The following is a 72,089-nucleotide window of genomic DNA, read 5'->3' as shown; positions in this document are numbered from 1 at the left end:
CCCCACGCTCTCCCTCCCGCATTCCTCTTCTTGGGGCATATTTGGCTTCTGCAGGCTCATGGAGATGGCCGGTGCACCCAACTACCCCAGCACACCCCTTGACATCACTGTTCTCAAAATCCCTCCTCCTTCCTCCCCACCCTTCACACCCCATGGCTCGCTGGCGGTCCTGGTCAAATGTGCCCACTTCTTTGTCACCATGCAGACATGTTGAAGGAGCACCTGATACCTTACTCTGCCTGCCAACAGGGGCTGCAGCTGGGATGCAGTGAAAGAAAAGGTGGCCAAGTCCCCAGTGGTTGCTGCTGAGGCAACCACAACTGAGAGAGGAGATAGAACCGAAGGGATGGCAGTGATATTACACTGGGTGGCAGAGGCAGGGGTGGGTGGCAGTGGCCAGGGAAGCTGCAGTCATGAAACAACAGGCCCCACCTGTGACTGAGAGGCTGGGGGTCCCCAGTGGAGAAGTGGACCCTGAAACCAGCAGCTACTATAAGGTTTCACAGTGAAAAGTGTTTCTTTTACTTCAAATACTGCTATTAAAAATGTCAACAATAGGCTTCCCATCTAAAGAATAGGAACCAACTCTGGGACCAAAAAAACAAAGGCAAAGCTCTTCACAACCAAGCAAGAGCTCAGCAGGCCATTTTGAGATGCTCATCACTCATCACTTAGGTCCCTTCCCAGGACTCTGTCCCAGGTGAAAATCAGTTGAAAGATCATGGAAATGCTCCCTCCTTGGGGTTAGATCCCAAACGAGATATACTGTAATTCCCTCCCTCTTACCCCACTGAGTTCCAGTATTATTAGGAGATGCTTTGCTAACTCTAGTTTTGAGATAAAGTGGTTTCATATTTGCACAGCATAATGATCTTTTTATGCTCAATTAGGTACAGCTGCTTCAAGAGAACAGACCTCCTCCCAGGTGAATTCCCAATTGGGGCAGGAGTCTAAGGAGGAAGTTCAGGGACAGAACAGCTCTTTGCACTGTCTTCTCATGGTACAAAGAGAAGTCCAAGCCTTAAAAACACCTCTTAAGCTCCACTTCAATTTGTGGAGGAAGCTAAGGTTTGACCTAGATATTTTAAAAACTCTGGGAAAGCAAGCAGAATCGCTTCTGGGTGGAGAACGTATCAGCCTTCCAGGTAGGATGAGATAGTTAGGGGGGCATATACTCTGCATTTTGTGAAACACATAGGAGACTTTGTTCCAAGAAGATGGTGATCTTGAAGTTTTCTGAAAAAGTGAGGGTGGTTCAGGATGAAGAAGACCTGCCTATAGGATTGGATTTTAACAAGTGCCTATCAGTACAGTTGTACTATTATAAAAATTTTGTGGGTAAGGATCCCCCTGAGTGCCCCTTATTACCACTTGGAGAGCTATTGCTTGGGCCCCTTCTTGGCTCCCAAACCTCCCCAACCTAAAGTGTAGACCAGTACTAAACCCAGTGGATCAGTGTCCCATGCTGCGCTCTGTACTGGGCTCCAATATTTCAAATAACATCCTGCCTATCACAGCAGTTTATGGGGGCTGTTGACCCAGTTTGTTTTGGAAACAGATAATTCTAGAAGTTTTATTAATATTGTTTTAAATACACATGCATACTTAAATGCTTGCACAACTCATAGAAGGGGGCCTGTGCATGATAAATGTTCAATGACTATTAGTTATCATCAGTATTAATTTTGGTGGTGTTTCCTCTTTCAGACCAAACCTGTCATTTAAGGGTGGTGACAGTGGGAACTATGAAATCCTTGCTTTTCAATGCTTTCCTGTCTGAATTTTCCCAGCTTCATATTAAATTTAAATCTCCTTATCAGGCAGATTTACTTCATTCGGTCTCCTACCATTTCCTGGGGAATCTGACCTCCAATGATATTGAGGTTGGTTTTTTGTTTTGTTTTGTTTTTCTAATTTTAAATAGTGTGGGGCAGGTCACTGAACCACACATTCAATACACTGGCTCCTTTGTCTGCAAAACTCTGCAAAACCAACCTCCTGGGAGAAGGAGGAGGGGTATCCCAGGGACTTTTGCCTGGAGACGCAGCCCCAGCTGTAGGTGCAGGGATCTGCCCTTCACACAGGTGACCTGGTAGAAGCCGCTTCTGAGAGGTCCTCTCCACAATCTTCTTGACCTTTATAGATTCATAAACGATTTCCTGGAGGTAAAGACGTATACATGCAAAAATCCCTCTTCATTCTTTTGTCTTCAGATGTTCAGATGTAACCTGCCCTGTGTTAGCAACCCATCCTCAGCACTCTGGGTGGACTGGTCTCTATTTCCAGCCCTGTTGAAAGTTCTTCTTTTCTTGTTCTTTGCTCTTTTTCAAGCAGGATCTCCTCCACACCATTTCTTCCCTGCCACCTAACAGCTACTTCTCGCCTCTGTTTTGCCCACATTCCCATAAATTGAGAGTAGAGGAGCAGGGACTTGCACCCAGGACAGCTCCCTTCTTTGGGAAGCTAGAGTTTTTCTTCTCTAAATGAAAAAGCCTGGTCTCTCTCTTCCTTCTGCTGCGTGCTTCATTTGCACAGGTCATTATTGTTGTGACCGTAATCTCAGGCCCATGCTCCAACTGCCTTGTCAGGGTTAGTGACACACGTGGTGTGTGCAGTACCTCTGTTAGAAACTAAAAAATAGTTTGCTTTGTCGTTTTCTTATTTGCACTTAAAGTAAATGCTCCCCACCCCCACCTTTAATAAAAAATAGCTTGGCCATCTTTAGATTTCACCAGTTAACTCTCACTTCCCGGACTACTATATCTTAATTAAATATTAGAAATATTTATGTGTCCATAGAATTTGAATTGTTCACAAGCATAACATATTGAATCTCGGTAGGGAAGGAAAGACAAATCTATATCCCAAGCATTTTGTGGCAATTGACACTGGCTCACCCTTAGACTGACTTCTATCTTTTCTTTTCCATTTGATTTGATAATTATGTTCTGTATCATTTCACAATATTGGTGTTTCAAGTTTTATTTAAAAATGAAAATTTAAAAACTCGGAATTGTAGAGACTTTTCCTGAAGTATTTACAGAATCTGACCTAAGAAAAAAATTGCATAACAAATAGTTTTTTAATCTTTGTAAATAGCAAAATGTCCCAGAGGGGCCAAAATTTTATGTGCAGTGACAGAGCTGAATACTCTGCACATGAGAACTTTAACAAAAAGTTGTATATTACATTCTTCAGATCTCTGACTAGACAGAGATAGTTTAGACAGTCAGAGAACGTCAATGTTCACTTCTCCCATGCATTATAAACAAAACAAAACACATATTGCTTTAATTTGCCTAAAACCAATATTTTTAACATTATAACTGAACTGTTCAATATTTGGGAAGGAATTTGCTAAACGTCACAAAACAAAGAACATTTGTATGCCTTGTGAAAGAAGAACATACTTACATATAGGTCTTCTGATATGAAGAGCAAACATTCTTTCCATTTCTTTATCTCTCAAAAAAACTTGAATTTTTCACCCCAATAATTGCTACATAAGATCATAGTACAGATAAGTATATGATTATTGAAGACACTTGTAAAAAATTCATAAATGCAAACTTCCTTAAAATGGAAATGTCTTGATATGCTTGGGTGGCTTTTAACTCTGAGGAAGAGTTCTTTAATTATTTTATGTTTAATCATCCTTCTAGTTACTTAGGCTTAGGGTGTCATGAAACCATAGTTGTATTTCAGGTATAGTTAATTTTCAAATAGTATACTTTAAATTATGTTCCCTCTTCCCTTAAGTAAACCTCATTTGTACACAGTGAATTGTAGCAAGAGGCCCCTTACCTAAATGATGCCTGGGAAAAAGCAGGAGAGACCTGGATTAAAAGTACTTAGTACTAAGGTTTGTTTATAAATATATAAAGAAGAGATGCCCACAGGAAAATTCTTTATAGGAGAAACATATATGCAATCTAAAAGAACTGTGACACAAACTTTACATGATTTGGAATGATATGAAATTTAATAGATGGAATCAAGTGAGTTATTTCAGTTTCTTTGGTGCCTATTAGCCAATGTCTTACTGCCAGGTTGCCGTGAGAGAGGAGTGTTAGGAAAAAAGACAGACTTCACAAACTGTAGATTGATTACAATCAAATTGACAACCTAAACCACAACTTTTAACACTAGCATATATTGGCTTCTAGTTTCTAATTGTTAAAATGAAGATAGAGAATTATATGCATTTTTGAAGTAGTCAAAGAGCTCACCTGAAACTCAATAAATAGTTCACCAACACTCATTGTTAATAGTTCATCAACACAAATTTAGTCTTCAGTGCAGCCTTGCACAAGAAAGAAATGTTTCCTGCCTTCTTGGAACTTACAATCTAATGGGGTAAAGTGAGATAACAAACAAGTAAAAAAGTGGCCAAGAAAACTAGAGAGTAAATTGCTATGAAGAAAATATATTGAAATGAATATATTTTAAAAATAATATATCATAACCAATTACAGACTATTCCAGAAATTCAAGGTTGGTGTACATTTGATAATTAGTCAGCATGATTCACCATTTGATTATCTCAATGACACAGAAACTTAATTTAATAAGGGCAAGACACTAAATGCTTTTCCCCTATGATAAGGAACAAGACAAATATGTCTGTTCTCACTGCTTCCATTCAACAGTCTACTGGAGGTCCTAGTCAAAGCAACAAGGTAAGTAGAAGAAATGAAAAGCATACAAGTTGGAAAGAAAAAATTAAAACTATCCCTACTTTTTATTTATGTATTTTTTTTACATGGGCAAGCACCGGGAATCGAATTCTTGCCTGCTGAGCCACCGTGGCCCACCCCAAACTATCCTTATTTTATAAGACATGATCATATAAGCAAGGAATCTTCTGAAATCTATAAAAGAAAAAAAAGTTCTCTAAGAACTCATAAATAATTTTAGCAAGGTTACAAGAGATCAAATGAAAATTTAAAAACCCATGTATATCTATTTGCTAGCAATAAACAATTGAAAACAGAAAATTATCATTTTTAGTAACTTTATGTTATTGTAATTTTATGCTCTTTATGAGCCATAAAATACTTACGGGTAAATTTAACAAAGAATGTATAAGGACAGTTAACTGAAAACTATAAAATATTGCTGAGAGGAATTAAATATCTAAATAAATGGAAAGCTATATGATCTTCATAAATTTGAAAACAATATTGCTAAAATGTCAGCTCTTCCCCAGATTGATCTGTAGATTCAACGCAATCCCATTCAAAAGGACTTGCAGGTGTTTTTGTAAAAATTGGCAATTTCATTCCAAATTTTATACAGAAAAGCAAAGGACCTAGAATAACCAAAACATGTCTGAAAAAGAACAATGCTGAACATCCTACACTACCTGATTTTGAGGCCTTATGTGAAGCTACAAGGTGACAACAATGTGATAAGGACATAAACCAGACCATAAGACAAAAGAATAGAGCACAGAGCTGAAAAACAGATCCACACATATATGGTTATTTGATTTTTGACAAACGTTCCAAGGTCATTCACTGGGGATAGGAAAGCTTTTTCCTCAAAACTGATCCTACAACAACTGGACATCCAAATGGAAAAAGAAAGTAACCTCAACTCTTACCTCTACTGTATACAAAAAATGTTTAGCTCAAAATGCGTCATAGACATAAATATAAAATCTAAAACTATAAAACTCTTAGAAGAAAATCAAGGGAAAATTTTTGTAGTTAGAGGGATTTCTTAGAAAAGGAATAAAAAGCATGGACCTTAAAAGACAAAATTAATAAACTGGACTTTATCACAATTTAAGATTCCATTAAAAAAATAGACCTGTCATGGATTGGGAGAAAATATTCACCACATTTATTTCTGAACAAAGACTTGTGTCCTTAATAAGATAAAGCACTCTTATAATTTATAATAATTGTAAGAAAATAACCCTCTGAAAAGGGGGCAAAAGATTTTAATAAAAACATCACAAAAGAAGACACGTAACCAAGAAGAACATGAAAAGATGCCTAATGTCAGGGTCCATCTGTACCCCACTCCTGTGGTCAGCATGGGGAATTAAGGCTGGTGGCAGTCACTAGTAGAGGACAGTTTTGTGTCCAGGTGTCAGAGTGATGGAGACCTCCTAAGATTCATGTCATCACCACATCATGTCATGGCAGGCTGGGAATGCCTGCAGCACATCTGTTCCTCCATTCTTGCTTGACAAGCTGCTCTTTCTTTAGATTTGGTCCAATGAGCTTGACCAAAGTATTCTGTGTAGCACTAGGGCTCCCTTCAGAGGTGAGGAAACTTCTTTGATCCCTCCTCATTAAGTAGACTTTATTTTTATAAATCAACGTCTCAGTTTGTCAGTGTGCTATGACAAATGCCACAGACTGGTTGGCTTAAACGGTGGAGATTTATTGTCTCATAGTCTGGGGGCTAGAAGTCCCAAGTCAAGTTATCAGCAGGCCATGCCTTGTTTGAATTCTGAAGCATTCTGGTGGAGACTTGCTGGCATCAATCTCCACCACAGGGTGTTCTGTCTCCGGTCTCATTCCTGTGGTTTCAACTTGCATGTCCAAATGTCTTCTGCTTATAAGGCCTCCCCAGTCATACTGATGGAAGGCCCACCTTAATGTCATTTGGCCTCAACTAAATAGGATCTCTGAGGATCCCATTCAGAATTAGTTCACACCCACAAAACCAGAGGTCAGGGCTTGAACATGTCTTTCTGGAGGACATAATTTGATCTCCACCAGTCAACTAATCTTTCTTCTAAACATTTTTCATAATGCAGCCCTCATGAACTCAGGGAATATGCATTCTGGATGCTCTTCTCTTCTAATTCTTCAACACATCCACGTTTGAGAGGCACTGGTTTCGAGCATGGATTCTCTACCTTCCTATACTTTGGAATCACCTGGAAAGCTTTTTTTTTTTAAAAGGCCTTAGGCTCACTCCAAAGCTTCTAATTTAGATGGTCTGGGATGGACGCAGACATCCACATTTGAACTCATGACCCTGGGTAATTCTCATGTGCAGCCAGGGCTGCAAACCTTTGGTTTAGAGAATGATAATCGGACCTCTCAGCTCCCACCTTAATCCAGGGAAGAAAAAGCTGTCCACCCGCCATGCCCGCCACCAGGTTCTCCTCAGAGTCATCTGTGTGTGCTGGTTGGAAACTGTTATGTACCCCAGGAAAGCCCATGTTCTTCTAATCTAATCTTGTGGTGTAGACCTATTGTTGGGTGGGGCATTTTGATTAACTTGTTTCCATGGAGATGTGACCCACCCAATTGTGGGTGGGACCTTTTGATTAGATTGTTTTCATGGAGATGTGAGTCTGCCTATTCAAGGTGGGTCTTAATCCATTCACTAGAGTCCTTTAATAGAGCTCATTCAGGGTTGAAAGGAACCAGACAGAAATGCCCCCAAAAGATGCTAAGCAAGGACACATAGAAATAGCTAGAACATGGAGAAAGCTAAGCGAAGCTAAGAGCTGAAATCCAGGGTTTGCCCCAGAGAAGCCAAGCAAGGACCCACAGATGCTTAGAGAGAAAGCCTCTGGAAGCAGAAGCTGAAAGCAACAAAGCAGAAACAAGGACCTCAGATGCCAGCCACATGCTTTCCCAGCTGACGGAGCTGTCTTGGATACTGGCTGTTTTTCCTCCGAGATGTTCTCTTGTTGATACCTTAATTTGGACATTTTCGTGGCCTTAGAATTGTAACTTAATAAATTCTCTTTATAAAAGCCAATCCATTTCTGGTATATTGCCTTCTGCGAGCTTTAGTAAACCACAACACAGTTGTGTCTTTCCAAAAATAGGGTATCAGATATAAGGTTTTCTGTACATTTCAGAGAGGCCATATCTTAATACTCTGGTTGGAAGGACCTTCCTATGGGACTTGAGTCCATGCTCACCAACTGGCAGACGTTCAGGTAATTAGAAAGACAAGTTTAGCAGTCTGGCAAAAGTTCTCCCTGAGGAAATCTGTCATGTTCACACAAGGGTCTTCAGATTTCTCTCAGGCAGGGGAGATGGATACTACACCAGCATTTAACTTCAAAGTGCTTTTTATGGGGGTACATTTAGGGTGCTGCAGGAATTCAGAGGTCCTAGGCATTTGTCATGCCTGGAAGGTGACCCTTGACCATGGTCCTTGTTGAGCAGCACTGTGTCAGGTAGAGATGCAGAGGCATCAAGAAGGACGGGGAACTCAGTCATCATCCTGGAAGCAGTAAGGGTCATCAGAGGTAGCTTGGTGAGTGAGAACCCAGGCACATCACTGTTAAATGGTTCTAACTCCATTGCTCTGTAGTTAAAATAAGGGGAGGCATTCCCAGGGGACAGGAGACCAATCAGAAAGCAATGGCAAGATTCCAAGCTTGAGGATAAGGGTGGACACGTTAGACAAACATTCTAAGCACTTAGTGACCCATTGGGAGAGAATCATAGAGGAAGACACTGATGCTGGAGTTTGGGTGATGGACTGATCCTGGCAAATTTCCCTGGCAGGCAGAATATACTGGCAGAGTCAGAAAAACCAATAGTTTTCTCTGAAAGCAGGGCCCTGCGTTCTGCACTCTACTAGCCCCAACTCTTGATACCAATCTATTTACTACCCCAAATCAAAGAACATCTCCCACCAAGGAAACAGATAACCTGGTATGTTGTTAAAAAGAAAATTTAAAAAGGCACTTGCCTGCAGATTCAAAAACCCACCAAGGAAACAGAGGACCAGGTATGTTGTTAAAAAGAAAATTTAAAAAGGCACTTGCCTGCAGATTCAAAAACCATACAAGCAATGAGACAAAGAAAGGTAATTTATTTAAATACTATTCTGGATCCACCTTTGAGAAACCTTATCAGTGACAACTGTGCAGGAATACTAGAAGTGAGATTATCGCAAGTCAAAAGCAAAGTAGGAAAGTTTACGCAAGTGCAGTTTGGGAAGAGACTGATAAAAGGAACTGTGGCCACAGGTTCTGGATGGGGAAGCCTTGATCTCTTGCCCATGAAAACAGCTTCTCCTTTTTTCACAAAAAGCCTGGTGGAATTGTGGCTGTCACTTCACGGAAAACCAGCAGGAAGATGCTTTCAAGTAGCTGCCACGGTCACTGTCACTTCTACTCTTGTGGTGGGGATGGCGGCAATATGGGCTGCAGGTTTATCTATACTCATCTCAGTGTGTGTGTGCATGCGTACATGTGTGTAAGGGTGGGTGTGCTTAGTATGGTCAAAAAGGTTCTTTGACTGATCCTTAAGAAGGAGGAAACTTGAAAAGAAATGGATTTTTCACTAAGTCTAGTACTGACAGTTTTCGACCTGGCCCTTGACCTGGCGGCTCTTTCACTGGATGAGCACCAGGGGAAACAGTTGGCGTCATGCAGGGGCCATGTTATACCAAAACCATGCATGTCAGCAACTTTCAAAATGTGGTCAGTAGATTGCAAGGGCTCCCTGGAACCCTTCTAGGTTAAGAGGTCTGCTAGGTTAAGACTATTTTATAGCATTTCTTATAATAGTATTAAGGTATCATTTCCTTTTTCACTATGTTGACATTCGTACTGTTGGTGCAAAAGTGAAAGCAGGAAAAATCGCTGGCACTATTGCACAAATCAAGGCAGTGGCATCAGACAGCACTAATAGTTGTCATATTCTTCACCACCACACACTCACTGTCAAATTTTAAAATGTCAGTTTCCCTTAAGAATGTAGTAATGAAACAGTAAAAATTATTAATTTTATTAAATCTGGACCCCTGAGTACACATTTATTTGATATTCTCTGCAACATATAAAATATTCTAATTTTTTAAAATTTTTTTTCTTTTTGAATATTCTAATTTTATATATCTGTGTGAGGCTGATTTTCTTCATAAAAAGTCTTTCTTCTGCATGGCAAAGTTCAATGTCTCTGGGAAAAGCCGTTTGATTGTTTGAGTTACAAATTCAATTAGTTGCTTTCCCCCATACACATGCAATGGAACACCATTTTCACTTTAAAGAATGAGTGACAGGCAAACTTTAGTTATTCAGATTTGTGTAATGGAAGATGTTTTCTTGAAAATGAATAAAGTAGCCTGTTGCTTCAAGGGAAACAGCAGACAAATTTGTTGCCAGTGATAAAATTTGAGTTTTCAAGCAAAAGTTAGAATTTTGGAAAATTTATTTCACTCACCGTGAGTTTGAAAACTTCCAAATTCTTAAAGGCTTTTCCAAAAATGAAATATGTCCACATTTGGAAGTGCTGCATAAATCAGTGAATCAATATTTTCTAAAAATGCGTGGGTAAACATTACATTCAAAATGCAAGATAGGGGATGTAAGGGTCGTTGGGTGGTAGAATGCTTGTCTGCCATGAGGGACACCTGGGCTCAATTCCTGGTCCATGTACTTCCCCTCAAAATAAACAAACAGCAAACAAAGAAAAATTCAACAAATGGTGTGGCAATAATGGGATATTCACATGGAAAAAGAATGACATGTGCCCCTGCTATACAGCATACAAAAAAAAAAGCAAGAGAGGCCAACAGATTTTAATGTAACAGTATGAAAACATACTGTTTTCAATTCCACATTGTAATAAATTTAATAATAAACTACCACTTGGTGAGTTTGAGTGTAGTATCAAAGAAGAACATCCCTATTATCTGATAAGGCTCCCTTTTCTAATTTTATATGTCTGTGTGAGGCTAATTTTCTGCATCTACTTTCACTGAAACGTACTGCAACAGACTGAACGCAGAAGCAGATATGCTTATCCAGCTATTCATCCTTTAACTGTTCATCCAGACATTAAAGAAGTTTGTAAAAATGTAAAAGAGTGCCATTCTTCTAACAATAATTTTTGTTTTGGAAAATATAGTTATTTTTCATAATGGGCTTATTATTGCTGTTCTTAATGAATGAATAAATATTTTTAAAAATTCTGTTCCAGGGCGGGCCACGGTGGCTCAGCAGGCAGAGTTCTCGACTGCCATGCCGGAGACCGGGTTCGATTCCCGGTGCCTGCCCATGCAAAAAAAAAAAAAAACCCAAAAAGACTCTGTGCTCACGCTGGCCGCGGGGGTCGGAGGTCAGCGCGAGTGTCTTTCGGGGCCATAGGAGGAAGATGGCGGTGGAGTCGCCATACCCAGGAAGAAATTAAGAAGGAGCCTGGAAGCCCATCGACCGGGAGAAGACGTGCCCGCTGCTGCTGCGGGGCTTCTCCATCGGTAACGGCCGCCCCGCCGCGTGAATGAATTCTCTCTCCCACGGAAACGTGCCCTCCAGCGAGCTTCAGAGCTACACCTGGATGGATGCAACCTTGAAAGAACTGACTAGTTTAGTAAAAGAAGTTTACCCAGAAGCCAGAAAGAAGGGCACACACTTCAGTTTTGCTCTTGATTTTACTGATCTTAAAAGACCTGGCTATGGAATAAAGGAGATTGGCAGCACCATGTCTGGCAGAAAGCTCTTCAGAGTCCTCTATGATTTTTAAGAGTGGAAGGGAATTCTGAGACCAAAATGTTTGCAAATCACTGTACTAGGTTGTATATGGGGCAGTCGCTTGTTCACAGCAAAAGAGTGACAGGAACCGAGCCCTAAGGGAAGAGCCCATTCAGATCTCCCATCTCATGCTCAACTGGGACCTGGGGGCAGGGACAGACAGAACCTCTTGCACTACCTAAATTATAATTTTTTCTCTTTTTTCACAGTGTGTCAATAGCTGAACGCACATAAATTTTAAGTGTGGGGTGTGCATATGTGTGCTTTGGTTTTAGCCCATTTTATTTGTCATTTCCCCTACTTGGAGGTCTCACATTGTTTGCACCTCACCTTGCAAGATGCCACCTGAGTTGTATTCATTCAAGGGGACCATTTTAAATGCCATTGACTGTCCTGAGCCACAGGGACAAAGACCAGGAGTAAATCCTGAAGAAGGCGATGTAGCAACATTTGCATTGAGAGGACAGCTGGAGGCTTGCTGCATCTTCCTTGCCGGCTATGCATGACAGTCCAGGCTGATTGGACCCCTGCCTTCACCCAAGCCACGGATAAGTCTCAATTTCTTGAATGCCTGTGGCAAAGAATCTGCATTGCTTTTCATGGCTGAATGTCAATAGAGTAGATCAGCACAATTTTTGAAATTCAAAATGACACTTTTTTTCAAGCAGCATTAATATATCATCATTCAAATTAATAAAATTTCTGAATGATATAGGCTTAGCAAATTCTTAAAGAGAGAACTAGAGAAGTAGAGAGCAACCTCAGAGATCTTCCTACATCTGGCCTCAACTTGATCCCGGGTTCCCAGGACCTACTCAAATTCTATTTCTTTGGATTTCCAGCATCAAGTTACATCCTAGACACAAAGAAATAAAGCTTGTTCCTTCCACAAAATCACTGGGAACCAGGAAATTTAACTGTGAAGCCCTCTTCAGAGTGGAGCTCAGACCTCTGAGACCCTCTTGGGGGTACAAGGGAGAACCTGAGTGCCCAAAACTGGCCTCTCTAGCCAGGCTGGGGTCTGTTGGGCAAAGAGCTGCTCGAGAGAGTCTGTGAAAGAGTGCAAGGCTTGGAGGATTCTGGGATGAAGGAAATTCCATAATACAATAGAAGATTTTGTTTCCTCCCTCTCCTGTTGGTAAATCTCATCCTTGCCTTTGTTCCACTGCAGAAGAAAGAGGCATGCAGGAGCGGTCAACCCTCCCTTGGCTCAGCAGCCAAGCCAAGACCACTTGGAAAATGCCTTCAGCTCCCTTCTGTGCACACATCGACTCTGCTGCTTCCAGGCCTGGGAGATTTGTACCAAGTTTATTTCACGCCAGAAAGTCACAAGAAACAAGGAGGTAAATAAGCTTGTGCAAATCTTTCCCCAAATTCTCTTCAGCTTTACCTCTGAATTTCCATAGTTTGACCCTGCAGGAAGTACAGGGAAGGGGGGTTGGGTACCCCTTTCTTATAACTGTTATAATATGCTTACCTTGTTTTACCTTTGAGGTGCCCACGTCATCCTACCTCCTGAGACCTTCTCAAGGAAAGGACCATCAATTTCATCTCTACATCCCCTCACATCTAGTACTGCTAAATAAGTTTTAAATACAAACACACATACTGAAGCGTGCACATGAATATGTGAATGTTTAAGAAAGCAGATCCAGGGGAAAATGTTCTCCTCTACAGAGTACATTTAAAGTGACTAAACTTCCCTTTAATCCCTATATAACAAACAATGTCAATACTTGCAAAACAAACATTCAATGGTTAATCCATCCCACCGGGTGCTTCTGTAGATAAAAAGAAAATGTGTAAAGTTGATCCACACACCAATCAAATATCACTCACATCCCACTACCACCCACCAACCCTACAGGTGCCTGTTTTAAATGGGTGGGGTCTTCATCTCTGTATTTGGTGCTGCGGCATTGCTCTGAGGACTCAGATCTGTCACCAGATCACATGATCTTGAATGACTCCTCTTCGGCCATTTCTCTTTAGGCTGCTGCAGGTGGAAGGAGCCATCTGGCTAGTCTACCTAGTCAGCAACGGGCTGTACCTCCCAGAGATGGCCAATCCCTATTCTTACATTCCCTTTCTGGGAATTTACATCCCAGGTAGGGCACGCAGCAATCCAGATGGGGGCAGAGCTGAATCAGATGGTCAGTGTGGCATGGGGCACGACAAGACAAGAACGGACCCTGACCCCTTCAGGATGGGACCTGCCTAATGCTCTCCTCTCCAGGCCCTTCCCATCCCTTGCCCATCTTAGGAGGGAGGTTAACAGTGCAACTCTGCCTTTGACCTGGCGGAGCCCCAGGAAGGAGTCCTTCTCTCTTATTTTATTGGTGTTCGGATTTCACCAGGGCTGACAGACTGGAAAAAGTGCTCCGAATGCAGGAAAGCTGCCCATGCCCCTCGCCTGCTGCCTTGTCTGCTTTGCCTGGCGCCATCTCACCCCAGCCTAATACAGGAAGCTGTTATTTAAAGATAAGGGAAACCACAGCCAGCACCCTCCCTCTATAATCAGATGGCGTCTCGGAACTAAGTCGTTTCTGTTTTCCTATTAACCTGTGAAAGTTAAGAGGATCTCAGCCCAATTCTCCAGGGGAAGCCATCGAGTCACGTTAGTTTTAGGCATTCTCTCAGCCGCTCAGGCAGGGATTCCACCTTCCTGGAAAGTGGTCGGATTCATTAGCACGGACCGAGCGGTGCCTCCGGAGGTGACAGAGGGACAACAAAATACCCTGATCACCTTCCAAGGTGGAGAGGGTCATTTAAAACAATAAATGGATCTTTTTAAAATGAAGAACTCTGGAGGCGGATATATAGAGACAGGAAATAGGATCCTGGCTGCTAGGTGATTAACACATACAGGTGCAAGGGAGCTTTCTGGGGTGAAGGAATGTCCCACAACAGAATTATGGAAATGGTTGCATAGCTTCCCATGTTTACAAAAAATCATTGAATTGTATGCTTAAAATGGGTGAATTTTATTGTATGCATAGTATACCTCAATTATGGGATTAAAAACATTTTTTCAGCATGTCACCTCCTTACTGTAAATCTTGACATGCGTTTCATTCTCATACGGGACAGAACAATTCTTCCATGTGGACAAAAATCCTTTCCAATCTGCACCTGTCTTTTTCTGGCCTCTTCTCCCACCGCATCCCCACACTCCCTGTCCTCCTGAAAACCGAGCTGCTTTCAGGTCCCTGAATCCACCAGCTTCCCTCTGGCACTCTCCCTCTTTGATGTTTCATCTTCAAGGAGAGCCCACGCCTCCCACCCACCAGTTACCCTTAATGAGTTGGCACTTATGTTCCTTCTGCTGTAGAGCAATAAAAAAAGAGAGAGGGTTGTACTCACCAGGCAGGGAGAATGTCAGCCCTCATGAGCTTCTTGGGGTCTCCCTGACCACTGCCAATCCTCAGATACCCTGCCCGCTGCCCACCCCCACCCCCACCCCAGCGCACACTTTCCAGTGAAAACCAGACTAGACCAAGCAAGGCTCAGGCTGACCATTCAGGGAAGTAGAAAACCCAGTGAGGAGCATGAAACCACAAGGCTCAGCTCAGCTCTGGCTGTGGTCCACCCTGGGCCTTGACTTTGCTTCCAGTCCTCTCTGTGGGGTGGAGGCCATCTTGCCCTCACCAGCAAGGCCACCTGCGAGGATGGCAGGACCCTTCAAAATCCAGATACTAAGATCCATAGAGTACTAATGGGCCTCTCTCCTGCTGGTAGAAAACCCTCTTCCCTTGCCCCGTTTTCCTCTCTGAGGACTGGCCTCATTCCTGACATACCCCTCATGCATTCAAGGGAGCCCCCACCTCCTACCTATAGTGACGTGGCTTTACCCAAACAATTCCACCAGGCAACCAGCACGGAAAGCAGCCCTAGCAATGCACACTGCCAAGGGCTGCATCTGGGCTCCTTCCCCAACTCCTCCCACAACCCCCTTAGCCACCCAGGCCTGGTCCATTTTGTAGTGCTATCTTAGCAAAGGAAAGTTTTCTGTTCTATTTTGTTTCCATTCCACAAAGATTTATTGAACATCTTCTGTGTGCCTGGGGCCATGCTGAGGTCTGGGGAAAAGGCAATGAAGATAAATGAATTTTTGACCTCTTGGAGCTTAGCTTCTCATGGGAGGAACAGACAATAATGAACAAGGCCATCGTGGGTCTCCGTAGGGCAGGGGTTCTCAACTCTGCAAGATAGAACCACCTGGGAGCACTCACACCCCCGATGCCCAGACCACACCCCAGGCTCCAGGGAACCTGGCATCGATGCTTTATAAAGCCTTCTCGTGCGTCCAGGGCAGCCGGCACTGACAAGCACTGCTAGACGTTCTGGGAGGAAATACTCGGGAGCTGACAAAAAAAAAAAAAAAAAAAATGGCTGGGGAAGGCCACTCAGAGGAGGCGATTTTAATTTTTATTGTTTTTTTTTTTCCCTGCCCTTCAGTGCAACTTCACATTAGCATCATTGACAATAGACCATTTTTTCCATCCACATTCAGTGTTTCATTTTTTCTCAACTAAAGTTTGTTTTCTTATGCCAGTTGTGTTTATTAAGCAGATTTCTTTCCATCCCTATTTTTTTTTTAATTGAGGTAAAATTTGCATATGATTAAATGGTCAGATATTTGAAGAGTTTTAACAATTGTATGTGTCCGGTAGTCAACACTGGGCAACTTGATGAAAATATAAAACAGTTTCACCATGCATGAAGTTTCCTTCATGTCCCTTCCAGGCAACCCAATCCAAGGTGGCAGGAACACAGAGGTTCTAACTACTATGAACATATGATTTAACTTGCATAGAAGTTCAGCTTAAGCCTTTCCCCAGCTTTTCCCCAAGTGCTACCATTTAGCACCATGATTTCTGTTTCAAACCATTTTTGAAAGACACATTCATTTAACTTAATAATAATCAGTGTCCCAAAAGATATATAGATGGCAAACAAACATGAAAAAACCACAACATCTTTCAGTCATTAGGGAAATGTAAATTAAAACCGCAGTGATGTAACACCACATTCTAATAGAACAACTAAAATTGAAAACACTGGCCATACCGAGCTGCGCTGGTTTGAATCACATGACAGAAAGGATCCTGTTCATTCCTTCTTAATGGTGAGTAGTGTTTTACTGTATTAATATGCCATGATTTATTTATCCATTCACCTCTTAATAGACATTTTTGTTATTTACCATATTATATTAGAGTATAGAAAATACAAAGTAAAGTGACAGAAAACAGATGAGTGGTTATGGGGGAGGAGTGTGGGGAGGGAGAGATAACAAGGGGGCAGGAGAGAACTTTGGGTGATGGATATACTCATTATCTTGATTGTGGTGATGGTTCCCCCAGTGTATTCTTATGTTAAAAGTCATTAAAGTTGTACCCAACAAATATGTGTAATTTATATCAATGAAGCTGTAAACAAGTTCAAAAATGTTTTGAAAGACATCCATACAGATTAATAATCTGTCCGTAAAAGAGCAAACGTCCATCTACACTCATCACTGGCTCCAGAAACCTGCTGGCCCAGCCCACCAGGTCCCTAGGGGTGATGAACTCACTGTGAAGTTAAGGTGTGCTGGATAAATAGAAGTAAAGAGATTATCAAAGAGCCCAAGCAGAGAGCATTGCTTTGCAAGAGGTGAAGTTGCAAGAGGTGAAGTTACTCTAAAACAAACCATGCCTAGTTTGTCAGGTGACACAACAGGACTGTCAAGAAGAAATTCTAGTCACATGAGTCAGGGGTTTCAAAAAGAGTACCTAGAGATGGCAGGGACAATGGTGGACACCATCCTTTCATGGGCCAAAACCTTTGCCTCTGATTACTGGGCTGATAAAATGAATATGGAGAATAGTATTCTCCACACTCCACGGCCCTCAATGGCTCAATACTGAGCACTGCTGTGCATATTTGATTCTCACTCAATCTTTCCAACCACCCTCTAAGTCAGGACTTGCTATTATCTTCATTGCAAAGATGAAGCTGAGGCTTCCTAGTTTAACTGACTTGAGACAGTAAGCTCACAAGTGGCAAGCACTAGGATTTGAACAGAAACAACACTGTGCCTCTCTTTTCAACCCCATGTTCAGTGACCTCATGTTGGCAGCTGGAAATCAGCCGTGGGGAGTGTATTAACACCACAGAAATTGGCAAATGGTACATATCAGGGTTTTTGCTCCCGTCTCCCCACCCAAAGATAGGATAGCCAGATAAAATACAGGATCATCCCATTAAATCTGAATTTCTAATAAACAATGAATACTGTTTTAGGTATAAATAAATGGGATATGTCTGCAATTCAAATTTATGGGGTGTCCTGTATTTTCACTCAGTGTCAGTTGTTAGCATTTACCAGCACACCCAGTTTGGCTCCACACATGGGCACTCAACCAGTAAACTGTAGTGCGTCTTTATCACAGACAATTTACCAAAACCCAGAAAACTCAACCAACACATCAATATCTTCACTTCAGTCAAGACCTCAATGGGGCAGTATTCTAAAAGGAAAATTCAGAAATCAGAGACATATTTTGGGGAGTCTACTGGATCTTAAAGTATGCATCCATCAGCTTTACCTTGAAGAGTAATGCTTGGCATTCACTTCTCTAAATCCAGTCATCCAAGCTTTCTTGTACTTCAGAAAATAACTTCTCATGTCTTGTGATGGCTCTTAATGGCAAGACAAGCAACCATCTCAAGGTCTCTTTTCAGGAGGAGAAAGTGGCAACAGGCAGCAGTCCTGCTCAGTTGGTTCAGGAAGAGCTAGAGAAGATGCCCTTTCTGAATCCAGGGAACCATTACAATCACCCGGTCCTTCATTAGAACACACTCCATGTTAGAGGTAAAGCCCTCCTTGGTGGGGTCTGTAAAAATTCTGGTGGGGAAAAATATAAAACACACATGCAAGCAGGAATTTCGTTCTTATGGTTTAGATTCTGAAGTTTGATTAAATTACCCTTCTAGGACTTTCATTCCCCCAGATCTTTGTTTCTACTTAGGGAGACAGAAAAAGAATGAGCAGCCCTGTTTCTGATACCGTGGTATGGCCAGAACCTTTCCCGGAGGTCAAAACATGAAGTAGACCTCCTCTTCTTAGCTTCTAATACTCTTGGTGGACCTGGATTACCAACTAATAGTGCCTCCCAACAGGAGCATAATTGACCCTATTCCTAAGTAACTATTTGGAACAACCCTGCTTGGGCCAGCTTCTCCTCAATCCTTATACCGAGAGGAAGGAGATTGAGAAAACTAGCAAAAAAGTACCCTCGTCTGGGTTTGCCAAGAAGGGAGGAGGCTCAGGAGGTGGGTGCAGAGCAGTGCAGAAGGCTGCTGTGCTCATGCATGGGCATCTATCTGGAGGTTGAACATCATCTAATTCCTTGATGGGTCAGGCCAAGGGTGTTGCTGGAAACCACTTGCCTTTCAAAATTTACCGTGCATGTGATTCACCTGGGGGTTCTGATGAAATGCAGAGTGTGACTCAGTAGTTCTCAAGTGGGGCCTGAGATTCTGCATCTCTAACACGCTCCCAGCGATGTTACTGGTGGTGGGCCACAGATCACACATCCAATAACACCTCACATTGAATAGTCCATTCATGGAGCTCAAACTTTGTTCTGTTATGGACCAGCAGCATTGGCATCAGTTGGGTGCATGATAGAGGTGGAAATATTTAGGTAACACCTTAGAACTATTGAATCAGAATTTGCACATTAACAAACTCTCTAGGAGATTGACTTGCACATTGACGAATATTCGAGAAGCACTGTTCTAGAAGAGAGTTCCAGGGTGCTGGTTTGCCCAGAAGCCAACGATTTTGTGCAGGGGACTATGATTTTAAACCACACAGTTTCTCATATAATGTTTGGATATTATGCAGTGTTAGGAAGGAACACGGTAATTATAAATTGGGGTGGGGCGGGGGGGGGGGGTGGCTATCTGCTTAGAGAGTTTCTTAGCCCTGGACAGGGAGAGAGGCAGCTAGGTTTTTGGAGAGTGATCTTCTAAAGTGCAGCAAGATTTACCAGAGGGTGCCAGAGCCTAGGGAATGGCTACAGGGACAGGTGTAGAAAAGTGGGTGGGGCGTCCCCAAAGTTTTTCCAGTTTGTTTCAGCTTTGCTTACACACACAAACAAACACACACACTTCTTGATGGCCATTATAAAAATAAATTGGGAAATGTATTTAAGGAAAAATATTTGGAAAAATAATTAAAATTAATAAAATGAGAATAGTAAGTTAAAAGAGTTAAACTTTTTTTAAAATCAATGGTTTTAAAGAGCGATGTAGGAGAAAATCATTATAATCTTCAGAGAGGAAACGATTTCATAAACTTGATGTAGAAAGCACTCACCATAAAGGAAAGCTGATAAATTTTTATGCAGCCTGCGTAAAATTAAGAACATCTGTCCATCAAAACAAAATAGAAAAGTAAGTCACAGAGTGGAAGTAGATATTTGCAGCATATTTAACTGACAAAAGGAATGTGTAAAGAAGTCCCATCTCAACTGGAAGATGAAAACTTATTAGAAAAGTGGACAAAAGACTTGAACACACATTTCAAAAAGTAGGGGATCTAAATGGCCAATAAACATAGAAAAAGTTCAATCTCATTTGTAAGCAGGAAAATGCCAATTAAAGCCACAGTGAAATGGAAAGATGTGTATCAACTGGAATTCTCATGCACTCCTGGTGGGACTGCAAATTGGCGGAACTCTTTGGAGCACAGTTGAACATTTTGTAGTAAATCAAAGCTACACATATTCTATGACCCAGCAATTCTACCCAATAGAAAAGCATGCACATAACCACAGACAGACGTGTACAAGGGAGCTCCCCAAATCAGAAACCACCCAAATGCAAGCTACCAGAGACTTATTAATAAATTGTAATACAATCATGCCACAGAATCCTAAAGAACAATGAAAATGGATGAACTAAAGCTAATCATATCACAATAAGAGTGTCTTAAAAATATAAGGTTAGGAGAAAAAGGCATACACTGAAGAATACATACTGTATGAATCTATGATACAAAGTTCAAAACTGAGAAAAGCTGCAAAAACTAAAAAATTAATGTTAAAAATATTTTTTTAAAACATTTCAATGACTCATTAAAGCCGAATATATTAGGTAAACTTTTTAAATGTCAGTAGGAAAAATAGATTCAATGTCTATAAAAGATAAAGGTTAAAAGCCAAAGAAATGAAATAAACATGAAAGTAAAAGATGAAGGATTAAAGCCATGGGCAAGAAAAGTTGAAAATGAAGTAGATGAGGGTGATGGGTGACTGCAAATGAAAGTAAGAACAAAACCAGGTAAAACATCAAGAATAAAAACCTAATGTAAATATTAACTGGGGGAAAATACCTGTCAAAGAAAACAAAAGCGAAAAGCTTGGAAATGGGGAAGAGAGAAGGAAGCCAGCTGAAAGAACTTTGTGGAACCAGGTATGAGAAGAATTGATTTTCCCAGACTGAGGGCACCCTTCCTCGCCCTCCTCTCCCCCAAGTCTGGAGGACTGTGGCGCCCTCTTCTGCCCGGATCTGTGCAGAGCGGGTGAGAGCTCGGAGAGCTGCATGTCTCCAGGTCACCAGGCTGCTGGTACCTCGGCCCCCACCCTGATGTAACCACTGCTGATGTCTTTGTATTTCCCCCTAGCCTTTTTCACTCCTGCCTGTTTGAATATTTAGAACATCTAGAACAAGCTCCATGTGTTTTTTTTTTAATTTATATTATACCAGGAGCGTATTATTGGAAATTTTTCAAGGATTTGATTTTCGATGGGTACATAATATTACGTCGTATATCACTCCTTAATATTTTTTGAGTGCAAACAATGTGCCAAATGTTGTCTGGCTTATTCAAGGTCACTCTTAATTAGGAGCTGAGTCTAGAACAAATAAGCACATAATGAATCCAGCACATTTTAATCACTATTCTCAGATTCTCTTTGCTGATTTCTGGGACATAGCTGTTACAAGAAACTAAACATGACTCAAGTCTGACTGTGTGACCCAGAGGGCACCACTGGATGTCAGATGGCATGAGCTAAGTCCCAGCTGTTTCTTTACTTAAGTTTTTTTTTCAAATAGGTAATACATACACATGGTCTTAAAATCAAACAATATAATAACGTATATAATATAAAGACTCATTCCCAACTATCTCTTAATCTGTCATGTACCCATTTTTATTAGTTTGTCTTTTATTCTAGAATTCTATTCTAGAGTTCCTTTAAGCAAATATGAATAAACATGTTTGTTTTTTCCTTCTCAAAAAAAGAAACAGTCTACAATTGAGGTATTTTTGCACCTTCCTTTTTTGCATTTAACAATATATCTTGGAGCCACTTCCATATGAGTAGAGATAGCTTCCTCAGTATTACATTATGTGCTTGGCCATAACACACTGGCCAATCCCCTAATAACGAACATTCGAGCTTGCCAAGGGGTGTATCATCCTAACTAAGGTTGTATGAAATGATTTATATTTCATTTTGTACAAGTGATTGCTGGGTCAAAGGGTAAATGCATTTGTGACTTCTGAAACATATTGTCAAATTGTTTCCACAGGACTTTGCCAATATGCAATCACCAGCAACATTCTATATCCCACCTTTGACCAGGGAATCAGGATGAGTGTGGAGGCCCCATGCTAACAATGGCAATGAAAAAATAAGGATAAGATGCTGTTGGTACCTGCTTTCAAGGAGTGAAGCAGACTTATTCAACAACCAAATTAATCTGTGGCAAAGTACCCTAGCAAAACACAGCAAGTGCTAGGAGATCATGGACAGAGGAGTGATTTATTCTTCAAGGAAATTGTCAAAGAAACTGGGCCCTTAAAGACCAGTAAGTTGTATCTGAGATGTAGGGAAGCGCATGGACAACAGCCTAGAGGCCCATTCCAAGAACCATGGGTAGGGTGGAATGGATGGTGCATGAGGAGCTGATTGGCGAGGAAGGCGAATACCAGGGAGAGAGATTTTAGCAGACTGAGTCTTATTTCCATATGAACTAGGCAGTCCTTTGTAGGCTTGTAAGTGGCATTGGTGTGGTCAGATCACTAAGCCCATTCTACTCCTTTGGATTCCAAAATACCAGGAGCATGACAGTGTCTGTTCATTTCATCCCAGGGGATCATTTGATGCCTTAAACTCAGACCTCACAATAGGCCCTAACTAGGCCAGTTATGATGCAAAAAATGTTTGTGACAGTCCCTTGGGTTTCCATTAAACTGCCTTAGAAACACACTCCAAACATTAACACCTCCTTTCCTAGCCTATTGCCGGAAGGATGATCAGAGAGTGGGAGAATGGCTGGCAAAATATTGGAAAACAGAGGGTTAAAGATCTGACTACCCAAGAAAGGAAGATTGCAGAGGGGAAGTCAAATAAGAATGGAAGGTCGGTCAAAATATTTAATCCAAGCTATTTCTTTCAGGATAAAGAATCTCTGTTCTGGCAAGAGGATCTATGCTCTGCGTCACAACTGGGGTGAGTTTAACCTGTGCTCAGGGTCCTTCCTTTTCCATCCATCCATATCAGAATGAGCCCAAGTGGAGGAGCTGCCCTGTGGCCAGAGAAACTCCTGCTCACAGTAGCCTTATCTTGACTAAGGTAGAATCACCTTTGTGAGGTTTCCACTCCAAGTGGGAAAATTAGGAAGATCCTTTTGGGAGTTCTAATACACCTGCCTCTTTGTCTTCCAGGATGCGGGCCAAATTCAACAAATCAGACCCACGCTTTGCCCTCGGGAAATACTCCCCCATGGAAAAAGAGATCCTAGTAAGTGCCCTGAGGTTTACACAAAGAAAGGCAAATGAGCTAGGGGGAGCCAAAGGTTCAAAAACCACCTTCAATGAAGCAGCCTCTCCAACAGTGGGCTCTAGTATTGGCTGAGTGGTTTCTACTCTAGTAGAGTAAAACACTCTCACTTAGAAGTCCCAACCGAGAATATAACTGGAAGTGTTAAAGCTGCCACCCTGGGCCTCTTATTGCGGGTTAGTTGCTTTCAGTTATATTGTCTTGTTGAGGCCTCACAATAACCCTGGAAGGTCAATAGGGGTCTTTTGAATTCAAACCAGATAAGAAGTAGAGTCAGGGTTTGAGCCCAAGTTTGTCTGACCCCAAAGATCTACCCTCTTTCCCACTATGCAGGGCCTGACATATTCAGCCATGGAGAGAGAATTGGCCACTAGCTCACTGTTTCTGTAGGTGCCCCCCACCCCAGGAGCGTGGAGCTTTTTAACAAGCCCCTTCCCATTGTCATCAGCGTCTAGGTGGGGTTCACACAGCAGCAGCGAGAAGGTTTTTGGCTCATAAGCAAGAGGAAGAACGGAAAATGCTCAGGAAACTACAATTGCTGTCATCAGACTACAAACAGGCAATGGAGTATAAAAAACAGCATTCCATAGTTTCTGTTACCTCTGGACCCTCAGAAAAAATATGGACAGCAAAAGTGACTGTGCCCATAGAGGCGTTTAAAATGCCCCCACGTGAGAAAATCAATGTCAGCAAACACATAGAAAGGATGCAGCTTGCTCGAGCCCTGAGAAATAAGCAGCTTTTACCCTACATTGAAAGGTTTCGGAGCTCTTCGTTTCTGGCAGGAGAGGGCCTGGGTCCGATGGCAAAAGACAAGGCCAGGGAAAAGGAGGAAAACTTTTACGTCGACGATACTGGTAACACCAAGCAGGCGGAGAAATGGGGAGCAGAGAAAGAAAACCCAAAACGACAGGAAATAAAAATGAATGTAATTTTCAAGTCAGAAGAACCAAAACGATGTTTAACAAGCCATCCATATGAACAGAAACCGTTCCTCCCCACAAGGAAACTGGAACGGTCCATCACCGGTCCAACGAACAGAAGTGCTTTCCCCTTCTCTGAATTTCCTGGAGATCTGATGTTAATGAATCAAGATTTTATTTCACGTGGAGCCCACTTCAGTGATGCAATGAAGGCCTACCACAAGAAAGAGGAAAGTATCTGGGAAGAATACATGCGCAAAATTACTTCCCACCACTATTAAAGTTTTATTTATTCCTCTAGTTAACCAAGTGTCCTTGTTCTCATTACTCCTGCCAGCTGTGTCCCAGGCTCCTTCTTATCCCTTTTCTTTTGAGACCTTCATTTCCCCTGCCATACCTCCTGGGGTCATCAGGGCAAGACCTAGATGCTAAAGTTTCCTGGTTACAGGTAATTCTTGATTCTTGGTCCCCAGCACCGAACCTTCCCTGAATGATAGACCCCTCTTCCTCTCCTACTTCCGCTGGAACCTGTATCACTTATCTGTTCCTGAAAATAACTGCCCCAATATGTAATGGCTTCAAACAACTACCACTAATTTAGTTTACAATCCTACGGGTCAGTAACTTAGCTTGGGCTCAGCTGGAGCTCAGCTGGGCTCCTGCATGTGTCTGGAGTCAACTCCAAGCTGGTTAGATGGCGCTCCTACTTGGTGTTAATTGACTATCAGCTGGATTGAATGGGGGTGACTGGGCCACATGTTTCCTTCCTCCAGCAGGCTAGCCTGGGCTTCTTCACATGGCCGTTGCAGGGTCTAAGAGATTGAGTGGGAGTTTGCAAAGCCTCTTGAGGCCAAAGCTCAGAACAGGCACACCATTACTTCTAATACATTTTATTGGCCAAAGCAAGTCACAAAGCCAGCCCACATGCAAGGGTGGGAAAATGGACTTCATCTCTTGTTGGGAGGAATTGCAAAGTCACATTACAAATGGCAAGGACACAGGGTGGCAGGAAGAATGAGATCATTATTGCAATCAGTCTACCACAAAGTCTTTGGAGCTGGAACCAGCCTGTAGTCCAGTTGGGGTAAAGTAAAGGGGGATGCTCAGGCATGAAGTTTAGTGACCTGTCCATGCTTTCTACTTTCTGCTTAGTCATACAGTTTCTACTGTGGAAGGCAGAGCCAACCTAATTCCAGAATTATCACTGCTCTGCCCATCTCTTTAATAAAACCAAGGGATCCACACCTTTTCCCAGCAAGTCCGTTGCAGCTAGAAGCCAGGCATGACTGTAGAATGCACCCTGCCTTTGGGCATGTCAGAGGAAGGTGCCGACATCTCTGAGGTCCACTATTGCTTTTCCCCTTAAGGCCCTCCCTATGCCCCAAGGAGGCAGATCTAGGAGACAAGCGTTAGGGCAGCAGCGGTTTACCAAGACTTGTGCTCTTGTTTCTTACAGACGTTTGGCCATCAACAAAGATGATGGTTTAGAGCAGGATTCAGATCAGGCCTGGCTCTTCTTGTTAGGCTAAAAGATGTGAAAATAGATTTTCACGGGAGAGAAAGAAATTGAAGCCAGAGGTTGGCCAGGCTCTCCCCTGTGCACTGCCTCCTCTACACACACATACGTGTTGCTAGGGGACCCTGCTTATTGTGTAGTCCCTACATCAGTTCTCAGTTCCTCATCAACTTCCTCATACCTCCCCGAAGTTACACTCACAACCAGCCACCAACTCACAGCCTCTCTGTCAAAATTTCCTGGTGAACATTGACTCAAGCAATCAGAAGCACGATGTAGCCCCCATAGAACCTGGATATGTCAGCCCAGGCCTCTTCCCTTATAAAACAGATGACAGATGGCTAATCCATGACCTCAAATAACTGTTTCAAATTCTGGTCTTTCCTGATGGCCAGACCATTTTCTTGGTCCTAAGCTGATCAGGGAAAGATTAAAGTGCTCACCATACTTTGAACCATGGACTGGAAGAACAACCGAGGCCTGAGCTGGACAGGGAAATGGGCCCTCAGCCACCTTGGTGTCTTCTGGGTCAAACCTGAGATCCAGGCTTGGAGATGAGGCACATTTGTAGCATCTGAAAAAATGAGAATTTTTTTTCCCCAAAGGACTTTTCCCCAGATCAAGGCAGTCCCTTAATCCCTGTAGATTCAATACCCTTCTCTATAAGATTTAGCCTTGATGTTTTGTGATGTACATGGCCTCATGTCCATAACATCCCAGGGCTTCCGTTTTCTCATTTTTAGAAAGGGGACAACAGTGGCTGTCTTGCTTATGACAACCAGGAACAAACAGGCTCTGGCAAAGTATAGGACACTCTAAAAAGGGAAGAAAAAACAAACAACACAACTGATCAAACCACAATTTGATCAAACCAAACCAGTACACAAAGGCTGTAAAATGGGCCCAGGGACGTGTTGCCACGTGTTTTCCCCTAAGAGCTTAGGTTTTCCCCTAAGAGCTGGCTGGCATCAGGAGCAGTGAGCTTAAATAAAACCTGGATAAACATGCTTGTGCCATTTTCCGACTGAGCACTCTGTGCCTGAAACAAAATAAGAACTTCTTTTCCAGTGCCTTGAAACTCTCTGGAGTAGGCGGCACTCAGCCCCTGAACCAGGCAATAGAGCAGAATCTTCGGTCATGGGCCTCTGTCATCCTGGCTTTGTTGGTAAAGTTTATCCAATGCTTATTATATCAGAGTTTCATCAGCAAGAGGGAACAACTGGTCCTCACTGAACTTCCCCACTGTTTTGTCAACCCAGTGTTGCAAGAAGGCAGGATATCTGATGGGCTAAGCTAGTTCCTTCTATCCCCTGCTGGACTCAATTTTTCCACTTCTGTTACCTAGTCAATTTATCATCACTTTCCTTTACTCCTTCTCCTTGACCATCCACTTCCTACTGGATAGCTGAAGTACTCAGTAAAGATAAGAGAGAAACTGCAATTCAAGAACGACGTGGTAAACAAAGTTGACCAAGCAGAAATGATATAAGATGGCACTGTAGATACCTTTGGTAATGATTGCTCAGTTGGTCCCCCACCTTATCTCATTCTCCAAGAACTGAGCCCAATACCACAGGAATGGTCCCCCTCTGTGGTTTGTTCTGAAAGTTCCTGCCCTGAGGTGATCACTGATCAACTAGGGTGAGCGCTTGACCCAAACTGTACCAGTTCTCTCTGAGAATTTCAAGATGGAAATCAGAGTTTCAAGTGATTCTTTGCTGTTCCTTTGAACTATAAATAGATAAATTTGGGAGCTTTGGGGGCAGCCAAAAGCTGCAGTGTGCACAAAGAAGAGGCTTCCAGTCTGGGGAAAGGATTGAATGAAGCACAAATGTTAGATGAGGCAGCATAAGAAAGAGAAAGAGAGGACAGTTTCCCAAACTGGGTTCTTGTACCCCTGCCCTTCTGTTTTATGAGATATTCCTGTATCTTTTAATAAATTCCCTAATTTTTTGCACAAATTATCTTCTGTGTATATCTGTTACGTTCAACCAAAAGGGTATCAACTAAGACAATAGCAAATTATTTTTCCTCAGCAGTCAATTAACCTGGGAGAAGGAGATATACAGAGATAGATACAGAAATAGATGGGATCATCAATATAGAAATAGAAAGATGCAGATAGAGGTATAGATATCGGTTGTGCTTCTTGCCTGAGTCATTATTGTTCTTTGGAATGACACAAGTGTTGAATTTGGATTTGCTGACAGTTGGGTCACTAAAACTGAGCTTTCATCTTCTTGAAAGAGGGTGTCTTCCAGGCTGTGTCAAAGATGCAGGCCAGTAGATAGAAGCTCCGGGAATTTTAAAAACTGTTGACATGAGTCCGAGAACAATTGAGGACTCCAGTGTGTGAACACTGTGTGGTAAAATTCAGATCCTGCCTCAAACACCCGACAACATTTGACGTCAATTTTGAAGTCAAAGTGAAGGGTATTCTAACTGCACTTCATCTCTGGTAACTGTGGTAAGTTTTGCTTTCTACGTAGTAAGGATTTAAGTATTATTTGTAGGCCAACTATTAGCATTAGCAAAACAGAACTTTGATTGTTATGAAAAAGGAACTGTATATGCCCCTGCAAAAGTTTGAAGCATGATAGGAGAGATCTCCATTCCTTGCTCTATCCATTTCAAAAAGAAAACCATCGCTGGATATATCCAAAGTGATATCAGTGCCTGTCCAACGTTTGAACTCTCCTGTTTGAAACTATGTCATTTGACATAAAACAACCACTTGGAACATATTAGATGCAATCAAGGAAGTGTATTTTGTGTCATGTAGACAAATGTAACAGTGGACAGAACTGTACTTTTAAAAAAGTGACAGACTTAACAGACAATTTAGTCAAAATGGAATGGGGCAGAGAGTGGTACTGAAGGGAGCACAGTCGCAAATTATTTCTCTTTAGTGGTACTGAAGGGAGCACAGTCGCAAATTATTTCTCTTTAGGGATCCTTGTTGAGAGGATAAACTCATTCCTTCCTAACATGTGGTACTCTGTTGAGGCTAATCGAACTGAGGAAGAGATCATGGAAGAAGAAGGATTTATGTGTCAAAACCAATTTTTAGTCTTCACTGTTGCCAAGGCTGCTGTCGAACAGGGAAAGCTGCTTGCCTGGTTGAAAAAATGCTACTGGCAAGAACCGTTAAGGGATCCCACAACAGTCCATTCAGCCTAGGAAACTTTCCAGGGGTAACTGACATTATTAAAGCATCAACATAGTTTCCACAATCAATCAAAATCCAACAAAGAGCTGCCTATAGAACAGGAGTGGGCATGGGCTCTCAATTAGGCTCCCTTTCCCTCCACTTACTGGAATGTTATGAGGATAAGCTAGCCCCGTAGATTTGTGAATTGCATAGCATGATCGGGAGGCTTGCAAGACTGCAGGAACTGGATAATGGTCCACTAAGCTGAGATGCCTTTGCAGACAACAAGGAAACTCTGAAACCTTCCCAGTATATTCCACTTTCCTCTCCCACTACCCCACTTTTATTTCTTGAAAAAAAAATCTTAGAAAGAAAATCCAAGTGGTATTTGCGAATTCAATGGGATGACTCCAACATTGTCCTTGCCCCTAGCCTGTCACTAAGGCCTAAGTTAGCAACCCAAGATTGATGAGCAGGTTTGGTGTGATCATGATGATGGACATGATGGTCATCATTGTAAGGCGAATATTTTCTCATATGCAAACCTTGCTTCCCCCTTTCTTTACCCTCCCTTTGTTTCCTGGGAATGGTATTGAAAATGCTCCAAGGGCCCTGGCCAAGCCTCAGGGAATGAAGGAGTAATTACTTCATCAGAAGTTACCTCCTATGCAAGGCACAAAGCACTGGTCAAAACTGCCCTGTGGGGTGGGCCACGGTGGCTCAGTGGCAGAGTTCTTGCCTGCCATGCCGGAGACCTGGGTTCAATTCCCGTTGTCTGCCCATGCAAAACAAAACAAAACAAAAAACTGCCCTGTGACCATAAGGGACACAGTTGATTTATGCAAAGCCCCTGCCTACATGCACTAAAAGGTCCCAAACACATTCCTGAGTATAATAAGTCTTGTGGTCTTACAAGGTTTAGCTCTGTGCCTTCTTTGTTCTTTCTTCTCCTATATAATCTCCACGTAAACTGTTGCAAACTGCAGAATGTTGCTTGAAGTCTAGCTACCGCCTTAGATCATGTCTACTGTCTATAAGCTTCCCTAAATCACTGATAGTATGGCTCATCTCTGTCTTCCCAAGGCACTCTCTGCTTCTGAGCAGGGGCAGTAACACCGTGGGATCTGAGGCAGTGTTTTATAACAGCACATGATGGTTACCTTTGAAGTCATCAGTACTATCAATGTAAAGGAGAGACTGAAGGGCAGAGACTGGGAATTCAGAAATCCAGAAGGGAATCCAAGCTCTGGCCCATACTTTCTCTGTACTTATAGAAAAGTCGCTCAATAGCTCCAAGTCTCAGATTGCTGATCTGTAAAATGGGGATAATAATGCCAACCACATAGAATTCTTATCAATCCGAAATTCTTAATGTGGTACTTAGACTATGATAAATGCTGAATAACCTCTGTTATTATTTTCATTACCTATTTATTTGCTACTTTGCTTCCATCCTCAATTCCAGTGTGAGCAACTGAAAGTTTAAAAAGGTGAAAGCAGTTACCTAAAGCCACATAACAATTTAGCATGATAATGGTGACTAGATATCTTGTTATTTTTAGCTCTCTGGCTCTTCGTTCACCTAAGTTTGATTGAACTCTTTTCAACCAAAGATCATCAGCGTGTTACCAGAGGAAAAATTTAGTGATAATATCATATTATTTGGCCTCATGTGTTCTCTGGAAACATCCAAGGTCCTGGAACTGCACACACTAAGTCCCATCCTTACTGTCTGCTGTTAATCAGAGCAAGAGGACATGGCTTACATGGAAAAATTGGAGCAGGAGAGAAGGGAAACAGAGGAGAAAAACTAATGGAGGAAATTATCACTGAAAATTTCCCAACTCTTATGAAAGACTTAAAATTACAGATCCAAGAAGTGCAACGTACTACAAACAGGAGAGATCCAAATAGACATACTCCAAGACACTTACTAATCAGAATGCCAGATGTCAAAGAGAGAGACTCTTGAAAGCAGCAAGAGAAAAGCAATCCATCACATACAAGGGGAGTCCAATAAGATTATGCGTAGATTTCTCAGTAGAAACAATGGAGGTGAGAAGACAGTGGGATGATATATTTAAATTTCTAAAAGAGAAAAACTGCCCACCAAGAAATCTATACCCAGCAAAATTGTCCTTCAAAAATGAAGGAGAAATTAAAACATTTTCAGACAAAAAAAATCACTGAAAGAATTTGTGACCAAAAGACTAGCTTTGCAAGAAATACTAAAGGGTGCACTAGAGACAGATATGAAAAGACAGGAGAGAGAGGTGTGGAGAAGAGTGTAGAAATGAAGACTATCAGTAAAGGTAAAAAGAAGAAAAATTAGATATAACATATAAAATCTAAAAGGCAAAATGGTAGAAGAAAGTAATAACACTAAATGTTAATGGATTAAACTCCCCAATCAAAAGATATAGACCGGCAGAATGGATTAAAAAACAAGACCCATCTATATGCTGCCTACAGGAAACACATCTTGGACCCAAGGATAAACATAGGTTGAAAGTGAAAGGTTGGGAAAAGATATTTCATGCAAATAACAGTCAGAAAAGAGCAGGAGTAGCTATACTAATATCCAACAAATTAGACTTCAAATGTAAAACAGTTAAAAGAGACAAAGGACACTATATATTAATAAAAGGAGCACTTCAACAAGAAGACATAACAATCATAAATATTTATGCACTGAGTCAGAATGCTCCAAAATATATGCGGCAAACACTGAAAAAAGAAATGGACACATCTACCGTAATGGTTGGAGACTTCAATTCCCACTCTCATCAATTGACAGAACATCTAGACAGAGGATCAATAAAGAAATAGAGAAGTTGAATAATACAATCAATGAGCTAGACTTAACAGACATTTATAGAACATTACACCCCACAACAGCAGAATATACCATTTTTCTCAAGTGCTCATGGATCATTTTCAAAGATAGACCATATGCTGGGTCACAAAGCAAGTCTTGATAAATTTAAAAAGACTGAAATCATACAAAACACTTTCTCAGATCATAAAGGAATGAAGTTGGAAATCAATAATAGGCAAAGTGCCAGAAAATTCACAAGTATATGGAGGTTCAACAACACACTCTTAAACAACCAATGGGTCAAGGAAGAAATTGCAAGAGAAATCAGTAAATATCTCAAGGCAAATGAAAATGAAAACACAACATATCAAAATTTATGGGATGCAGCAAAGGCAGTGCTAAGAGGGAAATTTATTGCCCTAAATGTCTATGTCAAAAAAGAAGAAAGAGTAAAAATCGAGGAATTAACTGTCCACATGGAAGAACTAGAGAAAGAACAGTAAACTAACCCCAAAGCAAGAAAAAGGAAAGAAATAATGAAGATTAGAGCAGAAAAAAATGAAATTAAGAACATCAAAACAATGGATAAAATCAAGAAAACTAGAAGTTGGTTCTTTGAGAAAATCAATAAGATTGATGGACCCTTAGCAAGATTGACAAAAAGAAGAAGAGAGAGGATGCAAATAAATAAAATTAGAAATAGAAGAGGAGACATAACCACTGACCCCACAGAAATAAAGGCAGTAATACAGGATACTATGAACAACTTTATGCTAATAAACTCGACAATGTAGATGAAATGGACAACTTCCTAGAAAGGCATGAACAACCAGCATTGACTGGAGAAGAAATAGATTACCTCAATAAACCAATCACAAGTAAAGAAATTGAATCAGTCATTGAGAAGCTCCCCAAAAAGAAAAGTCCAGGACCAGATGGCTTCACATGAATTCTACCAACATTCAATAAAGAATTAGTATCAATCCTGCTTAAGCTCTTCAAAAAAAATTGAAGAGGAGGGAAAGCTACCTAACTCATTCCATGAAGCCAACATCACCCTCATACCAAAGATAGACAAAGATATTACAAAAAAAGAAAACTACAGACTAATCTCTCTAAGGAATATAGATGCAAAAATCCTCACCAAAATTCTTGCAAATTGAATCCAGTAGCACATTAAAAGAATTATACACCATGACCAAGTAGGATTCATCCCAGGTATGCAAGGATGGTTCAATATAAGAAAATCAATTATTGTAATACACCATATCAACAAATCAAAGCAGAAAAACCACATGATCATCTCGATTGATGCAGAAAAGGCATTTGGCAAAATTCAACATCCTTTCCTGCTGAAAACACTTCAAAGAATAGGAATAGAAGGGAACTTCCTCAACACGATAAAGGGAATATATGAAAAACCCACAGCTAACATCATCCTCAATGGGAAAAACTGAAAACTTCCCCCCTAAAATCAGGAACAAGACAAGGATACCCACTATTACCATTGTTATTCAGCATTGTGTGGGAAGTTCTAGCCAGAGCAATTAGACAAGGAAAAGAAATACAAGGCATCAAAATTGGAAAGGAAGAAGTAAAACTCTCACTGTTTGCAGATGATATGATACTATATGTCGAAAACGCCAGAAAATCCACAGCAAAACTACTAGAGCTAATAAATGAGTACTGTAAAGTGACAGGTTACAAGATCAACACTCAAAAATCTATAGTGTCTCTATACACTAGTAATGAATAAGCTGAGGGGGAGATCAAGAAAAAATTCTATTTACGATTGCAACCAAAAGAATAAAATATTTAGGAATAAATTTAACTAAAGAGACAAAAGACCTATACAAAGAAAACTACAAGAAATTGTTAAAAGAAATCACAGAAGACCTAAATAACATGGAAGGGCATACCATGTTCATGGATTGGAAGAGTAAATATAGTTAAGGTGTCAATTCTACCTAAATTGATTTACAGATTCGTGCAATACCAATTAAAATCCCAAAAACATACCTTTCAGAAATAGAAAAACCAATAGTCAAATTTATCTGGAAGGGCAGGGTGTCCTGAATAGCTAAAACTATCCTAAGAAAGAAAAATGAAGTTGGAGGTCTCCCACTACCTGACTTTAAGGTGTATTATGAAGCTACAGTGGTCAAAAACAGCATGGTATTGGCATAAACATAGATATACTGACCAATGGAAATGAATAGAATGTTCATATATAGACCCGCTCTCTATGGACAATTGATCTTTGATAAGGCAGTCAAGCCAACTCACCTGAGACAGAATAGTCTCTTCAATAAATGGTGCCTAAAGAACTGGATATCCACATGCAAAAGAATGAAAGAGGATCCATATCTCACACCCAATATAAAAATTAACTCAAAACGGATCAAAGACCTAAACATTAGATCTAAGAGCATAAAACTGTTAGAAGAAAATTTAGGGAAATATCTTATATCTTATAACAGGAGGCAGTTTCCTAGACCTTACATCCAAAGTACGAGCATTGAAGAAAGAAAGAAAGAAATGGGAACTCCTCAAATTAAACACTTTTGTGCATCAAAGAACTTTATCAAGAAAGTAAAAAGACAGCCTATACAATGGGAGACAATATTTGGAAACAATATATCAGATAAAGGTCTAGTATCCAGAGTATATAAAGAGATTGTTCAACTCAACAACAAAAAGACAGCCAACTCAATTACAAAATGGGAAAAAGACTTGAACAGACACCTCTCAGAAGAGGAAATACAAATGGCTTAAAGGCACATGAAAAGATGCTCAACTTTCCTGGCTATTAGGGAAATGCAAATCAAAACCACAATGAGATATCGTCTCACACCCACCAGAATGGCCATTATCAATAAAACAGAAAATGACAAGTGCTGCAGAGGATGTGGAGAAAGAGACACATTTATCCACCATTGGTGGGAATGTCAAATGGTACAACCACCGTGGAAGGCAGTTTGGCGGGTCCTCTGGAAACTAAGTATAGAATTGCCATATGACCCAGCAATACCATTGCTCGGTATATACTCAGAGGATATGAGGGCAAGGACCCAGACATTTGCACACTAATGTATATAACAGCATTATTTACAATTGTGAAGAGAAGGAAACAGCCCAAATGTCCATCAACAGACGAGTGGCTAAATAAGCTGTGGTATGTACATATGATGGGATATTATGCAGCTGTAAGACAGAATAAAGTTATGAAGTATGTAACAACATGGATGGACCTTAAGGACATTATGCTGAGTGAGATTAGCCAGAAACAAAGGACAAATACTGTATGGGCTCCCTGATATGAACTAATATTAATGAATGAACTTGGAGAATTTCAGTTAAGAACAGAGACAAACAGGAGATAGAAATAGGGTAGATATTGGGTAATTGGAACTAAAGGGATACAGATTGTGCAATGGGACTGATTGTAAAAATTCAGAAATGGATAGCACAATACTACCTAACTGTAATACCGTAAGGTTAGAACACTGAATGAAGCTGAATGTGAGAATGATAGAGGGAAGAGGCCTGGGGGCACAAAGGAAATCAGAAGGAAAGATATGTGATAAAGACTGAGATGGTATAATCTAGGAATGCCTAGAGTGTATAATGATAGTGACTAAATATACAAATTTAAACATGTTTTTGCATGAGGAAGAATCAAGGAATGTCAATAATGCAGGGTGTTGAAAATACATGGTAATTAAAATTTTAAAATTTTAACTTATGTGTGAGACTAAAGTAAAAAATGTTTGCTTAGTACAAAATTTATATTTTGACTAGTGCATTTCCTAATATAACTGATGTGGACAGCTTAATTGAATACCATAAGTACATGGAAACTTGGGTAGGGCATGAGATTTTGTAGGTTTGTCCAGTGATGCCCTGATAAATCCCAGAGTGATTTTAACAGTGAATAAAAAAGTATTTTCAAAAATAAAAGATATTCCCCTTGGGGGAATGGTGAGAAGGGGGGAAAATTCAACTTCCCCAAATGGAGAATTCTTGATATTCTTACAAGCAGTGAGGACAACCAAAGCAATAGGCTGAGTCCCCAGTCTTGGGGTTTGTTCATATGAAACTTAACCCTGCAAAGGGTAGGCTAAGCCTACTTAAAATTAGGCCTAAGAGTCAGCCCCAAGAGAATCTCTTTTGTTGCTCAGATGTGACCTCTCTCTCTCAGCCAACATGACAAGCCAACTCACCGCTCTCTCACTCTCTACATGGGACATGACTCCCAGGGGTGTGGACCTTCCTGGCAATGTGGGACAGAAATCCTAGAATGAGCTGGGACTCAGCATCAAGGGATCGAGAAAACCTTCTCAACCAAAAGGAAGAAGAGCGAAATGAGACAAAATAAAATGTTCATGGCTGAGAGATTCCAAACAGAGTTGAGAGGTTATCCTGGTGGTTATTCTTATGCATTATATAGATATCACATTTTTAGTTAAGGTGTACTGGAGAGGCTGGAGGGAACTGCCTGAAAATGTAGAGCTGTATTCCAGTAGCCATGTTTCCTGAAGATGATTATATAATGATAAAGCTTTCACAATGTGACTGTGTGATTGTGAAAACCTTGTGTCCGATGCTCCTTTTATCTACCTTTTAGACAGATAAGTAAAACATATGAAATAAAAATAAATAATGGGGGAACAAATGTTAAAATAAATTTATAGATTGAAATGCTAGTGATCAATGAAAGGGAGGGGCAAGGGGTATGGTATGTATGAATGTTTTTCTGTTTTCTTTTTATTTATTTTTCTGAATTGATGCAAATGTTCTAAGAAATTATCATGATGATGACTATACAATTATGTGATGATACTGTGAATTACTGATTATATATGTAGAATGGAATGATCGTAAGGTAAGAATGTGTTTGTTTGTTGCTATGTTTAAAAAAATTAAAAATTAATTACAAAATTAGAGCAGGAGGGGTATCTGAAAAGTTAGAAAAATCAGAAAGTTAATACTAGGATTTACTTTTCTTTTCCAAAAGTGTCAATGAGCTTTAGGTGATCCCTCAAGCTCCAAGACAAACATCTGGCAGAACTTAAATGAAAGGAAATACCTCTCTCTTAATGTGTGTGTTAAAGGAAACAGATGGCTTCTTTTCCTGAGTATGAGGTAAAAAAAATACATCAGTGGGGAAGGATCACTGTGCGTGTGTCAATCCCCACATCTTGAAAACTTTCAGGGAGGAGTGTGGAACTCCTCGGGCCTGGTAAGTTTCATTGACCCACGTATGGGCTCATCTTGAAGCAAGAAATGAACCAAACCCTGCTTTGCCCCCTCAGACAGATCTGGCCCATCATAGGGAAGAGGGAGCCAATCCCAATTCAGCAGCATGTCAGAAGCATGTTCAAATATGCCTTCCAATTGTCCAGCTTCAAACCAAACCCAGTGCTCCCTTCTCTCTTCCAGAAACCCTTGGGTATTGTGGAGGACACACTTTTATCTTGTTCTCTTTCTTCCTAAACTCACTATCTTTGTTGACCTTGATCACTCAGAATATTCCATATATTGCAAAGGGTATGAGATAGGGGTCCTTTTTCATTTTTATGTGGGTCAGGTATGAATTGAAAAGGAAAGATGGACTCCATCATAGAGAAGGACAGCATCAGCAAACCAAACTCAAATCCTGAGCACTCACTTTAGGAAGGGTAACACTAGATGAATAATCTTTGACAGCTTCACCTGGACAGTCCAGACACAGAGAGCTTTAGGTCCAAGATAGTTGTTGACTCTGCCCAAAGGATCAGAAAAGAGGCCCCTACATGCAGTAGGTGCTAAAGCCAAAGGAAGAGAATGTTGACAGGGTCAGCCCTTAGGAACATCCCCACTCCTGGAACAGCATCCATTGTTAATCTTTCTACTTCCTGTTCCTCAAAAAATGTGCTGCATAGGTGACCTGAATAAGATGATCCTGTAAACAATGTGGGCTTTATTATTTACTCATTCCAAAGCTTTTTAAGTACTTCATATCTATTTGTAGTACATTTTATTGTCAACAATGGGAAACAGAAACAATTGAACACCCCCTCACCATAAAATTCTTTACTATCAACCTCATTGCCAGGTTGGTGAACAGAGAGCTGGCACAAACATCCACCCTGTGCCTCCCAGGAGGTCTTCTCCTACAGAAGCCAAAGACATAGCAACGTCAGTTCTCCTGCCCCAAATCAGAAATAACCAAACAGACAAATGGCAATCCGTCTTATTTTAAACACCTACCAGAAGGTATCCACAATCAGCCTCAGTCATGCCTCAGTTTCCTCAATTGTAAAATGAAGTATGCCAAATAGAAAAAGAAATCCAGCTCAGCTGAGTAAATTATTAGAAAAGATGACAGCAATAAGTAGAAAGCTCTAAGCATGACATCTCAAACATCAGTGGGTGAAGGAATTTTCTTTTATTAGGAAGAATAATCAAGTCTACCAGAACTGGGTGTGGAGGATGACACCAGCAGGTGGTGTGATCAGAGCTGACCAGAAAATGTCTTTCCTCGAGATCAGCTGATTTTCCAGGGGGCATCAAGCAGGCGTTGTCTGATTTCCAATGCTTGTTTAACCTTAGCAGTGTGTCAAATTTCATGGCCCTGTGGGGATAGGAAAGCAACATAAGACCACTTTGGTCAATCAATTAATAAGAATTTTGTTCTGTTGGATCAGTGGGGGACAAAGTGTGGCTAATCATTTATGGGTCACAGAATAGGAAATCGGTGAGTCTGTGTCTGGCCTTGTCTCAGAAAAATAAAGGAGGCCTCTGGGAATCTTATTGAAGTCACATGGGAGTGAGTGGCTCCTTGCAGCCTTATCCTAGAAAACATAGTATGGGGATTCCTATAAACTCCATGTTCTCCAGGATCACAGGACTTGGGTAAAGTTCAACATTATAAGGATAATAATTGAACCTACATGCGTGTTCATGTTTGTAAAGCACTTGGCTCTCACCTGGCACCTCGTGAACACCAGGAAAATAAATAAACCAATGAGCAGCCTGCATTGTGAGGACGTGCTCATAATCTCCCCAACCTGCATCCTTTCTGCTGCAGTGATTCTCTCTTTCGTTTTCCTGTACGTTGTGGAGCAGCTCAGCTCTCAAGACTCCAGATTTTTGGAGAAGGCTGTTCTGCACATTTGGCATGGGCTTTTGGGCAAGGCAATATGTTTACCCTGCCTCATGAAATGCAAGCTGGGAGGGCTAGGGAGGCTGCCTGTGCTGTAGAGGACTTAGGGTGGGATAGATGGGTGGGTATGTACATGGAGGGGCCCCTAAGAGATACAAAATGAGAGGGGGATTTAGAGATGGTTAAGGGTTAAAGCAGATGGCCAACTGCAGTTGCCACTTCCCATTGCCAAGACTGTGTCCAAGGTACATGACCTTCCCAGTGAGCTATTAGAAACACAAGCAAAAACCATATATTCTATCTATGAGGAGAAAGAAAGGGGCAGCAGTAATGACCCAGTTATTTTTTGCCCTTTCAGATGAATGGATTTTCTCTGAAAGGACATCCAGACAGAACAAAAAAGTGAAAAACTTGGAAGTTACTGATGTATGAGGGAACAAAAGTACAAAATGGACACCACTGTTAAAGAGGCCTTTGAATATGAAGGGATGTTGGCATGGAGAGGAGAGGCATGGCTCTTCTCACTTGGACCCCTCCTGGACCATGCAAAGGGGAAGACAGAAAGGTTTCACATTCAGCATCTAGACTAGCTCTTTCAGCTAGTTTTCTCCAATTCCATTCAGTTAAAGTGCAGTGTTCCCACTGTGGAAACGCAGGAAAAACAATCAGTGCTGAGCAGGCACATCCACTTCTCCATGACATCCCAGGTTTTCCTGGGTTTAACACTGGAAGTCCCAGAAGATACAGATAATGTCTCAGTCTAGGGAAACCAGGACAGTAGGCTACTCTAACTCTGGCCAGAACATTTCTTCTTTTAAATTCTATAATGAGAACTATGATCAATTTGATGTGGGAGTAAATCAGTGGATTACATTTTCAAGTGAAGAAAATCAACTTTTCTTAATTAAAGGGCATTGCACCATTTCTGGAACGCAAATTAGATACTTGAGATCTAAGGGACCTGAATGCAAACACATGCCGTGCCATGGTTGGTTGGCCTGGTACTGTCATTTACCTCAAGGTATACAGTAGCAGGTAGGAGCACAGATTTGGAATCAGACAGTCCCAGGTTAGCTCCCTGGAGAACTTAGAAGCTGTGGCCTTGGACAAATTAAGCCTCAGACCCCTTTCAGCAAAATGATAATGATATCAATGGCAGATATAATCAAGATGAAATTGGATAACCTACATGAAGTTCCTAGTGGAAAACCTGGAATATGGTACATGCTTAATGTTGATGTTAACTGTTGTTTATTGCCTATTTTATGGATACCATGGTTCTATCCTCAATTTATATATTAGGATAGTAACATTGAAAAAGGTGAAAGGAACTTCCTAGACCACATGGCAAATTTGAGTTAGAATTGAGGCTAGAACTCTTATTGTTTTTACATTTGTGTTCCCTGTTTGGCCTGCTTTGAAAGAACTCCTATAATCAAAGACAACAGGCATGCTAAACCAAGGGCAAAACTTGTCTGATAAAATCATTATTTGATCTCAGGTGTTCTCTGGGAAAAAAAATGTCCGGGAACTGCATACACTAAATAATATCCTTAGTGTGTGCTGTTATCCAAGCAAGAGGTCATGGCTTACTTGGAAAAACTGGAACAGGAGGGGAATCTGAAAAATTAGAAAACCCATAATTTCATAACTAGGATTTGTTTTTCCTTCTCAAAATGTTTCAGTGAGTTTAGATGATCCTTCAAGCTCTAAGACAAACATTCTAGCAAAACTTAAGGAAAAGTGAAGAGCTTCTCCCTTACTATATTGTAAGGTGAATTACAGGCACCAGCTGCCCTCTTTTTCCTGTGCATGGAGACAGACTCTGTAAGAGGTCAACAGGAAGGGCTGGACATGAATCTACCCATCTCTTGATAGCATTCAGGTGAGACTGTGGCCCACTTAGGGCCCAGCCCATCTGGACCAGGACGATGAGCCAAGCCCACCCCTGCCCCCTGACAGATCTTGCCCATTGCAAGAAAGAGGGAGTCGTCCAGGAACGTGTCTGAAGTGTGTTCTAACACTCAGTCCAGGAGCCCTGTTCCAGTCCAACCCACTGTGAGCTTCTCTCATCCAGAAACTCAGAGGGACTAGGGAGGAAACACTTCTTTCTGTGTTCTCTTTCTTCTTAAACTTATCACACTTAGTGAATTGAAATAATATGTACTTCTAGCTCTTCCTGATATAATCACATTCCATGAGTAAATTTTTAGACCAAATATGTATACCAACATATCTGCATTTTTATATAAAGGGCATGTATACTATATATAATGTTTATTATTAACTATATACTAATTATGTAGTATAGTTACTAATAATAACCAATTTCATAGTTAGAATATACTAATATAGTAATATCCAATTTCATAGTTAGTATATACTAACTATTAGTAACTATACTATATAATATTAAGAAATATACTACTAAAAGCCAAAGGGACTACAATAAGATTAATACAGAGGACAGATTACATTGTCTGAGGTGTAGATGCCTCATCATGGGATAAAAGGTACAATTCAGAGAATAGTTTTCATATCAGATCTATTCAACCCCAAAGACATGGGTGTGTAGAAATGCAGAAACAGGAACATCCACAGGATGACAAGAGCTGTGTCTTTCTGCAGAGGGTCCTGGGGCCTAATTGACTCTCCTTACCACATGGTCTCCAGCAGAAGGTTGGCTCAGTCTTATTTCAACAGTCACAGAATCAACCACGTTCCCATCATACCACAAAGGGAGGCCTGGGTTGGAGGAGCCATCAGAGGTCTTCCTCTCACCACTTACCTTATGAACCAACACGGTAAAGCAGCTCAGTGTTGTTTTACCATTGGATGGGTGCTTGGGTCTTTGGGAGTGCTGGACAGTCAGTATGTTGGAAGTGGAGTGGAAGATGAGGAAGATGCCTTCATAAACTTTCCCAAAAGAATTGGGTCCCCAAAGTCCATCTATGATTTCCAGCTGCTCAGTTTCACACGTGAGACTGTTTGGGCAGAGGTAAAGGAAGCTCACCTTTTAAAATTGTTTTCTATCCCAGAGGCAGCCTCCCTCCTTGGACCGTACGAGCTCCACTTGTGAGTAGTGAAAGGCCAGATGAAGACAAGGAAGGAAATGTCTATCCGTTTTCCTGAACAGAGGACAGTCACCCCCTGTTCTTCTTCACCCTGACGTCTTCTCAGATCACCTCCCTCTATCCCCCCTCCCCTCCTCCTGCCCCTTCTCCCCTTCCCACTCCCCCCACCACACACACCCTAAGGCAGCAGGTGGCTTCCAACTTTCCTGGGAAGCTCTACCTAGGCTCTAGGATTCCAGGAAATGAAATTAGTCTCAGGGACCAGCTGTATTTCAGGACCCACAAGCTTCACAATGCAGCCAATACAAAGGGTATTCCCCTGGTCCTTGGACATTGTGCCAGGGTGAGCTCCCTGAGGTGAGAGCGTGGGTAACTCTCCTTGGTTCTGCATCCCCCTCTCTGACAGATGGGGCAGGAAGTGGAGCGGTTTGGCCTCTTATTCCCAAGCTTGCCTTCCTGACCGGGGCAGAGTGGGGCTGGGAGTCCAGCCAATCCTGTGTAGACAAAGGGCATGTGTGATAACTGCTATCCCAGGAGGCCTTCCCTCCACTCCCTCCTCCCCTGCAAGGCCCCTCTAATCCTGAAAACTGATCCCCCCCATTATGTACCCACAGGTGCTTCTTCTGCCGGAGGCCCTCTCTTGCACAAGAGATGTGGGAAATAGCACAGCAGGGCCAAATGCTGGCACCCCTTAAGCCAGTTTTCCTGTTGCTCCAGCATCAAGCGTTGTCATGGTTAGGGACATGTGTCAACTTGGCCAAGTTGTGGTACCTGTTTATCTGGTTGGGCTAGTGCTGGCCTGTCTTTTGCTATGAGGACATTTCATAGAATTAGATCATGATCACGTCAGCTTCATCCACAGCTGATTCCATTTGTAATCAGCCAAAGGGGATTCTTGTCTTCTACAATGAGTGATGCTTAATCTAATCACGGGAAGCCTTTTAAGGAGGATTCAGAGGAGACAGGTTCCATTACTGCTTCGGGTGGTGAGCCTCTCCTGTGGAGTTCATTCAGACCCTCCATCGGAGTCGTCGGCTTCACAGCCTGCCCTGCAGATTTTGGACTCTGCATTCCTGCAGTCACGTGAGACACTTTTATAAATTTTATATTTGCAAGTGTTTCCTGTTGATTCTGTTTCTCTAGAGAACCCTAACTAATACAAGGTCTTCCTAGGTGCCAGGGCAGGTATATCCAAGCTCAACCTTTGAAAAGGACAAATGGCCAATAAAGGGGAAATTTCAGAAGGGTCTATTTCTCTGGCCCCTGGAGAAATGGTGACCCAGGAAAACCCTCTAGTTTTCACCACCGCCCCTCCTCAGTTTCCTCATCTTCTTGTTCCCAGCCATGTGCTTGCACCGTACCCCCTTTCTCAGAACACCTGGAGCAAGGTTTGCAGCTGAGCTAAGCCCTATCTTGAGGCTACCATCTCTAACGTAGCCTTCTTCCGAAGAGCACCTGTGAAACCTAGTAGAGGGGTCAGCCCTGCAGCAGTTGTGCAGGAGGAAGGGCCCTTATTGACCCATGTTACATGTCACATCATTTCTCTAATCCCATTGAGTGCTGTGTTTGGCGTTGCTGTAGAATTGATGGACATGTGGCTTTCATGCAAAATCTATGAAGACTGTTCAGGAATGGAAAAGCTGTGAGTTGTACCTGCTTTGGGAATATCTGCTGCGGCCTTATCACTGTTTTTTTTCTTTACTTCTTTCTTTCTTTCTTTCCTTCCTTCCTTCCTTCCTTCCTTCCTTCCTTCCTTCCTTCCTTCCTTCCTTCCTTCCTTCCTTCCTTCCTTCCTTCCTTCCTTCCTTCCTTCCTTCCTTCCTTCCCTCCTTCCCTCCCTCCCTCCCTCCTTTCCTTCTTTCAAGATTTTTTTGCAAAACCATGCTGAGGAAATTAAACTTAATCCAGAAGGATTTTCATCAGGGAGTGAAGGTGGGGTCAGATGGTGCTTTAAATACCTTTGGTATGTGGGTCATGGATAAACTGAAGGAGGCCAAGTTGGATTCCATCACAGAGAACAGCAGCATCAGCTAACAGAACTCAGATCTGGGGCAGTCACTTAAGCAAAGGAATTGACAGAATCACTTTCTGCATTGACTTCATTTTGATGTTCCATATGCAGAGAGTTTGTGGCCAGAAAGAGTTGAGGATCACAAAGAGTTGAGGATCAAAGGATACGTGATGAGGCCCCCATATTCAGAGTGTGCTGAAAACAGAAGAAATTGTCGGGGGACTCCAGCTTATGAGGGGCTTGCGCAGTTCTGGGGCCACGTGACTGTTATCTCCCAACTTCCTGACTCCCTCCTCAAATGCAACATCCATGCCCTGAGCTCATGACCCTTCAAAGAAGATGGGCTTTTTTTGTTTTACTCTTTTCAGAGCTTTAAGGCAAATCTACTAATGTATAGTACAATTTGTTTGACCAGCGGGGAACAGAAGAAATTTAACACTGTCTTACCATAATATTCTTTATCATCAACCGGAATGCTACACTGGTGAGCAGAAAGATTACACAAACATCCCATTTGTGCCTTCATAGAGGTCTTTACCTGGTGACAGCCAGAGAAATAGCAAAGAAGCCAGTTCTCCTGCCCCACACTAGGACTAACCCATCAGAAAAATGAGGATTCATCTCATTTTAAACACCTGCCAGAAGTATTTTACCGTGAATCTCATCATGCCTCAGTTTCTAAAACTGTGAAATGAGGATATAAATGGCACCTCCCTAATGGGGTTGTATAGGGTCAAATGAATTCATGTCTGTTAAGTGCTTGGCCCTTACCTGAAACCTTGGGAGCAGCAGGCAAATAAAATGAACAAGTCACCTGCCTACTGAAGACTCATCTCTTCCCTCTAACTTGCATCCTTCCTGCTGCAGTTATTCTCTTTCCCTTTAATGCTCTTGTTTCCTATTTCTGAACATGATGAAACACCTTGACTCTCAAGGCTCCAGGCATTTGGAGGAGGCTTCACTGGTTTGCCATCTGCTCTTTGGAAAGGCAGCATGTTTCCCCTATTTGTGGGATGTGGAGAGCAGGGGCTAGAAAGCTGCCTAGTACTTTAAAGGAGTTGGGGCATAGAGGGCATGATTACAGGGAGAGGAGAACTGAGAGGTTGGACATAAGAGGGAGAAGGTAGTTTAACCATTTCTGGAACACAATTAGGCACTTGGGACCCAATAGAACTGACTGCAAACTCATGGGATACCATGGTTGACCTGACACTATGGCTTTTCCACATGCCATAATGTAGCACAGATCTGGATGGCACATGGTAGCTGTTTGGATTTTGAAAAAAACATTTACTATCTCTGAGTCTCCCATTCCTCATCTGTACCATAAGGAGAATAGTATCAACCACCAAGAGTTCTAGCCAAGGTGAAATTAGATAACCTGTACAAAGTTCCTAATGGCAGACATAGAGTATGGTAAGTTTTGAATAGAGTTTAAATATTATTATCATTATGATCTATTTAATTGCTAACGTGTTCCTATCTCCAATTTATAAATGAGAAAACCAAATGTTAATAAAGGAATAGGATTTACCTGGATTCATGTGGCAATTTAGTAGCCAAAAGGAGACTAGAACTCTTTAGTTTTAGCTCTTTTTTTGGCATGGAATGACTGGACTCTTTCTAATCAAAGACCATAAGCTTGCTAACTGGAAGGCCGGAATTAGCTAAAATTAGCATATTACTTGATCTCAGGCATTCACTGGGAACATCAAGGTCCTGGAACTGCCCACACTAAGTCCTGCATTTTGTTAACCAAAGCAAGAGAACATGGCTTACTTAAATAGGAGAAAGAGGGGTATCTAAAAAGTTAGAAAACCCAGAAAGTTAGTACTAATATATGATTTTCTTCTACAAAATGTCTATGAACTTTAGCTTAGACTTCATGCAAATAAACCAATTTACACGTGGATTATAGAGACCAGCTGCCCTTTCCTTCCTGAGCATAAAGCAGACTCTGTTAGAGTCAGTCCATGAATGGAACTTGACTCTGCCCTATCCATCGATTGGCAATATTCAGGGACGACTGTGAACCTCCTTGGGGCTTCACAAGTTTCCTGGACACAAGAATGGGCCCATTTGGTAAACAAGACAATCAGTCAAGACCGTTTCTCCTCTAAATAGGAAGAGGAAATCATCTCAGCAGCATGGCTAAAGTGCACGCAAACATTCAATCCAGGAGTCCTGGTCCCATCGGATCCAGTGCGAGCTTTCCTCTTCCAGAAACTCTGACGGGCAATGGAGAAAGAAACTTTCTGTGTTCTCTTTGTTCTTAAACTCACCTTTGTTGACTCACTACCTTTGTTCACATGGCACCTCTTTCTCAGAACATTCTGCCCTGGTCTCTGTAAACCTCCCCATTAAGAAGGCTTGAGCACCACCTCCCCAAGATGCCTTCCCTGTAGGTGAGGAACCCTTCCCAGTATCTCATAGTGTCGGTAATTGCCATCCGCTGACTGGTGTTGTGAGATCCACTGCTTCTTTTGTTAATGTTAGACTTTTTATGTGTGTGGGATTATTCCTTAAAGATAAAGACTCTGCATGGTATATTTCAATGTGTCACAAAGATTTTAATGATCATGTATCCCTAGGACTGCAGGCTATAATCCCATTCCATGAGTACCTTTTCCTACTATCTATACCTTTATCTGTTTATCTATTATAAATATCTATCTATACATTCACATATATATGGATACACATATACAAATATTATGTATACAATATTCACCTACTATATACTAAATATACTGTACATTATGTATACAGATACTACTAAATGATAAAGGGCTTATACTAAGCTCAACAAAGAGAAAAGATTACGTTGTCTGAGGCAGATATGCCCTGTCATCTGAATAAAATATACAATTAAGAAAATAGTTTGTATGTCAGATCTACCCATCCCCAAAAGTCTGAGTCCATAGACATGCCAGGATAAGGTTTATCCATAAAATGATGGCACTCATGTATGTTTTAGGAAAAGGTCATGGGGTCACATTGATCTCCTCACCAAATAGTGGTCTACAAGAATGATGGCTCAATCTTATTTGAACTGTCACACCATCGACCACATTTCTGTAATGCCACATGGGCAGATTAGGGAGGTGAGGGGAAGCAGAACGTCATAAAGAACACCTCTCTTTACCTAATCTGAATCACCATAGTACTGTACAGCAAAGAAAGAGAGTGGGTGTTTGGAATTTCTTGAGTATTTGATGGTCATAATGTTGGAAGATGACACATAGATGAGAGGGCCACCTTTACATAATGTCCCAAGGGAATGGGACCCCAAAGATCTGTCCAGGACTTCCACCTGCTCACTCCCACACGTGAGGCTAATTAGGCAGACATAAAGGCAGGCATCAGAGTTTGAAATCAGCTCTCCTCCACCATGCTGCCTCCAGCCATCAATGTGTGGAAGACAGATTGTGCCAGCTCTGCCGATGAGAAGTGAAATCGCAGTGGTTGCAGTCCTACTTCCTTTTCCAGAAAGTCTGGGGCAGGTAGTCTGATTGTTGTGGATTGAATCATGGTCCCCACAAAGACACATTCAAGTCCCAACCCTTGGTCCCATGGATGTGAACTCGTTTGTAAGGAGGATCCTTGAAGATCTTATTGAAGCCGAACTCAATCAAGGTGGACTGTAGTGCCACATGACCAGGATCCATAGAATCAGAGGAAATTTGGACATAGTAGCAGGCAGAAGGAGGAGACAGAAGGTGGCAGATGGCCTGGTGACAGAGACAGATGTTGAATTACAGGTGGCTGGAAGCCACCACCAGAATACCCAGACTTCAGAGAAAGCATGACCCTGCTGACACTTTGACTTTGGACTTCTTGCTTCCAAACTCTGAGGCAATAAATTCCTGTAGGTTAATCCAACCTGTGGTTTAATTCTCTTTGTTCAATCTAGTCTGCTCGGTGGTGTTTGCTATAGCAGCCCTGGCAAACTAAGACATGGACTGAACCTTAGTTCAGAGGCAGCTGTCCCCAGAATGCCCTTCATCACAGACAGCACCTGTGTAATCTATGGGAGCCCAAGCCCTGCAGCAGCTCCAGCAGGGGCAGGGGGCCTGTCCCACAGATTATATCATCTCTCCAATCCACCATTGCATGTTGTGTTTGACTTTGATCTAGAATTGATGGAAATGTGGCTCCCATGTTAAAATGTGTGAAGAACTGTTCTGGGATAGAAATGCTGTAAGCTAATGCTGCTCTGGAGATGCCTTCTGTGGCCTCATTAAAGCAATCATTCCTTCATTCACTTGAGCCTCAGTTATAAAGCTCCCCATTCTACTAGAGACAAACAATGAAATAAACAAGCAAAATTATCAACAAACTCCAATTAGAGATTGGTCTGGAGTGATGATTCGGGCACAAGGGAGACAGACTAGTTTCACCTGGGGAGGGAGTCAGGAAGGCTTCATGTTGCTGAAAATATGAATAGGAACTGAGTTGAGTTATGAAATGTGAATAGAAACCCTAAGCAGAGGGCAGAAGAATCTGGAAGGGGTGGGAATGTGCATTCCAGGCAGAAGAGCTAGGTAAGTAAAGACACAGAGCTGCTAAATGGTCTGGAATGTCCACGAGACTCAGTCTGTTGTGGCTCAAGCACAGAAAGGGTGACCTAAAGTGAGAGGAGACTAGAAGGGAAGGGAAAGGAGCCAGAACATGAAGAATTTTGCAAAGCTATACAAGGAGGTTAGACTTAAGTCAGAAAGGAGATTAAACCTAAACTCACTTGAGGAAAGGAAATAGCAGATGGATGCTTTGAGTTGGCTTCATCTTGATGAACCAGACACAGAAAATTCTGGGCCCAACATAAGTGAAGAACATGTTGGAAAGATCTGTGAGGAGGCCCCCACACTCAGTATGTACTAAACACAGAAGAAGAGAATGCTGAGGGGCTCCAGTGCAGCTGCAGCCTGTGAGGGGCTCTCCTTTCCTAAAGCCTACATCACTTCTGTCTTCCTGCTTCAAAGTTCTTCAGGAGCAGAACACACCACTGAAGACCTGAATCTGATGATCCCTTAACAAGAGGGCTTCATATTGGGTCTTTTACAATGTTTTTAGGGAATTCATTTCTTTTTACCAGTAGGAAATAGAAGAATGCATATCCCTCTCTCTGAAGTATTCTCTATCATCAACTAGAAGTGCCAGGCTGGTGAGCAAAAGACACAGATTTGAGTGTCTTTTCCTGGTAAAGGTTAGAGAAATAGCAGAGGAGCCAGTTCTGCCCCAAGCCAGGCTGAACCCTTCAGACAAATGTGTGAACTTTCCATTTTAAACACCTGCCCACAGGATTCCATGATGGTTCTTTGTGATGCCTCAGTTTTCAAAACTTCAAATGAGGGCTAAAAATGGGATATTAGAGGATCAAAAGAGCTCTTATTAGCAAAGTGCTTGGGCCTTAACTAAAACCTCATCAACACCAGGTCAATAAATAAATAAGTGAACAAGCCACCCACCTCCTGAGGACACACCCCTCCCTCTAACCCGAGTCCTCTCTGCTGCCTGATTCTCTTCCTTTAATGCCCTCATTTCCTGTAGTCAGTGAACATAGTGAAGCATCTGGACTCTCAAGGCTCCAGATGTTTGGAGGAGGCTCCACTCCTCGTTTGCCATCTGCTCTTTGGAAAGGCAGCACCATGTTGTCCTTGCTCGGGAGACTTGGAGACTTGGGGACTGAGGAGGCTGCCTGATGCTGTAGAGGATTTGGGGTGTTTGTGTTGGGGGGTGTACAGGGAGGGAGCCCTGAGAGGGTGGACCTGAGAGGGGGATTTAAAGACGGTCAAAGGGTGAAGCAAATGGTCAGGTACAGATGCCACATTTCTTTGCCAAGATTTTGTCCCAAGTCCATGCGTTACCCAGTAAGCTATTTGGACTCCTAACAAGAGCATATATTGTCTCTGTGAGGACAGAAAAAGGAAAACTTTTGGCTACATTTACCTTTCATCTTTGCAGTTGATACAATTGCCACTGAAAACACACCAAGACAGAAAAACAAACTGAAAAACTGAAGTTACTAATGGGTCATGGCACAAGAATGTAAAATTAGCACCACTCTAAGGAGGAACCAGAACTCAAAGGGAGGGTGGCTGAGACAGAGATGAGTCTCCATCCTGCTCTTTAGCCCGTGGAGTAATCAAGGACATACAAAGGAAGGACAGAAAAGAGATATCAGACCCAGTATCCACAGACTAGTTCATTCAGCTACTTTCTCCAACCCCTCCCCAATTCCACTTTAAGTGTTCCCACTTTGAACTCAAAGGCTAAAAAGACAACTCACTATTTTCCCAGTTTTCCTAGGACTTACCCAGGGTCAGCTCTGAAATTTCCTTGGACCAGGATGACTCTCAGACCTGAGCAAACCAGGACATAGGATCACCCTAAATCTCACCTGAACATTTCTTGTTGTAAATTCTGAAATGAGATCAATGATCAATTTAATGTTGGAGTAACCAAATAAATAAGGTTTTCAAGTTGGGAGAATCAACCACCTTAATTTACAGAAAGGTCACCACTTCTGGGATTCAAGTTTGGAGTGTGGGTCCAGGAGAACGGATGCAAATATAAAGTTTGACCTGGTTGACCTGGCTCTGTGACTCATCCTCATGATGTAACTATGGGTACAAGCACAGCCATGGTTGGGACAGCCCTGCCCACTGACGCCATTGGTCCTTGGACAAGTTACTTTCTCTCTAAGCCTCAGTGCACTCATCTGTAAAATGGGGGTAATAATAGTCCCTGCCCATGGGATTATGGGGGTAATTTCCACTCCACCCATGGCACTGGGCTCTCCACAAAGGTCACCTGTGTGTGCCGACATTTCAGCACTTTCTCTTCATTTCCCAGATCAGATGACATTTCTATACTCAAGAAATAAAAGATCAAAAGAATGTTCTAGGATCTATTCTAGCCAGAAAATTCAACCAGCATACCATCTTGAGTCTGCATTGTACAAAAAAAAAAGATATCCCACTCAAGAGTTAAGATCAACTCTCATTTGGGGTATATAAATCACACCTGATCAGGAAGCAGCCACAAGTGCAGAATCCTATAAATCCTATAAAATCCTCAACATTTCTTGTGACCTCTCAGAATGGGACCACTTCAATCCAGGTCAACCTTTTGAGAGTTCCTATGATATAGAGCCTGAGAGGCAACCTTGCACTTGGACAATAAGCTGCCCTTCAACAGTAACCCAACTAAACCACCCTTCAGTCTCTAAGATAAATACTCAACATAGGGGAGCATTCAACTTTAATAACCTCCACCCCTTACACTGGCCTGTGGTGTTACAACTTTCAGGGTTCATTCAGTCCTGTGTGTTCCTCATTGTTCTAAAGTTAAGGCTCAGAGAAGTTGAGTGACTTGGGGTCAGCACCTGAGAAGAGGAGGCTCGCAGTGGGCAAACCCAAGTGGTGGAGGAGAAATGCATAAGGCTAGAAATGGCTAGGCGGGGGCAAGAGAGAGCAGCAAGGATGAAATAAGGAGCTGGTGAAAACTAAGGGAGAGAGGAGGGGCCAAACGAGAGAGAAAATGAGGGAGATGAGATGAAGCTCTTTCCCAAAATAAATGTTACTGGAATCAGAGTTGGTTTACCCTCATGCATAGATGCCTTTCCCAGAGCCCAACCCCCTGAGTCACAAATTGGCTGCCCCTTACTGGGCCCTTCTAAACCTCTGGTGGGGAGCTCCTATTCCTGACTGCTCCTATACTTGCTGCTGCTGCTACCCTGTCACAGCCCATTGTCAGATGCAGAGCCCACCCACCTCCTGAGGGTCTTCCCCAGGTACCCTGTGATGGCGGCTCCAATTCATTTCAAGACTGGTTTCCCACCTAGGACCCTCCTGCAGGAACGCCTCTTGGAATGCTTCCAAAGCAAGGATGAGGCCTGGGCAGTACCCCCGTAGTCTCAGTATAAGTTTGCAAAGGCCGAGGGAGAGTAGAAGGGAAGGGAGGAAGGAAGCAAGGAGGTCCCAGGACACATAGCCCAGAAAATGTTCATCAGGATGGCAGCAGCATGCTGGCATGAGCACCACCCTCATCCCTCTTCCTCCAGCACTCAGGGTCAATGAAGCCAGACACTGTGCTTGGAGGAAAGCATCAGGCAGCCTGTCAACTGTGGAGCTTCTTAGTCGGCAACAAACAAACTGAATAGTCTCCCAAGTTAAACTTAGGAAAGCAGAGTGAGGCCTGGGAGAAAGGGCTCATGAGTCAAGTGTTACTTGCTCAGAGCAGCAAAGCCCAAGCCAAGGTGCTAGAGGCCCTCATCCTGAGCAGCCCTGGCTCTAGCCTCAGGAGTGAGCTTTAGCCAGGTGAGTTGGGCTATATAGAGACAACTCCTGAAATCTGATCTCCTCCCTCTGGTGCCTGCAGACCTTGGGGCAGAGATGAGGGTGCTGCAAGATCATGTTGGTTCACCAAAAGCATGAGGAACAAAAGAAAAAATAGCTGAAAAGTACTTCATCAAAAGCAAAAACTTTCGTACATCAAAGGACACTATCAAGAGAGTGAAAAGACAATGTACAAAATGGGAGAAAATAATTGCTAACAATATATCTGATAAGAATTTAGTATCCAGAATATGTAAAGAACTGGTTCAATTTGATAACAAAAAGACAAATAACCCAATAAGAAATGGGTAAAGGAGCTGAACTGATGTTTCATCCAAGAAGATATCCAAGTGACCAATAAACACATGAAAAGATGCACAACATCACTGGTCACAGGGGAATGCAAATCAAAACCACAATGAGATAACACTTCACACACTAGAATGGCTGTCATTTAAAAAGCAGAAAATAATGTGTTGACAAGGGTGAAAAAATATATAGAACCCTGACACATTGTTGGTGGCATGTAAATGATGACACCACTGTGAAAATCAGCTGGTGGTTCCACAGCAAGTTGAAAATAGAATTGACATATAACCCAGCAATCCCACTTCTTGTTGCACACGCAAAAGAATTTTGAAAGCTGGAACTTAACAGATATTTGTACATCCATGTTTATAGCAGTATTATTTATAATAGCCAAAAGTTAAAAACAACCAAAGTGTCCACCCAGAGTTGGGTGGATAAAGAGAATGTGGTATATACGCATGATGAAATATTCTACAGTCATGAAAAGGAGTGAAGTCCTGATGCATGTTACTACATGGATGAATCTTGAAGACATCATGTTGGGCAAAATAGACAGACACAAAGGAGGTAAACATTGTATGATCTCATTTACTTGAATTTCCTAGTAGAAACACCATTCTTAGAGAAAGATAATAGATTGTAGGTTAGCTGGGGCTAGGGCCTAGGGGGTGTATTAAGAGGGGGTGTATTAATCTCTAGGGAAACTGAATCAACATAAGATACCTATAAATATTATAAGATTTTATGAAAGTGTTTCAGACCACGGTGGGGATGCATGAGTCCAAATTCCATGGGGAGGCTGCTAGCTGGTAACTCCAATGAAAGTAGAAGCTGGCTTGCTGAAGTAGAGATGAAAGTTCTCTCTCCAACTACTGAAGCCATTACTTCTCCTTTTAAAGCTTTCAGCTGATTGGAATAGACATCTCTCATTCCAGAAGACGCTCCCCTTAGTTGATCATAGATGTAACCAGCCATAGATGCAATCAAGTTACTGATTATTTAAGTCCACAAGATGTTCTCACAGTCAGAGTTAGGCCAGTGTTTGCTGGACCAGACAATTGAACACCATCACCTGGGCAAGTTGACACCAGAACCTGCCCATCACAGTCCACCTCTTATCAACTTGGAAGCTTTATACATCACCTTAAACCATACTTAATGTCTAAATAAAAAACAGTAACAAACATATTTTTCACTTAACAATACTCAACTATCCTGCATACAACTGGAAATGCACTCAATCTCTTCAGAATAGGATGCAAATCCTTGGGTAATAGTCACTCTTAAACTTGATATCTTTAGCATGAATACTACAACATGAACAATACAACTTATACCATATGATAAGGGTATAAGACAGAGAAGAAAACAAAGATATTTGTTTGCTTTTTGTACAAATACAAACATACTCATACAGAACAAGGGAGAAATATTCGTACAATTATAACTCTTGTTTCTGTAGCTGGTAACAAAGTCATTTCTTCCACCGCCCATTCTGTATTCCCTTCACCCTCAGTAAGCACCTCAGCTGGCCATGGCTGTTTACATGATGGAGTGACCCACACCTTCATTCCTGAAGTTTCTGAGCCATTGGTAGTCCTGCCTGGATTGGATTCCGGCAATTTTCCATTGACGTTAATCACAGGGCATGGTAGTACCAAGAGACACCCTAGGGGATCTCCTGTATTCCAGGAACACTCTTCCTTAGCTCCATTGTGTAGTTGCCGTCCTAGTTCACCTTGATAGTCAGGATCAATCACCTCACACGGTACAATAATCCCCTTGCTTGCCTGTTGATTCAGTGGCGTAAGAGGCCCAAAGTGGCCAGGTGGCAGTCTTAACTTCCAGTTCAATGGAATCATTATTGTGTCTCCTAGTAAGAGCACGCTTCCTTTTGGAGCTAAGACCTATAGGCCATCAGAGCTTAAGGTTTCAGGGACAGAAAGCAACAAGTTTTCTAGTGGATCACCAGGGGTGATAGTGAGTGGTGCCACTCCCATTTCCACCCCTTGATTCCTGGACCCATGAATCCTGGAGAAACAGACCAGAGGATGGATGCTAATTCAGAGCATACACAGCCTCCTGCAGAACACTGCCCCAGCCTTGCAAGGAATTGCCACCTAGTTGGCACTGTAATTGAGTCTTACAGAGACCATTCCTGTTATGGGATGATGGCAGAGTAAAGTAGGCTGGATTTCACCCCTGATCCATAGAAACAGATAGGGGTATAGGGAAAAGATGGCTGGGACTGCAGTCCCAGGGGGTGAGTGATTGAAGAGGGTCTCCAATATTTCATAGAGAGGTGAAAGGTGGAGAAGTTGGGGCAGGGAGAGCAGGGTGGGTCTGATCAGCTGTGACCCCCACTGGAAAAGGGCAGCAATGCACAAGGAAGCGCAGATCCCAGGAATCAGACCAGCCCTTCTCTCCAGCCCCTCCACCACAGAAAGCCATGACCCCAGGTACTGGAATAGAGCACCAGGAATAGCTGTTCCATCCGCGGTGGTGAACAGTGGATCTGCCTGGCACCAGGAGCTGCGATCAGATGTTTTACCAGGCGCTGCAATCACCAACCCCATTTCCCACCACATACCAGAAGCCATCTGCACCCCCAGCACCCCCACTATGTATGCTAAATTCCAAGCTGGCTGCTACAGTTGGGAAGGGCAGGCCTGAGGGGAGGGAGTACCTCAGGAGCGTCACCTGCTGGTAAGAAGTGGTAAATGCAGTCTAGCAAACTACCAATCTGCCTAGATTTAAATATATAAATATACATTTTTATTTGTAGTATTATCTTTTTTATTTTTAAATTTTCTCTCCCTTCTGTGGCCACCTGTGTGAGTTCATTCCCAATATATTTTGGGTGTCTCCTTCTGACTTTGGAACCTACTATTGTTGAGGTGTGTCAGTTCTTTTCATCATTTTATTTTTTAATTTTCTTTTGGGGGGTGCATGAGCTGCGGATCAAGCCTGGGTCTCCCGCGTGGCTGGTGGGTGTTCTGCCACTGGACTAGCACACCCCAGGCTAGCTTTTTAAAAAAATGTAGTTTTATTTAAGAAAACAAACAATACACTTAGAACCACCAAAAATGGGTATCTTAGTTAGCTTAACCATAGTTAAGCTAACTAAGTATCTAAATAATCATTGTAAAACCTGTGTTTGCACAGTAAGTTTCACAAACCAATTTAAAATTAAGGCAACAAGGAAAAATCTACAAATTCAGATAGCAAAGTTCTTAAATTCTAAATATTAAACACTAACAAATATCATTTGATCAGCTGTCAAAACTGAATGTTCTAAAAATATCAAGTAGAGTGTTATTACAAATATCTACATTGCATAGTAATGACCTATGTTACTGAAAATTTTCCTGATTTCAGGAAAATATGAAGATACAAATATTTTTACAATTAACATATGAAAATCTTAGCCAGCTAGAATGGATATCTTAATTAGTTTATCCATAGGCATATTTAAATAATATATCTAAGTTATCATTGTAAAGCCTGTTTGTACAATGTTTCATAAACCAATTTAAAATAAAAGCAAGGAAGGAAAAAAATCCATAGGTACAGATATCAGAGTTTCTTAGATTCTAAATATTAAACACTATCTTAAATACCATTTAACTATCAAAAGTGTGTCAAGATTTTATTTGTCTCCTCTCTCTTTTTTACTTCCTTAGTCTAACTAGGGGACCATAAATATTATTGATTTTCTCAAAGAACCAACTTTTAGTTTTGTTGATTATTTCTATTGTTTTATTCTTGTCCAGTTTGTTTATTTCTGCTTTACTCTTTATTATTACTCTTCGGTTATTTGTTTTGGGGTTAGTTTGTTGTTCTTTCTCCAAATTCTTCAGGTGAACAGTTAAACCCTCAATTTTTGTTCAATCTTGTTTTTTAATATAGGCATTTAGGCAATAACTTTCCCTCTCAGCATTGCCTTTGACACATACCATAAGTTTTGATGTGTTGCATTTTCATTATCATTGGTCTTTAGATATTTACTGATCTCTCTAGCAATTTCTTCCTTGACCCACTGATTACTTAAAGTGTGATGTTTAATTTCCATATATTTGTGAAAACCCTGGTTCTTTGGTGAATATTAATTTCCAACTTTATTCTATTGTGATCAGAGAAAGTGCTTTGGATAATTTCAATCTTATTAGATTTCTAAAGACTTACTTTGTGTCCCAGCATATGATCTATCCTGGAGAACATTCCACATGTGCTAGAGAAGAATGTATATCCTGGTGTTTGGGGGTGTAATAATTTATGTATGTCTATTAGATCTAATTCATTTATCCATTGTTTAGGTTCTCTATTTCCTTGTTGATCCTCTGTGTTGTTCTATCTATCGTGGAGAGCAACGTATTGAAGTCTCCCACTATTACTGTTGATATGTCTATAGCCCCCTTCAGTTTTTACAATATGTGCTTCATGTACTTTGGAGCTCCTTGATTGGGAACATTCATATTTATGATTGTTATTTCTTCTTGGTGAATTGTTTACATTTACTGGCTAGATCCCTTATTAACTAAAGGTTTCTAGGCCCACAGACTGCCTGTACAACCTCCAGAAACCATACTTTACATAGGTTTTTAAGTAGAATCATAGTATAAGGAAGGGAGATACTCTAGGAAGCTGAGGTGTACAGTTTGAATACTCCATAGATTTTTTTTCCAGCACTGATTGTCAAACGTTAGATATGGAGGCCTATAGTTACAGTACCAAATTACTCTCCCCCAACTGCTGCCTGTTTTGACACATACACACAGATTTGTAACAATATCCAAAAAAATCTCAAATGAATCCACACAAATGGCAGCTGTTACCTATGTAGTCCCACTGTCAATTATAGGAAGCAACTAATGGGTCTTTGAGAAAAGCATAGTCCCATATGCAATAATACGCATCTAAGTTTTCCATTTGTCTGTCAATTATTTTCACAAGATTAGCATTAAAAAAGCACAACCAGGGCGGGCCGCGGTGGCTCAGCGGGCAAGAGTGCTTGCCTGCCATGCCGGAGGACCCCGGTTCGATTCCCGGCCCCAGCCCATGTAAAAAAACAAGCGAACAAACAAAAAATATAATAAAAATAAAGATGTTTCCCTTTCTTCCTCCCTTCCTTCCTTCCATCCTTCCTTCCTTCTCTGTCTTTCTTTCCTTCCTTTCCTTCCTCTCTCTTTAAAAAAAAAAAAAAAAAAAAAAAAAAAAAAAAAAAAGCACAACCAAATGCATATATGACCCTCAAACCCTACACAAAAATAATTGGTCTCTATTCATGCTCAGATGACAGGATATCCCAAGAGTGATAAGAGGTAGGAGCCCTCTGTAGCCTTTTCTTCAACCATCCCATCAACAGCTCTTCATTTCTTGAACTACCTTCCTTTTCCAAAGAGGTAATGCCAAGATCAGTCAGAAAAGCTTTCTGAGAAGACTGGATTTCTGGGTCTGTTCCAGTTGATTCAAGATGAACTGGCTTGTATCAATGAAGTGCTCAAGGCAGTTCACAAATCAGGCCTCAACCCCACTGTCCAACTTTGGCCCAGTTTTGTCCATGCATTTCTCCCAACAAAGTTCAGTCATCTGGTGCACCAGCTGCTGAAAGTGCTGCTATGCATCTCCACCTTGATGAAATGCTGCATCTGCAGGTTCATGGAATCCAAACCTGCCATGAAAGAAGACAAGGAAGAATCAATCCCAGAGTGTCTATGTGGGCTGAGACAGACTCCACATCAACTCCCTGACCTTTGCATGTGTCCTCAATGGAACCAGAACCACCTCCTTTAGTTTTTATTTGTCAAATCTGCATATTGTTTTCTGCATATTGTTTTCCTTCTCTCTTTCTTTTCTTTTAAATTACCATTATTCAAATTCTTCAATTTTGTGACCTCCTGCAGACCTCCCTGTCTGGGGAGGGCTCCCTTTAGTATTTCTTGTAGGGCTGGTCTCTTGCTGACTAGTGCTCTCAATATTTTTTTGTCTTTGAAGATTTTAATTTCTCCTTCAATTTTGAAGGATAACTTGGCTGGATAAAGAATTCTTGGTTGAAAGCCTTTCAGGATCTTAAATATATCATACCATTGCCTACTTGCAGCCATAGTGCCTGTTGTGTAGTCTGAAGTCAGTCTTATGTGTTTTCCCTTGTAGTAGTAGATTGCTCTTCTCGTGCAGCCTTCAGGACTTTCTGTTTCTCTTCAACACCTGACAGTCTGATTAGTATATGTCTTGGAGTAGGCCTGTTCAGATCTAGTCTACTTGGAGTTCACTGAGTCTTTTTGACTTGCATATCCATGTCTTTTGTAAGGTTTGGGAAGTTTTCCTTGATTATATATCTTCAGCTAACTTTCCCAACCTTTTACCCTTCTTTTCTCCTCTGGGACACCAATGATTTTCATATTTGTGCACCTCTTGTTGTCCCTCATTTCCCTAAGATCCAGTTACATTTTTCCATCCTTCTTGCCATTTATTCCTTTGTGCTCTCTAATTCAATTATTCTATCTTCTAGCTCACTTATTCTTCCTTCTCCTTCTTAAAATCTTCTATCATGCATCTCCAGCATATTTTTAATATGCTCTACTGCAATCTTTCATTTCTCTTGGATCTGCCATTTTTCTATTTAACCTCTAGAATTCTTCATTGTGCTCTTCTAGTATCTTCCTGATATCATCTATTTCTTTTTAAATGTCCTTAAGTAGTTGTTCCATGTTCTGTGTCCCCTCTAGAATTTTGATTTGTAATTTACTTTTTTTTTCTGAATGTTTCCTTTTGCACTTTGTTAATTGGTTATTCACCCACCAAATCAAGGTCCAGATCTCATGCAGGGGATACCATTCAACATAAGCATCTATTAGAAGATAGGCTGGGGTGTATAGTTACTTCAGTGGCAGAATGGCAGCCCACTACTGTAAAAAGTAAATACAAAACTTTAGAAGAGTGAAGGAAACCAACTTGCAAAATAACCATATCAAGATAATGAAATGCCTGGAAAACAACAGAAAATAACAAAGTACATAAAAATTCAAGTAGAAAATGGCCCAGCCAAATGACCAAACCAAAATTCTATAGTGGGCTGCCATTCTGCCACTGGGAGAGCCGGGCACGACTCACTGCCTAGGCACCAAAAAAAAAAAAAAAAAGAAAGAAAAGAAAAGAAAAAATAGATAATAAAAATAAAATAAAATAATCATATGATATAAAGATATGAAATACAAAAACAATAACAACCACAAAACACACCTCAACAGTAGTAAGCCCCAGAATAAAACAGAGACACCCCATGATATGCTGGGAGTGAAGTCAGGCTGGTGTCCACCAAAGGGAGGGAAAAAAGTAATAAAATAAATGAAATGGAATAATAAAAAATGTGTGAAATAAAAAATAGAAAATAAAGAATAAAAATATAAAAATGTAAAATATCTATGAAAATAAAAAAGTAATGAAAAGAACAATTATACTACTGACAAAAATGTATAGAGAGAATGTATTTTTAAAGGAAGGAAAAGAAAAAAAAGAATATTAAGAAAAAATAAAAATAAAAACAGGCAGATAAGGAGTTAGCCTGCCTGCGCTTACTCCTTCTGCCCAGCAGGTGGCAACCGCGAAGCTACTCCTCCCTCAGGTCCGGATCTGATGCAGCAACCTGCACTTACTGCATCTGGTCAGCAGGTGGCAGACCCAAATCTCCTCCTCCCTCAGCCCCTGGCTGAAGCAACACGAGGTCGACGTGCATGGCGGGTGTCTGTTCTCGGTCAGGGTGGCCATTGGCTGGTCTCTGCCAAGGGACTGGGGAGCCTGGGGGTATCAGCTGATTCACAGTGCTGATGAGTCTTCCAGAAACCACACTTATGGGCTGACTCACTTCCCCTTCCCCCGAGGCCCGGTCCCATGGTGAATGATTGGCCCATCTCGTCTCCCCCTGGGTGCTCTCCACTAAAACCATGTGGGGAGGTTTCCCCAGCTGGCAGCTGGCAGGTTGGAGCCAAGGACTTTCAGTTCCCTCCTATTGCACCTTTGCTATGCACCACAGTCCACCCTGGTATCTCGGTCACCTGACACACTAGCACTCCCATCCCAAAACCCCTGCTGCTCTCTTCCCTAAAATTGTCTAAAGACCTTTATTGTTTACTTGTTCTCTGAGACCACACTCCTGGTCATTTTCTCCTCATCCCTTATCTTGTTTCATGGAGCAGGAGTGAATTCTCTCCACTCCAATCACCATCTTCTTGGAACACTAGCCTTGCTTCAACAGACCATAAATTGGAATTATACCTCCTTCATGAGCTCTGGGAGTAACTGACAAACCAAGTGCAAAAGGAAACCTTCAATGCAAAACCAAGTAAATTCAAAACTTTAGACAAGTGAAGGAAAACAACTTGCAAAATAACATTAAGATAATCAAATGCCTCAAGCACAACAGAAAATCACAAAGCATGTGAAGATCAAGCAGAAATGGCTGAGCCAAATGACCAAATCAAATCACCAAAGGGGGCACAGAATATAGAACTACTCAAGGGTACTTATAAGGAAATAAATGATGAAGAAGAGCATAAAGAGGAATTAAAAAAATAGCTGATCTGACAGAGATAAAAGATACAGCAGACCAAATTAGAATTACACTAGAGACACACAGTAAGAGATTCAAAGAAGCAGAAGGAAGAATAAGTGAGTTAGAAGACAGAATAATTGAACTAGAGCACACAAAAGAACCAATGGCAAGAAAGAGAAAAATGGAACTGGATCTTAGTGAAATCATTGGCAACAAAAGGCATACAAATATAAGAATCATTGGTGTCCCAGAAAAAGACAAAAGTAAAGGGTGGGAAAGTTACTTGAAGATTGTTCTAGTTTGCTACCTGCTGGAATGCAATACACCAAAAACAGAATAGCTTTTAAAAAGAAGAATTCATTAAGTTGCACACTTACAGGTCTAAGGCCGTGAAAATGTCCAAATTAAGGCACCAACAAGAGGTTACCTTCACCCAAAAAAGGCTGATGAAGTTCCAAGTTTCTCTCTCACAGCTGTAAGAGCACATGGCAAAGTCTCCTAGCTTTCTCTCCCAGCTTCTTATTTCATGAAGGTCCCTCAAGGGTGTTTTCCTTCTTCAACTCCAAAGGTCTCTGGCTGCATGGGCTCTTGTGGTTCTTAAGCTTTTCTCGAAGTGGTTCCCTCTTAAAGGGTTCCAGTAAGCAACCGCACCTTGAATGGGTAGAGACACACCTACATGGAAAGTGACTTTAAGAAAAAGTCACCAACCACAATTGGGTGGGTCACATCTTCATGGAAATAATAAAAAATCTCCCACCCAGCATGACTCAATGAGGATTAAAGGATGTGGCTTTTCTGGGGTACACCACAGATTCAAACCAGTGCAATGATATAAATGAGAAAAACTTCCCAACCCTCATAAAAGATATAAATATGAAATCAAAGAGGCCCAACAAACCCAAGATAGAATAAATCCAAGTAGGCCTACCCCAAGATACACTAATCAAACTATCAAATGTTGAAAAAAAACAGCAAGTGCTGAAAGCAGCATGAGAAAAGCAATCTACTACATACGAAGGAAAAAAAAAACTGAGTTCAGGCTGTTCAACAGGCACTGTGGAGTAAGAAGGCAGTAGTATGATATATGTTAGATCCTGAATGAGCAAGGCTTCCAGCCAAGAATTGTTTATCTAGCTAAATTGTCTTTCAAATTTGAGGAAGAGATTAAAATCTTCAAAGACAAGATGGAGAGAACTGGTCATAAGAGACCTGCTCTACAGGAAATACTAAACAGACTCCTGTAAACTTGGAGAAAAAAAAAAAGACAGGAGAAGCATGCCTGGAGGAGGGCACAGAATTAAAGACTACCAGTAAGGGTAATTTAAAGGATAAAGAGAGATAGGGAAAACAATATATAGATGTGACAAATAAAAACTAAATGATAAGATGGTAGATTCAAGAACTGTTTTATTTTTAATGAGAAATCTTCACACACATACAGTCCATACATGGTGCATAACTAATGGCTCACAACATCATCACATCGTTGTGTATTCATCACCACGATTGTTTTTAGAACATTTGCATCACTTCAGAAAAAGAAATAAAAAGAAAAAAAGTAAAGCCTCAAACATTCCATATTCCTTACTCCTCCCTCTCATTGACCACTAGTATTTCAATCTACCCACTTTATTTCACCCCTTATCCCCCTTATTATTTATTTATTTCATATTTTTTTACTCATCTGTCCATACCCTGGATCAAAGGACATCAGAAGCAAGGTTTTCACAATCACACAGATGCATTGTGAGAGCTCTATCACTATACAATCATCTTCAAGAATCAAGGCTACTGGAACACAGCTCAACAGTTTCAGGTACTCCCCTCCAGCCACTTCCATTCAAATAACCTAAGAAGGGATATCTGCATAATGTATACGAATAACCTCCAGGATAGCCTCTCAACTCTCTTCCCCCTGTTGGTCAGAAGGCTTTTCAATCCGATGATGCTGGGTCCTAGCTCATCCTGGGAGTTCTGTCCCACATTGCCAGGGAGATTTACACCCTAAGGTGTCATGTCCCATGTAGGGGGAGGGCAGTGAGTTCACTTGCTGAGTTGACTTAGAGAGAGAATCCACATCTGAGCAACAAAAGAGGTTCTCTGGGGGTAACTCTTTGACATAATTATAAGTAGGCTTAGTTTATCCTTTGCAGGAATCAGTTTCATAGGCGTGAGACCCAAGATTGAGGGCTCAGCCTATTGACTTGTCTTCACGGCTTGTGAGAATATCAGAAATTCTCCAGGTGGGGAAATTTAGTATTTCCTCCTTTTTCCCCAGTCCCTCTAGGGGACTTTGCAAATACTTTTTTATTCATTACTCAAATTACACTGGGATATATCGGGACATCACACTAATCTGTATGAACCAAGAAGATCTCACACCCTATTCAAGCTTCTTTGTACTTATGGTAAGAACTGTTTTTAAAATAATAACTTTGAACATTAGTAGACCAAATAACCAATCAAAAGATATAGACTGGCAGAATGGATTTAAAAATATTATCCATCTATATCCTGGTTGCAAGAGATGCCTCTTAAACCCAAGCACACAAATAGATTGAAAGCGAAAAGATGGAAAAAGATGTTCCACACAAATTTTCTAACCAAAAGAAAGCAGGAGTAGCAATACTAATATCAGACAAAATGGACTTTAAATGTAAAGGCATCATAAGAAACAAAGAAGGACACTACATATTAATAATGTTTTTTTATTAATTAGGGGCAATTCACCAAGAGGAAATAGCAATCAGAAATGTTTATGCTCCCAATCAAGGAGCTCCAAAGTATCTGAGACAAACGTTGGCAAAACTGAAGGGAGCTACAGACGTTTCAGTGATAATAGTGGGAAACTGCAACATACCACTGTTCACTATACAAAGACAGAGGAACAACAAGAAAATAGAAAATGTATACAATGCAATAAATGAGTCAGAACTAACAGACATATATAGATGATTACATCCCCAAACACCAGGTTGTATATTCTTCTCTAGAACATTCATATGGAACATTATCCAAGATAGATCATACGCTCAGGCACAAAATAAGTCTTTATAAATTTAATAAGGCTGAAATTATCCAAAGCACTGTCTCTAATCACAATGGAATGAAGTTGGAAATTAATAATAACTAAACAACCAGAGCTTTCACAAATATATGCAGATTAAAAATCACACTCATAAAAAAGAAGAAATTGCTAGAGAAATCAGTATATATCCAGAGATGAATAAAAATGAGAATGCAACATATTAGAACTTATGGGATGTGGCAAAGGCAGTGCTGAGAGGCAAATTTATTGCCCTAAATGCCTATTTTTAAAAAAAGAGCAAAAATCAAGACAATTGTTTACCTGGAGAAATTAGAGAAAGAACAGCAAACTAACGCCAAAGCAGATAAAAGAAGAGAAATAACAAAGATTAATGCAGAAATAAATGAATTGGAGAAAAATAAACAAAGGAATCAATGAGAACAAAAGTTGATTCTTTGAGAAAAATCAATAAAATCAAAGGACTAGTAGCTAAACTGACAAAGAAAAAAAGAGAGAGGTTGCAAATAAACAAAATCAGAAAAGAAAGGGAGTTATTACCACGGATCCTGAAGAAATTTTTTAAATCACAAGAGAGTACTATGAGCAACTATGTGCCAACAAACTAGACAATTTAGATGAAATGAGCAATTGCTTTTCTTGGCCTTTTGGCTAAAATCGAGTGTAGATGAAATGGACAAATTCCTAGAAACACACAAGGTACCTACACTAATTCAAGAAGTAGAAGATCTCAACAAACCAATTACAAGCAAAGAGATTCAATCAGTCATCAAAAATCTTCCCACAGGGCAGGCAACCGTGGCTCAGTGGCAGAGTTCTTACCTGCCATGCCAGAGACCTGGGTTCATTTCCTGGAGCCTGCCCATACAAACATACAAAGAAACAAAAATCTTCCCACAAAGAAAAATTCAGGACCAGATGGCTTCACAGGAGAATTTTATCAAACATTCCAAAAAGAACTAGCACCAATCCTGCTCAAACTCTTCCAAAAAAATTGAAAAAATAATACAACCTAACTCATTTTATGAAGCTAACATCACTTCAATACCAAAATTGAATAAAGATGCTACAAGAAAGGAAAATTACAGACCAATCTCCCTAATGAGCATAGATGCAAAAAATCTCAGCAAAATATTAGCAAGTTGAATCCAATGAAACATTAAAAGAATTATACATCAGGACCAATGTGGTTTATTCCAGGAATGCAATGGTGGTTTAACATAGGAAAATCAATCAATGGAATTCAGCACATTAAAAAATCAAAAGGGAAAAATCACATGATGATATGAATTGATGCCGAAAAATTATTTGACAAAAGTCAACACCATTTCCTGATAAAAACACTTCAAGGGTAGAATTAAAGAAAACTTCCTCAATATTATAAAGGGCATAGATGAAAAACCCTTGCCAGCATCATACTTAACAGTGAGAGATTGAAAGCATTCCCCCTAAGATCAGGAATGAGATAAGGATACCCATTATCACCATTATTATTCAACATTGTATTAAAAGTATTAGCTAGTGTGATTAGGCAGGAGAAAGAAATAAAAGGTATTCAGATAGGAAAGGAAGAAGTAAAACTCTCATTATTTGCAGATGGCATGATCCTATACTTGGAAAACCCTGAGAAATTACAAAGCTACTTGAGCTAATAAATTCAGAAAAGTGGCAGGATACAAGATTAATGTACAAAAATCAGTAGTGTTTCTATACACAAGTAATGACATATCTCAAGTTACATTCAAAATAATTCCATCCGAAATAGCAACCAAAAGGATGAGGTATCTAGGAATAAGCATAGCTAGGGATGTCAAGGACTTGTACAAAGAAGACTACAAAACATTGCTAAAAGAAATTAAGAATAATCTAAATAGGCAGAAAGACATTCCCTGCTCATGGATAGCAAGGTTGACTGTTGTTAAGATGTCAAGTCAATCCAAGGTGATCTACAGGTTCAATGCAATACCATTGAAGATCTCAACAACTTATTTTGAAAACTCAGAAAAGTTAGTTATCAACTGTATTTGGAAAGGAACAAGACCCTGAATAGCTAAAGCTATCTTACAAAAGAAGAGCAAAAATTGGAGGACTAACACTCCTTGTCTTAAATCTTACTATAAAGCCATAGTAGTCAAAACAGCATGGTATTGGTACAAAGACAGAAGTATTGACCTGTGGGATCAAATGAGAGTGTGAATGAAGATAGACCACCAAGTCTATGAACAAATGACCTTCCATAATGTGCCCAAATCCACTGAACTGGAACAGAATAGTTTTTTCAATAAATAGAATGGGTCCTTTTAAGCCAAGAAGGTTTTCTCATTTCCACAATGTTGGGTCCTGGCTCATCTACAGGGTGTAGATGTCCCCTGTAGGGAGGAGAGCAGTGACTTCACCTGCCAAGTTGGCTTAGAGAGAGAGGTCCTATCTGAGCAGCAAAAGAGGTTATCTGGAGGTGACTCTTAGGCATAATGATCAGTAGGCTTAGTTTTTCCTTTGCAGCAATAAGCTTCATAGGGGTGACCCCCAAGATTGAGGGCTCAGCCTATTGAATTAGGTCTCCCCACTGCTTGCAAGAATATCAGGAATTCCCCAGATGGGGAAGCTAATATTTCTTCCTTTTTCCAAGTCCCCAAGGGGACTTTGTGAATGCTTTTTATTCTTTGCCCAAATAACTCTAGATATGTCAACACATCACACTAACCTGTACAAATCAAGATCTCGCACACTATTCAGGATTCTATGCAATTATAGTGTTCAAGTAAATTGACCGTACCAGTTAAATTAGATAACGTGCTGCCAAAAATATAAATACTGTGCCAAATAAAAATCTCTCCCTTTGGTCTCACACAGAGGTTGAAGTTTGAAAATATGAGCCATATCATCCTTTACCCGGCTTCATTCATATCTCTAGATGAAGTCTGATCAATTTTTCAGCTTTTTAAACAGTTGCTGAATGGGGTAATGCTGACTTTCATAGTTTCAGTGCTCTAACTTTGAGTCTCAGGTGTCACATAAATAACTGAAGTTTCAGGGAATGACCAGGTTATATACAAATAGCTCAGTATCTCAGAATTTTAAAAAATCAGTTTCAACTCCTAAATATCCATGACTGCTGTAAGAGTTTACAATCCAGGAACTTTTACAATAGGCCCCAAGATGATAACCGATGCTCTTGACTTCAATTCCTGAGTTTGTTTATAGTAGTTAATCCATATGAGTGAGGTATAATAATATTTGTCTTTTCGTTTCTGACATTTTATTCAGCGTACTGTCCTTAGGGTTCACCACCTAGTTGCATGCCTCACAACTTCATTCCTACTTGCAGCCACTCAGTAGTCCATTGTATGTAAATACCAAAGTTCCCCCTTCCATTCCTCAGTTGTACCCTTAGACCACCTCCATCCATTGTGAATTGGAAACACTGCTGCTATAAACACCAGAGTGAAAATGGCCATTCATATCCCCACTCTCAGTTCCTCCAGATATATAAATAACAACAGGGTTGCATGATCACATGGCAATCCCACCTCTAGCCTCTTGTGGAACCACCACACTGCCTTCCAGAGGGGCTGCACCTTTCAACTTCCCTACCAACAGTCAATAGTTACTTCTCTTTCTCCACATTTTCTCTGGCACTTATTTCTCTCTGTTCATTTTTAAACAGTTTTATTCACACATCACACAATCCAACCTAAGTAAACAGACATGCCTTCACCACCATAATCTATGTGAAGACATTCCTTTTCTTCCACAAAAAAATCCATACCCTCCCCTGTGCCCCCCTATTTTGACATTTAGTGTTGGCATAATGCCTTTGGTACCTTCAGTGAAAGCATATTAAAATGTTACTATTGACTATAGACCCTAGCTTTGCATTGATTGTATTTTTTCCTGTATGTGATCCATTTTCAACACCTTGCAATATTGACATACATTTCTTCCCTCTCATGCAAAAACATTTTTTATTTATACATTTAATCACCACCATTGTCCACTCTAGATATTTCTCAGTTATATCATCTCAGTCTTTATCCTTTATATTTCCTTCTAGTTCATATGTGTTCCCAGCTCTTCTCCCTCAACCATGCTTACATTCAGCTTCATTCGTTGTACTTATATTATTGTTCTACAATCAGATAGTATTTGCTACCCATATCTGAGTTTTTACAATCAGTCCTCTTGTACAATCTGTATTCTTTCAGTACCAGAAGTCCAATCTCAACCCTCTTTCTATCTCCTGATAACCTGTGTTCTTAACTTTAACTCTCAAAGTTCACTCATTAATGTGAGTTCATATTAGTGAGACCATACAGTGTTTGTTCTTTCAGACAGCACAATCTCACCATTTGACATTTCCACCAACAATGGATAAGTGTACTCTTTCTCCACATTCTCTCCAACACTTATTGTTTTCTGCTTTTTGTTTATTTGTTTGTAATGGCCATTCTAATGGGTTTGAAATGACATCTCATTGTGGTTTTGATTTTTATTTCCCTAATAGTCAGTGAAGTTGAGCATCCTTTCATGTTCTTTTAGCCATTTGTATTTCCTCTTCTGATAAGTGTCTACTCATGTCTTTCACCCATTTTTTAATTGGATTGCTTGTCTTTTTGTTGTTGAGTTGTAGACTCTCTTTGTATATTCTAAATATTAAACCCTTATCTGATATGTGGTTTCTAAATATTGTCTCCCATTGCATAAGCTGCCTTTTTACCTTCCTGACAAAGTTCTTTGATGCACAAAAGTGTTTAATTTTGGAGAGATCCTAGTTATCTATTTCTTTTTTTTTTTTAAAATGCTTATTGTTTGGGTGTAAGGTCTAAGAAACCACCTCCTACTACAAGATTTATCAAATATTTCCATGCATTTTCTTCTAACAGTTTAATAGTCCTAACTCTAATATTTAGGTCTTTAATCCATTTTGAATTAAATTTTTTATAGGGTGTGTGATATGGCTCCTCTTTCATTCTTTTGTTTTTCTCTGCTTGGGCAGGTAGCGGAAATCGAATCCAGGTCTCTGGCATGGCAAGCAAAAACTCTGCCTGCTGAGCCACCATGGCCCACCCTCTTTCATATTCTTTTGCATATGGATATGCAGTTTTCCAAATACTATTCATTGAAGAGGCTGCTCTGTCCCAGGTGGGTTGGCTTGACTACCTTATCAAAGATCAATTGTCCATAGATGAGAGGGTCTATTTCTGAACACTCAGTTCTATTCCACTGGTCTATGCCAGTACCATTTGTTTTTGCCCACTGTAGCTTCATAATATGCTTTAAAGCCAGGTAGTGTGAGACCTCCCACTTCACTTTTCTTACTCAAGATATTTTAGCTATTTGGGACACCCTGCCCTTCCAAATAAATTTGGCTATTGGTTTTTCTATTTCTGCAAAGTAAGTTTTCAGGATTTTAATTGGTATTACATTAAATCTATAAATCAATTTGGGTAGAATTGACATCTTAACTATATTTAATCTTCCAATCCATGAACACAGTATGCTCTTCCATTTATTTAGGTCTTCTAAGATTTTTTCCAGCAATTTCTTGTAGTTTTCTGTGTATAAATCTTTTGTATCCTTAATTAAATTCATTCCTAAACACTTTATTATTTTGGTTGCTATTGTGAAAGGAATTTTTTCTTGATTTCCTCCTCAGATTGCTCATCTCTAGTGAATAGAAACACTATTGATTTTTGAGTGTTGATCTTGTACCCTGTAACTTTGCTGTACTCATTTATTAGTACTGTAGTAGCTTTGTACTCTATTAACTTTGCTGTAGATTTTTCAGGATTTTCAGCATATAGTATCATGTCATCTGCAAACAGTGAGATTTTATTTCTCCTTTTCCAATTTGGATGCTTTTATTTCTTTTTCTTGCCAATTGCTCTGGCTAGAACTTCCAGCACAATCTTGAATAACAATGATGACAGTGGGCATCCATCCTTGTTTTTTTCCTGATCTTAGCGGCAAAGCTGTCAGTCTTTCCCCATTGAGGATGATGTTAGCTGTGGGTTTTTCATACATTCCCTATATCATGTTGAGGAAGTTCTCCTCTATTCCTATACTTTGAAGTGTTTTCATCAAGAAAGGATATTGAATACAGAGGATGATGTCATCCATATTTCAAAACTTCAATTTCTGTTTGAGACCAAAGGGAGAGCTGTTTATTAGGCACAAAATTTATGTTTGGGGTAGTGCATTACCTAATTTAATTTGTTTGGTCAGTTTAGTTGGACCAACTTGGAATCTTCAGTATGGCATGAAATCTTGTTAGTTTGTACAGGTTAGTGTGATGTCCCAATATATCACAGAGTAAAGAAGTATTTGCAAAGTCTTCTTGGGGGACTTGGGAGAAAGGAGGAAATATTAAACTTCCTCATTTGGAGAATTCCTGATATTCTCACAAGCAGTGGGGACAACCAAATCAAAAGGCTGAGCCCTCAGTCTTGTAGCTCGCCTTCATGAAATTGATTCCTGCAAATGATAGGCTAAGCCTACTTAAAATTATGCCTGAGTCACCCCCAAACAATCTCTTCCTTTTGCTCAAATGTGGCCTCTCTGTCTAAGTCAACTCAGCAGATGAACTCACTGTCCCTCTCCTATGAGGGACATGACTCCCAGAGGTATAGATCTCCATGGAAACATGGGATAGAACCCTCAGGATTCACTGGGACACAGCATCACAGAATTTAGAAAGCCTTCTTTACCAAAAGGGGGAAGAGAGAAATGAAACAAAGCCTCAGTGGCTGAGAGATCTCAAAAAGAGTCAAGAGATTATCTTGGAGGTTATTCTTGTACATTATATAGATACGCCTTTTTAGTTAATGCTGCATATCTTGGAGGTTATTCTTATACATTATATAGATATGCCTTTTTAGTTAATGCTGCATATCTCAGAGGTTATTCTTATACATTATATAAATATGCCTTTTTAGTTAATGCTGCATGGGAGTGGCTGAAAGGAATTACCTGAAACTGTTGATCTGGGTTCCAATTGTCTTGATTCTTTAGGACGATTGTATAACAATATAGCTTTTACAATGTGACTGTGTGATTGTGAAAATCTTGTGTCTGATGCTCCTTTTATTTAGGGTATGGACAGATGAATTTAAAAATATGAATAAAAATAAATAATAGGGGGAATAAAGAGTAAAAAAAAATAGGGTAGATTGAAATACTAGTGGTCAATGAGCAGGAGAAGTAAGGAGTATGGGATGTATGAGTTTTTTCTCTCTTCTTTTTGTTTCTTTTTCTGGAATGATACAAGTGTTCTAAAAATGATCATGGTGATAATACTCAACTATGTGATGATATTGCTAGCCATTGATTGTAACCATGTATGAACTGTATGTATGTGAAGATTTGTCAATAAAAATACTTTAAAAAAAGAAAGGATGTTTAATTTTGTCAAATGTGTTTTCTGCATTAATCAAGATGATCATGTGTCTTTTTGCTTTAACTTATTCATATGGTGTATTACATTAATTGATTTTCTTGTTTTGAACCAGCCTTGCATACCTAGAATAAATCCTACTTTGTCATGGTATATAATTCTTTTAATGTGCTGCTGGATTTGAGTGGAAGTATTTGGTTGAGGATTTTTGCATCTATTTTAAGGAGATTGGTCTGTAATTTTCTTTCTTGTAGTATCTTTGTCTGGTTTTGGTATAAGGGCAATGTTAGCTTCATAGAATGAGTTAGGTAGCTTTCCCTCCTCTTCAATGTTTTTGAAGAGTTTGAACATGATTGGCAGTAATTCTTGAATCCCTTGTAGAATTCACCTATGAGGATGTCTGGTTCTGGTTTTCTTTTGTGAGAGATTTTTGACTGATTAAATCTCCTTACTTGTGATTCATTTGTTGAGGTCATTTATTTCTTCTTATGTCAA

General features: G+C 40.8%; 1 protein-coding gene, 1 long non-coding RNA gene and 1 pseudogene across 4 annotated transcripts; 1 reads left to right on the top strand and 2 right to left on the bottom strand.

Moving 5' to 3' along the window:
* Positions 1-22,704: 22,704 nt before the first annotated feature.
* C13H10orf120 (chromosome 13 C10orf120 homolog) lies at positions 22,705-24,544 on the top strand. 2 transcript variants are annotated; one of them, XM_077126306.1, is made up of 3 exons: positions 22,705-22,896; positions 23,202-23,277; positions 23,765-24,544. In XM_077126306.1, the coding sequence occupies exons 1-3, from the start codon at positions 22,787-22,789 to the stop codon at positions 24,518-24,520; spliced, it is 942 nt and encodes a 313-aa protein (XP_076982421.1). In that variant the 5' UTR covers positions 22,705-22,786; the 3' UTR covers positions 24,521-24,544. The 2 variants fall into 2 exon arrangements, with proteins under 2 accessions (XP_076982421.1, XP_076982420.1); XM_077126305.1 differs by having other exon boundaries at positions 22,706-22,986.
* Positions 24,545-38,145: 13,601 nt separating this feature from the next.
* Positions 38,146-50,550, bottom strand: LOC143654400 (uncharacterized). Of its 2 annotated transcripts, XR_013161795.1 has the most exons (4): positions 50,457-50,550; positions 50,273-50,379; positions 41,660-41,855; positions 38,146-38,340 (listed from the first exon to the last, which is right to left on the bottom strand). It is a non-coding gene; the product is annotated as an uncharacterized LOC143654400 (long non-coding RNA). The 2 variants fall into 2 exon arrangements; XR_013161796.1 differs by lacking the exons at positions 38,146-38,340; positions 41,660-41,855 and adding an exon at positions 43,923-44,151.
* Positions 50,551-58,018: 7,468 nt separating this feature from the next.
* LOC143653433 (mitochondrial import inner membrane translocase subunit Tim8 A pseudogene) lies at positions 58,019-60,339 on the bottom strand (annotated as a pseudogene).
* Positions 60,340-72,089: the final 11,750 nt, after the last annotated feature.

The sequence above is a fragment of the Tamandua tetradactyla genome, chromosome 13 (genome assembly GCF_023851605.1).
Source record: "Tamandua tetradactyla isolate mTamTet1 chromosome 13, mTamTet1.pri, whole genome shotgun sequence".
Lineage (NCBI taxonomy): Eukaryota > Metazoa > Chordata > Mammalia > Pilosa > Myrmecophagidae > Tamandua > Tamandua tetradactyla.
Note: the sequence above shows the minus strand (reverse complement) of the source record. Positions and strands in the feature narration are given on the sequence as shown.

Excerpts from the sequence above, each read along its gene's own strand:
- C13H10orf120 (XM_077126305.1), top strand. The coding sequence starts at position 22,787 with ATGATCAGAGAGTGGGAGAATGGCTGGCAAAATATTGGAAAACAGAGG. Across the intron at positions 22,987-23,201 it reads TGCTCTGCGTCACAACTGGG|GATGCGGGCCAAATTCAACA; the intron begins GTGAGTTTAACC and ends TTTGTCTTCCAG. Across the intron at positions 23,278-23,764 it reads CCATGGAAAAAGAGATCCTA|CGTCTAGGTGGGGTTCACAC; the intron begins GTAAGTGCCCTG and ends CATTGTCATCAG.